The following is a 71,276-nucleotide window of genomic DNA, read 5'->3' on the forward strand; positions in this document are numbered from 1 at the left end:
TTATATCTCAATAAAATTGGAAAGAAAAGAATACTAAGTTTGAATATTATATTAATATCTTGTTTCTTCACAAAAAACAAAGTTAGTGAAGTAATTCAGGAGAGAGATTGTGGTGACTTGCACCAGAGTGGTAGTGGGGAGATGATGAGAAGTTTCGAATTCTGGATCTATTTTGGAGGTAAAGCCAAAGGATTTCTTAATGGATTGAATGTGGAGAGAGAAAGAGTGTGAGAGAGAGAAAGGAGTCAAGGTTAGTGTCAGGTTTTTTGTTTTGTTTTGTTTTGTTTTTTGTGGTACGCGGGCCTCTCACTGTTGTGGCCTCTCCCGTTGCGGAGCACAGGCTCCGGACGTGCAGGCTCAGAGGCCATGGCTCACGGTCCCAGCCACTCCGCAGCATGTGGGATCTTCCCAGACCGGGGCACGAACCCGTGTCCCCTGCATCGGCAGGCGGACTCTCAACCACTGAGCCACCAGGGAAGCCCAGTGTCAGGTTTTTTGATCAAAACAACTGGAGTGATAAATTTGCCATCAACTAAGATGGAGCAAAATCTGGAGCACATAGAGCTTGAGATGTCTATGTAACATGTATGTAGATATAGGCACCTGAAATTCAAGAGTGAAGTCTGAACTAGAAATATAAATTTGTGAATAATGACACATAGGTGGAATTTAAACATGAGACCAGATAACTTCACCGAAGAAGTGAGTATAAATGGAAAAGATGACAAAGGATCAAATCCTGGGGCACCCTAACATAAATAGGTGAAGAAAGAGAACAAATGAGCAAAATTAACCAAGAGTGACCAGTGAGGTAGGAAAACTATCAAAAAAGTGCTATGTCCTAACAACTTATTGACCAGAGACGTCTTAATACGTCTTTTGTTACCCAAACTTTACTGACTAGAGACATTTCACTATTCACTTACATAACAAATCTCTGGCCACAGGCACTAGTTTCTGCAAAAATCTGCCGGTCAATAATGTGTTAAAAGACAACATAAAAGATTATTTCAAGGAGGAGAGAGTGAGGAACCCTATGATGCACTTCTGATAAAAAAAAAGGAGGACTAAAATTTGACCATAGGAGGGCACCATGTAGAATCCATTAGTGATTTAATGAGAGCAGTTTTGGTTAAGCGATGGGGATAAAAGTTCCATTGGAGTGGATTTTAAAAGCATGGAAGGAGAGGAATTACTGACAATGGGTATCAACAACAATTTTGAGGAAGTTTTCCACAAAGGAGAGCAAAAATTTAGGTAGTAGGTTGCATGAAGTGGACCAAGAGTAAATGTTTCAGGATGGAAAACTAATAGTATGTATGTTCAGCAGTTGGGAACAATCCAATGGAGACTGTATCATTGATGTTGTAGAGGAGAGAGAAGGAAGGACTGCTGCTGGGAAAATACCTGAAAGTAGGTGAGAGGTGATGGGATTTAGTGCACAGGTTGAGAGAGTGCTTCTTGACAGGAGCTTGGACAGTTCATCTAAGTCATAAGAAGGCAGGAAGATGGCATCTTGGTAGAGATGCCGGCAGTGGTGGGAGTCTGGTTTTCCATTTCTGGTTGCTTGAATTTTGTTAAGAGGAGGGCAAGGTCATCAGCTGAGAGTGAAGACAGGAGATGAAGTGAAGATGAAAGAGTTGTTTGGGAGAGTTACTTGAATAAAGAACTATAGTCTTGATTAAGGTTCATTTGCAGTTTATGTCACAAGATTAAAATGAGACCACCACCATGATCACATCATTTACTCCAGTTACATTCCGTTGCACAGAGGGTTGGATCTAACCTCTGCCATCTTTTTGTCAACTGAGTACAATGAAGCAAAACAGGGGCAAGGGAGTTGAGGGTGTGTACCGGGGGTGATTAAAATGACTGACCATAAATTTAAATGGGAGAAAGGACATGAACTGGGGAATGGACAGTGGAAGAGTGGCAGAATAACAGATCAGAAGTCCTAGAGGCAAAGGACTGTTAGAAATAGCATACTGAAGGAAGAGCTGTAAAGATCTGTGCTGTGGCCAGAAAGTAGAACGGATGAGTGATTATGAAGGATTTACTATGAGTAAAAATGACAAGGTAGGGTATGACCCTGACAGCATGTGACTAATAGAGGGGAAGAACCAGATCATTGGAGAGGGTATGAGTCTGTTTTCTTACCAATGCAGAGCTTGGGACAGGGTAAAAACTCAGTGAACATCTGTTGAATGAATGGGGGATGACTGACAACCACCTCCAGGCAATTCTGACTGATTTCCTATCTTCTCTGTTCCATCCCAATTGCTCCCAGTCCAGGATTGCTCAGGCAAAATTGTTTCAGATCAATGATAATTAGCACAGGTGACCCTTGGTACAACTTCTAAGAGTGACTCTTTTTCTTTTAGTGCATACTTAACATTTTCTTGTGCAGAGGCTTCCAGAATCCAGGGTGGCTCCAACTCTCACCTGCCCCTGCATCTCCTCCAACTTCCAAAACCTTCTCTGGGAAAGGAATAATATTGCTTGTTTACACGTCAGTATGAATAATCTCCAAGAAAGGGATACATTTAAACTGGGGTAATAAAATGTTTGGCCCCTGTGAAAACACTGTAGGTGTCCGGAAGACAGAGGGTGGCATCTTTGGTCAGGAGAACTTGCGTTTTTTAAATCAGCCCAGAGATGCACAGCTGCCTCCCTGGCCTTTGTGCTGGGAGTTCCCTGGGTGTTCCCTGGGTGGGAGTGCTGGGTCAGTGGGAAAGTCCCACCGTAGACCAGTCTGCTTCCCTTTTCTTCCCTCTATTCTGAGGACACAGGCTGCAGTCCTGATGCAGCAATCCCAAAACGTGTGTGAGCATCCCTACACAGGGAAGAGAAGGTGTGGTGGCTCAGCGAGGCCTCACACACACTTCACCCCATCTACACCCTCCAATGGCTCTCAAAGGACAAACTTCTGCGAGGTGGGCCAAGATCCAACAATAATAATTTTGTCATCTTTTTTCTTTAATTTCTGTTTTAATTAACTCTACTTAGGTGTAATTTACATACTATATATATATATATATATATATTTCAAGAGTAAAATTTGATGAGTTTTGTAACTAACACCCTCATCAAGGCACAAAACACTGCCATCAACCCATAAATTTCCCCTGTGCTCCTCTGCAGTCAATGCTTCCCTACCTCCACCCCTGGAAACTGTGGCTCCGTTTTCTGACACTATAGATGAGTGTGGCTTGTTCTGGAAACTTATGTGACTGAAGTCATACAATATGTTCTCTTGGGGTCTAGCTTATTTCACTCAACATAATGGCTTTTGAGATTCACCCATGTCGCCGCTTCTTTATTACTGGTTAGTATCCCATTGAATGGGTACACCTCAATTTATTTACCTGTTCACCTAATGATGATCATTTGTGGTGTTGATTTTTTTTTTAATTTTTAAAATGAATCTGCAGTAATGATGCTTCATGAAGTACCATTAATGAAATTATTAAGTAGGTGCTAGGCTAGGCCTGGGAGACACCGACCACTACTGTCATGCACGACTGGCAAGAAAAGTAAAGTCAATAGATAGAAATGTTTAATATTTGTCTCCTTTACGTTTTCTTCAGCCCAGGTCCTCTTTCCATTGTCTCCACTGATGAGCTTAAGAAGACGACAGAACAAATGGCCAAGCTGCCCGTGAGGTGTGACAGGGACTCAAGGACCATCCCAGAGTCTCGGCTTGCCGGTTTGCTGTGAGGTTTTGTTTGTTTGTTTTGAATACTTTGGTTTGAATACTTTGGTTTGATTTTTACATCATGTGTTAACATGGTTGCCCCAGTTTTAAGTGGGAATGGGTTTACTCAGGAGTTCTCGGTGATCTGCCAGGTGGCCTATCGACTAGGCTAGTTTATAGAGAGTCAAGCTCTGCAGAGGCTACCATGAGTTGGGTTGTGCTTGCCTAGGACTCCAGCCCCATTACCCCTGTCTAATGAAGCCAGTTTGGAGAACATCAGACCTTCATAGAACTACACCAGAACCCCTCTGAAAATACATTTAAATTCTCCAGTGCAATTATATGCGAGAACATCAGACCTTCATAGAACTACACCAGAACCCCTCTGAAAATACATTTAAATTCTCCAGTGCAATTATATGCACTCTGAAAGAAAAAGAAAGCCAAGCCCTGCATTTCTTGAACAGCATGGTCCCCAAATGCAAGTCGACCACTTCATCTGGTGCTCAAGGGAAGCAACAGCCAGATCTGTGTTCTGGAGATAAAAGTGTCTGAGTGGGACTTAGGAAGAAACTGTGCAATATTCTCCAAATTGTGTGTTTTGCACTTTATGGGAGACTTAAGGTATTTTTAAGGGTAGCATCGACAATGCAGGAGTTTTACATTATGTGCCGGCTTGGTATAAGATGTTATTCCCCTGAAAGCCCTTTTGCTTACACTTAGACTTTTATTATTTCGTTTGCTCCTCACACCCACCCTATGGACAAACAGGGAAACTGTTGGTATCCCATTTTGCAAATGAGGATGCTGAAACCCTGAGTAAGGAGCAGGGCTGGGACCAGGTGAGCGGGTGACCAGAGTCATTGCAAAATGCAGCATGGGATCTTTGTGGTTTATTTAAAATGTTGATTTTGTTTTCATGATGGGCTTTTTGCATTCATTTTGATTTTTAAAAACTGTGTTCAAATATTACATAGCTTGATTACTGAATCTTTTGCACCCCACGCTAGTGCCTCATGTGCCTAGTCTGGCCCTGCAATCCTATGAAGTATTTATTTATCAACTATCAAAAGGGGTGAATATCAGTAATTTCTGATTGTTCAACTGCATGGATCCTCCGAGGATGGAGTCCCGAGGGCTCACACATGTCTCCGTGCTGCCTGTGACTGCTCTACTATTCTGCACAGCAGTCCTCAGCCTGGCTGTGCATTAGAACCAACCATGAGGCTTCTTATTAAAACCAGAATCTCTGGCTGGGGTTGGGGGAATGGCATGTGTGTTTTCAGAAAGCTCATCTGGTATGAACTTCTGGATTATAGCCCTTAGATTAAACTAGATTTAAACCAAGCTGTAGAGGCAGGAAGTCCTGGGTTTGCATTGTGGTGTCATCACTTTCTAACCACAAGATCAGAGGCAAGTTACAAGTTATTGGAAGTTTTGAGTAATGTATATGTGTTAATCCTTCTACGAGCTATTACGTTGTGCTGAGGTTCAGAGAAGCTAACTCAATCACCCAAGGTCACACAGCAAGTTAATGCAAGAGTTGGGTTTGGGTCCCAAGTCTCTTTGATCCCAGAGCCAGAGCTAAATGACGAAACCTGACATCCACTAAATGCTCCCTCCGAAGAAGGCTACACTCGGTAATTAACACACAGCATTTTCCAAAGTGTCCCTTCTGCACCCCCATGAGTGAGGACTGCCCTTGGTCGGAGCTGAGCTGACCAGGCGGAGAGAGGAGCCACCCCTTTGTCAGGGGATTTCCTGCCCACAGGGGAGGCCCTTACAGCCCCTGCCCTCTTGGGGGGTACCCCCCCTAAACTTGTGACTGGAGCTGCCAGCTGCCTTCATTTCCTCACTGCCAATTCTCTCCTTTAACTTTTTCTGTCCTGGCTTCTGCTCCTATAGCCCTCAGCCCGAACCGGGGACCTCCTGACTGTTGAAATGTGGGCACAATGGGGGCCCCTACCTTGTGGGGCGCTGCCAGTAATGCTCTTTCCTGACTTTCTTGCCCCTTTACTTTCTGCCATGCCACAGGCCAAAGAAAGCGACTTGACCTAGCTCAACCTCGTCTCCTGCCACCTCACCTCTCATGTCCCAAATAGTCCAGTGGTCCATGGTCCACAAGCATCCAGCCACTGTGAGGCTACACTTGCCATCTTTCCCACTTGCAAGGCCCTCACCTTATTCTGCTCTACAGGTGACCTTCCAAGTCATCCCTTTAAACCCAGATCTGATGGAAAAGCTCCTTGTGGCATTCCCAGCCCTGCCTTCTCTGCCTTCTCTGCCTCCGGGCCACCTCTGTCCTCCTAGGTGGTCCAATCACCAAACAGCGATTTTCTGGAATTCAGTTGTATCCACTATCATCCTGCATACTAGACTGAGCTCCTTTAAGGCAAAGGTTGTTTCCTTCATCTCCCTGGACACAGTGGGTTCACAATGTCTCTAGTGATAGCAGCACCATGGTGTCAGTACTCATCCTGGCCACCTTATACCACTTAAATCATTTAATGTACACAAAAATCATTACCACCTTCCTTATTTTACAAATAAGGAAAGTGAGGTGCTCAAAGCTGACATGACTTGCCTGTGGTCACACAGCTGCTTGCAGGAGGTGGAATTGGAACTTAGGCATTCAAGATTTTAGAGTCTGTCTCTTAACTACTGTGCTATACAACCTCCCTGGTGGGGAGTGCCTGGTGTAGGGGGCAGAGCAAAGGGGTTTCTCTTAAGTAGCTCAGATCTTACTGGGGCCAGAGCAAGCACGCATGTGCACGCACACAGAGTGAACACAGGAAAGCTATGAGAGGAAACATACTTAAACACTAAAATGTATGGGGTAGAGCCAGGCGCTTCCAACTTGAATGTGTACATACACCACCTGGCGACCTTTTTAAACTGTGGATTTGAATTCAGTCTTTGTGGGGTGGGACCTGAGACTCTGCCTTTATAAAAAGTTCCCAAGTGATATTGATGTTGCTGGTCTGTGGCCCACACTTTGAGTAGCAAGGATGAACTCTAAGGGTTGAAGTAGGTCAGAGGAGGCAGGTTTCACGGTGGGTTGGAGAGGTCCCACGACAATAAACAGGGTCTGGGATGATGGCAGGGCCTGGACAGATGGAGAAAGTGTGGGGGATCATCGGCTCTGCTCTCAGGGGCCTGGGAGCAAGGGGTGGGTTCAAGGACCTGTGACTTGTGTCCCAATTCCCCACACCCCCTTTAACAAGCAGCTGCACTAAGCAGGAGCTCCACATGTAAATAGCCCATGTTTGAGAAATACCTAAGCCTGATCATGTCAGGAAACATTTTGCAAATTCAGAAATCAGAGCCAAGGGAAGTGCTGTGTGCTCCACCAGTAGCAGCAGTAGTTAAAAGGGAACAATCTTTCCCCGAGTGGTTCCTCTTGTGGGGAGCATTTCTGCTGGCTCCAGGACTTTTGCCATCTATAAAACTTAGCAATGGAAAATGAGGAAATTCTCAAGGAGAAAGAGCTCTCAGCTAGCACCAGAGAAAGAACGACTCTGGACCAAACCATGCTGTCTACAATGGAGACCTTTGAACTTAATGGTAAAGTACTAGTCCCCAGTAATGACACTGCCTGTGATGTAGTCTTTCTCTTGGCGGCATAAGAATAGACAAGTCCATTGAAAGTCTAGGTCTGCACCTTAGAGAGTCAATAATACATTTCTGGAATACCTCCATGCTTCCATTGGAAATTTGTATAATGCTAGTAAAGATGCTGTGTCTTTAGCATACAGGGATTTTTTTAGCTTCGTGACTCCTTTAAACTGTATTTAAATATTTTCCCTTCAATTAATGCTAATGCTTATTATATGTCCCTCCTTTTTATTAGTGTCTCATTCTGACACACAGATTATGTTTGTGACGTGTGTGATGAAAGGACAATGCAAAACAAGAGGGATGAAAAAGTTCCACAAAACTGAAGCCAAGTGTCATATTTATTTAATGCAATTCTGTTAAAATTCTTTAAGATGTCTTCTGTGAAAATTTATTTAATGCAATTCTGTTAAAATTCTTTAAGATGTCTTCTGTGAAAACTCATGTGTTCCTCGGGGAGTGTGTTCTCCATTTGGTGTGGGCTAGGGTATGTTACAGCTTCATAATTAGTCTGTCTTAGATTAAACTCAGATTTTAAAAATTCAGTCAACTGTTGTTTTATTTTCGCCTTCAGTGTTACACAGGTGATGCAGTTTTTTAAATCTTCTAGAATTTGTAGCATGCAAAGTCACTGGTGAGTGCTTCCCACAGGAGATCTCTGATTTCCCATTTCAGAATATCCTCTTGGAATTGTCTTCCAAGTTGATCAGTCTTTCCCACTCCCACTCTCTTTTCTGGAGACTGTATGTGCAGGAACAACTGCAGCTCTGTCCCCTGGCCTGACTGTCCCTCTCGCCCAGGGTCTGTTTGTTCAGGTCAGTGGCTGGAATTATGGGGGTACAAAGATTAAGGGTCCAGCGTTCTGCCTTTAGGTGTTCACAGTGGGGTAACAGAGAAGGCAGGAGTGCAAATGACTTTAATAATTGTTGGTTATTCAGAACTTTGGAGAAGGCAGTGTTCTGGACACATGCCTTTTTAAGATACTAAAAATGTTCAAGCAAAGTCAGGTGATCAAACAGATTTGGCACCTACTCCATGCTGGACACTGCACTCAGCACTGAGAAAATAGACATGGATCAACCCGGCCTCTGGCCCCAGGGAGCCCACAGTCATGTCGGATGGAGGGCGGCAGAGAGAGCCTATTCATAACCCATTTCTATACAGTTCATTACTGGCTGTCACTGAGATTTGCACAGGACTTTATGGACAGATCTAAGCTGATGTGGGACCCTGGAGGGCAGAGCTGAGCTTTAGCTCTTCTAAAGTTTAATGGGATAGCAAAGATTCGTTAGAGAAAGGAGATGGAGGCTGGAGCTGGGGTAGGGCACAACGTGTTTATGACACCTTCCCAAGGAAGATTCAGAAAAAATACAAATAGCTCCATATTGTAGGGTCAGAATCGGGTGGGGGAGCTCAGTGGGGATTGAGACTAGGACCAATTAATTTGGACTTTATCCTGAGGGTGTCTACTGAAGAAAAAAGAAAAAGCACAATGTGAGAGATGGGAGTTAAGTTTTATTGGGGACAAAATGAAGACTCTAGCCCAGGAGACAACATCTCAGAGAGCTCTGAGAAACTGTTCCAAAGAGGCAGGGGGGAAGGGCAGTGTTATATATGACTTTAGTGAAGGGGGGATGTGCAGTCAAGCACACATGTTGGCAGAGGCTCGTTGCTAGTCAAAAGGAGCAGATGTCCCTGCTAATGATTTTAGCGCTTTTCTAAATAGAGGAGATGCAAGAATTGGGCTCCTAAAATCTTCTCCTGAAAATATCTACCTATCTGAAGACCTGTTCTGCCAGTTTTTTCCCAGAGCGCAGAGAGCCTCATTCCTGATCTCCCCGCTGAACTCCTTTCAGGGGTGGTTGAAGGTCAGCCGCTGCAGCGGCTCCTGATTTAATCCTTGTAGAGGTGGATGGCAAGTGCCTATTTGTAAGTGGCAAGGGCAATGGGGAGCTTTGAAGAGACTGAAGTTGGGCTGATAGGCAGTGATCTGCACTTGAGGTTACTCACCGTCATAGACGGGGGACGAGTTGGAAAGAGTAACCCTGAGGACAGAGACGAGCTTGGCAGCGAGAGATGATGTGAGGCAGTGGGTGTGTGGAAGGAAAAGAGAATGCTCTGGAGAAATTTTAGAAGTCAAATCAGGGACCTCCCTGGTGGTCCAGTGGCTAAGATTCCATGCTTCCAATGCAGGGGGCCTGGGTTCAATCCCAGGCCAAGGAACTAGATCCCACATGCCACAGCCAAGATCCCACATGCAGCAACGAAGATCCCACGTGCTGCAACTAAGACCTGGTACAGCCAAATAAATAAATAAATATATTTTTTAAAAAAGTCAAATCAGTAGGACTATAGTGGGGGGACAAGGTAAGTGAGGATGCTACAAGGGTCAAGGGTGAATCCCAGATTTCTGACTGGGGTTATAGATACCACGAAGTAAAAATCTAACCCCAGACCAAAATCGCTCCAGTTTGGATGGGACACTTTCCTAAGTGCATTCACAGCTTCTACCTCCTCATACAAAGAACATATGGAACTTACTAGATGAGTGCCATCATGGACAGCACTCACTGTGAGGCTCTGTAACACAGTTACCCACTCAGGGCTTTACTGAGATGAAGAATCTACTTACTTTAGCACTAAACGGCTCCAGCCTCGTTTACCTGTCTATCTATCTATTCATCTATCTGCCTATCTATCTATCTACCTACCTACCTAGCTCTCTGTAGGCTGAAGATTTGCTTTAGTTTTCTGAAGAGGCGCCACAGACTGCTGGCTCTTGCTGCCCTGAAAGTCCAACAAAACCCCAGGTCTTCCCTTATGAACCAGTATCAGCCCCTCTCCCCTTCAACAATGGAGCATTTGAGCCTGAACGAGAGAATTCACATTTGTCCCTGTGGACCGTATCTTTCTGGGATGCGCTCCTTTCACCTTCTTGAAAATATGAGCATTTGTCTGGTTCAGGTCTTCCTGTCAGTCTCCTGATGTGTCTGGTTTCTCAAGTTCTGTTACCACATTGGCAACCTTTTGCCCGTCTGTGGAATGTAATCTGGCCCTCTCACCCAAAGCCCTCAACTATTTCAGGTCTCACACACTTCTTCATGATATTTCTTCCCATCAATTTCTATTTGAAGAACATCCTTCCTGACAGAGAAGACCCCCAAAAATACAAATTATGAAAGAAAGTTATGTTTTTTTTTGTTGTTTGTTTTAATTAACACTAAGCATTGGCCCCAACATTAGAGCTAGCTGTCCCTTCTTCCTGCTCTGAAGTTAATTTTAAATATTCTCCTAACAAACCTTAACCCTGGAGTCTATGCAGAGTCAGCCTTGCTGATATGACTTCTTTCATTTCATGTCATTGTTCTGACTTTATTTTTTGTCGTGTCACTAGTTCTTAGAATTTTTTTAAAATCTGACTTTACCCAGAGGTGTTTTTTCACTTTTTATTGTTAAATAATTGTAAATTGTAAAAATCTGACTTTACCCAGAGGTGTTTCTTCACTTTTTTTGTGTGAAATAATTGTAAATTTTTGCAATCAAAAGTTGCAAAACACAAATGTACAGGGAAGTCTTTGTGACCTTCACCCATTTTCCCCCAGTGATAACATCTTGCATAGCTCTAGTACAATATGACAACCAGGAAACTAGTACAATATGATAACATCTTGCATAGCTCTAGTACAATATGACAACCAGGAAACAATTGGTACAACCCACAGAGCTTACTTAGATTTCTTTAGTTTTACACGCACTCATTCGTGTGTGTGAATGTAGTTCTCTACAATTTTATCAGATGCGTATACTTGTGTAACCACCACCAAAATCAAGATATGGATCAGTTCCATCACCACAAAAATCTCCCACATGATACTTTTTCATAGACGCACATACCCTCTCTCCCCGCCCAGCCATCACTATCCCCCAGCAACCACTAATCAGTTCCTCCTTTCTATAATTTTGCTATTTAAAGAAAGTTATATAAATAGAATTACACAGCATGTAACTTTTTAAAGACTGGCTTTTTTTCGCATAGCATAATTCCCTCGAGATCCATCCAAGTTGTTGTATGTATCCGTAGTTGGTTCTTTTATTAATGAGTATTATTAATGAGTATTATTCTATGATATGAATGTACACAGTCGGTTTAACCGTTCACCCATTGAAAGACATTTAGGTTGTTTTTCCAGTTTGGGGCTATTACCAATAAAGCTGCTATGACCATTTACATAAAAGTTTTTGTGTAAGCACAAGTTTTCATTTCCCTGGGATAAATGCCCGAAAGTACAATGGCTGGACTCTAAATATATGTTTAGTATCACAAGAAGCAGCTGATCTGTTTTTCCAGCGTGGATGCACCATTTTACATTCCCACCAGCAGCGTACAACTGATTCACAATCCTTGCCAGCAATGGATATTATTACTATTTTTATTTTAGCCATTTGGATAGACACGTGAGAGTGATACCTCATTGTAATTTTAATTTGTATTTTCCTAATAGCTAATGACGTTCCTAATAGCTAATATCTTTTCATGTGTTCATTTGCTGTTGGTACACCCTCCTCAGTGAAATGTCTCTTCGTGACTTTTGCCAGCGTTTTAATTGGATCGTTTGGTTTTTGACTAATCTAAACTAAAACTAAACGTTTTGCGAATTCATTATATACTCAAGATACAAGTCCTTTGCCAGACACGTCATTTGTAAATATTCTCTCTCAGTCTGTAATTTGTCATTTCCTCCTCTTAACAAGGTCTTTTGCAAAGCGAAAGTATTTAATTCTATTGAGGTCCAATTTATTGATTTTTCCTTTTATGGATTGTGCTTTTGGTGTCAAGTCTGAGAACTTTTCACTTAGCACTGGGTCCCAAAGATGTCTCCTATGCTTAATTCTAAGAGTTTTACAGTTTTACATGACAATATCATGGTTCATTTTGTGTTGATTTTTTAATAAGATGTGAAGTTTAGGTCAAGGTTTGTGTGTTTTGCTTATGGATGTCCAATTGCTTCAACACCATCTGCTGAACAGTCTCTTCTTCCTCCAGTAAATTACTTTTGCATCTTTGTCAAAAATCAGTTGGGCATACTTGTGTGCGTCTATTTCTGTGTTCTTTATTCTGTCCCATTAATCTGCATGTCTATCCCTGCACCAATCCCACACTGTCTTGATAATGTAGATTTACTGTAATTCTGAACGTCAGGTAACATTATTTCTCATAAGTTATTCTTTTTCAAGATGATTTTAGCTATTCTGGGGCTTGTGCCTTTCCATATACATTTTGGTATAAATTTATATCATTGAAAACCTTGCTGGGATTTTCTAGGCATTATATTACACCTCTAGATCAGTTTGAAAATTGACATCTTTCCATCTTTATGTTCAGTCTTACAATCTGTGAACATGGTATGTTTCTGCATTTATTTAGGTCTTTTTTTTTTTAATGAGGATTTTGTAACTTTCAGCATACAGATTCTGTATACATTTTGTTAAATTTAATATCTAAATATTTCATTTTCTCTGGAGCAATTGTAAATGCCATTTTTTAATATAAATTTATGTATTTGATTTATATATTTTTGGCTGCGTTGGGTCTTCGTTGCTGCATGTAGGCTGTCTCTAGTTGCGGTGAGGGGGGGCTACTCTTCATTGTGGAGCATGGGTTCTTGGCTCAAGGGCTTCAGCAGTTGTGGCACGCTGGCTCAGTAGTTTTGGCTCGCGGGCTCTAGAATGCAGGCTCAGTAGTTGTGGTGCACGGGCTTAGTTGCTCCACGGCATGTGAGATCTTCCCAGACCAGGGTTCAAACTCATGTCCCCTGCATTGGCAGGCAGATTCTTAACCACTGCGCCAATGTGTCCCACCATTGTGTTTTAAATTTCGATTTGCACTTGTTTTCCAGTTGTATACAGAAAAAGAGAGTGAGAACAGACATCCTTGCCTTGTTCCCAACCTAAGGAGGAAAGTTTTCTGTCTTGCCATTAAGACTGACTGTAAGCTTTAGATAGCTTGTTGATTCTCTCTTTCTTTTTTTTTTTAACTTGAGGATGTTCTCTTCTTTTTTAGTTTGCTGACAGGTTTATTATAAATTTGTTATTACGAGAGTGATAATTATGACAATTTATTATGAATTACATTTTGTTAAGTGCTCTTTCTGCATCAACTATATGATTATATGATTTTTCTTCTTTAGCCTATTGATATGTGGATTACATTGATTTTCTAATATTGAACCAGTCTTGTATACCTGGAAATCCCATTTAGTCATGGTATGTAAATCCTTTTTTTTAAAAAAATAAACTTATTTATTTACGTATTTACTTTTGGCTGTGTTGGGTCTTCGTTTCTGTGTGAGAGCTTTCTCCAGTTGTGGCGAGCGGGGGCCACTCTTCATCGTGGTGCACGGGCCTCTCACTGTCATGGCTTCTCATTGCGAAGCATGGCTCCAAACGTGCGGGCTCAGTATTTGTGGCTCACGGGCCCAGTTGCTCTGCAGCATGTGGGATCCTCCCAGACCAGGGCTCGAACCTGTGTCCCCTGCATCGGCAGGCAGACTCTCAACCACTGTGCCACCAGGGAAGCCCCTGTAAATCCTTTTGATGCATTGCTTGATACGGGTTACTGCTATTTTGTTGAGAATTTTTGTACCAAATTTCTTGAGAAATATTGATCTTTAGTTTTCTTTTTGTACTGCCTTTGTCTGGTTTCCATATTAGGGTAATACTTATCACATAAAATGAGTTAGGAAGTGTCCTCTACTCTTCTGTTATCCATAAGAGATTGTTTGAACTTGGTGCTAATTCTTTTTTTAAAGGTTTGTTAGGAAATTTCAATAAAATCATCTGGACGTGGATATTTCTTTTATAGGAGATTTTAAATTACGAATTAAATTTATTTAAGGGGCATAGATGTTTATATTATCTGTTTCATCTTGGTTGAGTGTTTGTAGTATGTGACTTTTGAGGAACTGTTTCGTTCCTTCTAAGTTGTGAGCATAGTTAGTGGTAGTATTTTCTTATTTTGTTTTTAATGGCTGCAGCATCTGTGGTGATATACCCTGTTTTATTATTGATATTGGTGATTTGTGTCTTCTTTCTTTTTATCTTTGTCCGTCTTGCTAGAGCTTTATAAATTTCATTGATTTTATTCAAAGAACCGGATTTTTTTTTACATCTTTATTGGAGTATAATTGCTTTACAATGGTGTGTTCGTTTCTGCTTTATAACAAAATGAATCAGTTATACATATACATATGTTCCCATATCTCTTCCCTCTTGCATCTCCCTCCCTCCCACCCTCCCTATCCCACCCCTCTAGGTGGTCACAAAGCACCGAGCTGATCTCCCTGTGCTATGCGGCTGCTTCCCACTAGCTATCTATTTTATGTTTGGTAGTGTATATATGTCCATGCCACTAAAGAACCAGATTTTTGTTTTTTATTTTCTCTTTTGTATCCTTATTTTAAGTCTCATTGATTTCTGCTCTGGTGTTTATTATTTCTTTTTTTTTCCTGGTTGTTTAGGGTTATTTTACTCTTCTTTCCTGGTTTCTTGAGGTAAGAACTTAGTTTACTGATTTGAGATCTTTCCTCATTTGTAATGTAAGATTTTAGTGCTGTAAATTTCCCTTCCAGTGCTGCTTTAGATGTAGCCCATAATTTGGTATGTTGTATTTCCACTTTCATTCAGTTCTGTGAAAAAATTTTTTTTTCTTTGAGACTTTCTCTATGACCCATGCATTATTTAGAAGTTTTAAAAAAATTTCCAAGGGTTTGGACATTTTTCTGCCTGTATGTTATTAATTTCTATTTTTATTCCATTATTGTCAGAGAACATCTGTAAAATTTAATTTCTTTTACATTTTGTTGAGGTTTGTTTTATGACCCAGGATATGGTCTTAGTAAATATTCCATGTATGCATGGAAAGAATGTGTATCCTTCTGTTGTTGCATGGAGTATTCTATAAATGTTAATTAGATCCTGTTGGTTGGTGGTGGTGTGCAGTTCTTCTATACCTTTGCTGATTTTCTATCAATTGCTGAGAATGGGGTATTAATGTCCCCAATTATAATTGGGATTTGTCCATTTCTCCTTTCAGTTGTATCAATTCTGTCTCATGTGAATAGAAGCTCTACTGTTTGGTTTCTTATAGACAGCTTACAATTGGGTCATGCTTTTCCATTCACTTTGCCAATTTCTACCCTTTACTTGGTATATTTAGACTATTTACATGAAAGTAATTATAGGTATGTCAGGCTTAAATCTGCCATCCTATTTTGTATTTTCTCTGTTTCTTCTGTTTCCCGTTCATCTGTTTCTCTTTTCTTACCTTCCTATGGGTTACTTGAGCACATTTTTTGAATTCTATTTTTAATTATTTATAAGATTTTTGTGGTGCATCTCTTTGAATAGTTTATTTAGTGGTTTCTCTGGGCATTACAATATACATACATAACATATCACAGTCTACTGGTATCAACATTTTATCACTTTGAGTAAAGTGTAGAAATCTTATTTCCATTTATGTCCTTTTATCATCTTCACTTTTTAAAATGAATTGCCTGAGGTATTTCCTCTGCATACACTGAGAACCGCATTAGACAGCATCATAATTTTTGTTTCAACCATCAAATGTGATTTTTAAAATCATGAGGAGAAGTATGGTCGAATATATAGCCCTGTATTTTACCCATTCTTCTTTCCTTTTTCTTGTTCTTCCTTTCGGAAGTGCCAAGCCTTCTCTTACTATCATTAACTTTCTATTTGAAGAACTTCCTTTAGCCATTCTTTAAATGTAGGTTTGCTAGCAATAACTTCTATTAGTTTTCCTTCATCTGAGAATCTCTATTTCCCATACCTTGCTAAAGCATGCATTCATGGTTGACAATTCATTTCTTTCATCACACAAAAAATATTGTGCCACTTCTAGCTGATCTCCATGGTTTCAGATGAAAAATCTGCTGACATTCCAAATTGGTATCACTTTATAGGTAATGTGTCATTTTTCTCTGGCTGCTTTCAAAATTTTTTCTTTTTCTTCAGATTTTAAATTTTCTTTATGTCTACATTTTTCAGATTTTTGCCTATGTGTCTTGGTATGGATTTCTTTGAATGTACCATGTTTGGGATTTGCCCAACTTCTTGGATCTGTAGGTTTATGTCTTCCCCAAATTTGAGAAATTTTCAGCTACCATTATTTCTTTGATTATTTTTTCAGCTTCACGCTTTTTCTGTGACTTCAATGATATAAGTATTATGTGTTTTTTTTTCTTTTTTATTGATCCACCTGTCTCATAGGCTCTGTTTATTTGTTGTTGTTTTTGTTGATGATTTTCTCTGTTTTTCAGATTGGGCAATTTCTATTGTTCTATCATTTAGTTCTATCTATCTATCAGTCACTGAAAGAATTAGTGATTCTTTCCTTTATTGTATTTATTACACTATTGAGCCAGTGTGGTGACGTTTAAAAATTTTTTTGTGTGTTTTGAAATTATACAATTTCCATTTGGTTCTTTTATATATCTTCTATTTTGTGACATTTAAAAAAAAAGTTTTATTTGTAATTACTCATTAAAGCATTTTTGTGATGGCTGCTTTAAAATCCTTATTGAATAATTCCAACATTTGTGTCATCTCAATGATTTTAGGTTTACGTTTCTTACATAAACTATTTAGATTTATTAGGTAGATTCTGGTTCATTTTGTGGGCTATGGTTCCAATCACAATTTAATTTTCAGAGCCCTGACCATGCTATTCTAGTCTGTTTTGTTCCCTGTGCTATTGGTGTTCTTGCCCCTTGCTTGTGCTGCCTGTAGGGGCAGAGGACATTGCTCTACATTGCCCAGTGCTACTAAGTAGAGGGTGGGAGACCTCAAACCCACAGGACAGAGACCACTTCCCTGGGCCTCACCAGTAGCTCAGTGCTGGGAATGTGGGGAGAGGGGCTCCCACTTGATTTCCACTAGTGTTACAGTAGGAGAGAAGTATACCTACCAAGCCATATTCTGCCACTTGGTGAGGGGCTGGGAGATGGAAGGCCTGGGAACCCTAAAATTTGTGTGCAATCTTTTTTCTTCACTGAGCTCTTTTATGGAATTGAAATTTTATTTCTCTCTGGAGCCATATTTTCACTGTGAGTCAGACAATAGAGCTGTCAAATTTCTAAAACCTGCTTCCCTAAAATCTCTACCCAGAATAACCATAGTTTATTTACTCCAGGTAAGCTCATTCTTATTCACCTGAAGCTTTTTTTTTTTTTTTTTCATTCTCTCATCTCAAGCAACTCTTGCTCATTGGTCAACCCCAAACAAGAGTAGATATTTCCGTGACAGTTTATTCTAACCATTAAGAGATGAAATGATCAACATAAGGGTAAAAAATTTATCAGATCCTCTGCTTTGTATAGAGTGAGTTAGACAAAGCTCACAGATTTGAAGTTCCCAGTTTCTAAAATACCTTGCCTCTATGCCAGGTGATAGCTCTGAATTAAAAAGCATTCTGGGCTTGAACTACTCCCATCACACTACCATGTCTGTTTTCCTCTCATCATCCTTACTCAAATGCCTTGCACCATGGTCCTACCATGTAATTTGAAAATATCTTTATCTTCCATGCTGGCCTTCACCTCCACCTCTGACCTCTATGGTACCTGTGTCTCTGAAGCATAATTTATCTTTCTATTCCCATCGCATGCTATGTTTCATCATGTTTGGTTGCTGTCTATGAGATAGTATTCACCATCCACCATCTTCTATTAAATGTGAGGCTTCCTCTGTATGTTATCCATCTTCACCATCATGACTATATGGACACCTGAGGTCTTAAGTTGCATTCCTGATGCTCTCCCAACACTTCAAAATGTTCAACTCTGTACACGTTCAGCACCCAAACCACTCATTCATCCATTCATCTAGCCTGTCACCATCTTTCCAGCACACCATGTTGGTGCTGGAACACAGCCTAAGAAACTTCCAGGCCATATGGAGGATACTGAAACATATATACAGTTCAGGTGCTCAGGGCCACAGTGGATAAAAATACAGTGATGTGGGGAAGCAGAGCGAGGTCCCACCCAGCAGAGGGGAGTCTGAGAATCTATCTTGGAGCAGGAAAGATCTACTGTGCTCCCAAAGGATGAGTACGAATTAGTTATGCAGAAAGAAGGAAGGGAGGTTGGGTATTCAGAGGAGATACTCTGCCTGAAGTCACAAGGGTGTAACCACAGTGGTCTGGCCTGACCATTGGTCAGTGTCAGCGGGGAGGTGAGGTATGGAGGTGTGGCCATAGGAGAGCTGGCTGGAGGCCAGGCTACATGAACCAGCAGGGGGAGCTGTTTGTCCTGAGGGCAGTGAGCTGAAGGGCTGAGGGCAAGGGAGTGACTGGAGCAGGTTGTGTGTTGGAGAACTCACTCAGGTTGCTGTGTGGGCCTAGATTCCAGGGGTGCATGGGGGTGGGGGGAACACCCTGTGCTAGACTGAGCATAACCACGTGTCTTCAAGGAATACGAGGCAACTATTAAAGAGAACAGTTAAATCTCTCTCTACTGAGAAAACTAGAGGGAAGTCCATGGAAAACTCCTTCACTGCAGAAAACGCATGTGCTATAATTGATATGTACTGTAATATGTAATTATAACATGATGTCATTAGAGTAAAATTAAAAGGAAAAAAAAAACAAGTCTATCTAGGAGGATGTGAGTTTTTAAGTTTCTGAGAGGAAGGGGAGATGGAAGGAAGGCCACAACCCAGAATGTTAACAAAGCTTACCTCAGCGGGTTAGGACCTCAGGGGATTAATTATAAGATTATTAATCCTTGAAATGCTCTCCATATTGTTTGATGAATTATATTAAGCACGTTTTACCTTTGTAATTAAAAAGAAAACAACGGCCTGGACGTGATTTCCAGCTCTTGTCTTATAACCTAACAGGTTTTCTCGACTGTTCCAAACCCCACTCATTGTTTGTAAAACAGGAACAATCATCCTCCTCCCAGAATTTTGAAATTGAAATATGCTAATTCATCAATTTCTCTGATGTACATCTATTGAGTGACCCCTGTGGCAGGTTCCGTGCTGGGGCTTCGACGGGGAGAAAGGCTGACAGGACTGCGCCCTTCCAACTAAGGATGTGTGCACAGGGGTTTTTCGCCTGGCCACATAAGTGAGGGGCTGACAATGGCACTCCTTGCCTTGTGGCAAGGAGAATCAAGGGGAAGATGATCTGGGGGTCGTGGGCCTTTGTGTCTTTCCCCTCGTGGGACCTCATGGGCAGCCCCCTGCTCATACAGAGGGGATTCGGGCACAGGCTGGGGGCCCCTGCTCTCTGCCCTCTGCAGCAGCAGCCGTCTGCCTGGGTTGTGTTTCAGATCCAAAGCCCAAGAAGAGGAATGGGATAAACTGCTTCACGGTCTTGCTGTTCATCTACCTGATTCTGCTCACCGCAGGTGCTGGGCTGCTGGTGGTGCAAGGTAAAGCATCTGGGTCCTGTCTGGTCCCTCCTGGGGTGACAGTGTGGCCCGGCCCGACACAAGGCACAGGTTCACAGGATAGCCCTTGGGGCCACTGCTCCCTATCTGCTGGGAGAGAGTTCTCAGTCCCTGGGTGGTCTGCATGGTGGGGGGAGAAGAGGGGGAAGCAGAAAGGGGATTGTGTGTTGCATGTGTGTGTGTGTGTGTGTGTGTGTGAGAGAGAGAGAGAGAGAGAGAGAGAGAGAGACAGCAAGAGGGAGGGAGGGAGGTAGAGAGAGAGGGACCACATGTGTGAGGCTGTGTGTGTCTGAAGCAGTGAAACATGCAGTGATCTCACAAGGATGTGCCTCGTGCCTCTCACATCAAGGATTCCCTGCCTCTGAATGGGAAGTAGCTTTGTTGGTCAGAGTGTTTCATTTGAACGTGATTTGACTTTCAAAGTGCTCCCAATCCAAATGGTGAGGCCATGAAGCAATTCCATCAGCAGATAGTGAAGTCCCTCAAGAACGCCGTGTGGCCAGTTGTCATAAACACACGTCACACGCTTATGAAAGTTACACATGATTAGGCCAGATCAGCACATTAGCGGCCACACTTTCATGTCCAAGCATGCACAAAGCTCCTAACTGCATGCAGGTTATTCGTGGGCGCAGTGGTTATACAGGGTGTAGGTACGTTCTGTGGTCGCGTAACGTCATATCTGAGTGTGGAGCGCACGCATGCAAGACACAGACAAAGTTCTGTGTGCTCACTCTAAGTCCGCACGGTACACTAAACACGTGCTTACCTGTTCAGGACGCAGAGTTATGCACATGTGACACAGAATGTCAGGGTTATGCTCAAGTGCCTAGGACTTTAATGAAGTCCCTAAAAGGATGCTGCAGGTGTGGCGGTGGGGTGTCCAGTTCTGAATCTGCAGAAGCGGCTCCAGGCCCTGGAGACGCCCTACAACAATCAAACGCTGGTCCCCGAGCATCTCCTGCAGGCCCAGCTCATCCGCGTCCGCACCAGGCAGGAGCACCTACTACGACTGGTGGACAACTTTACTCGGATCCCAGGTTGGCCCCTAACCCCTGGGTTGGGACTCCCCAGAGAGGACGGGAAAGGGGGAGCGTCTCGTGGGCAGACCAAGGGGCCTTTGGACCTGAATCCCGTTCTCTGGCCTCGTATGAGAGTGTGGAGGCCAAGACAGGGGGTGAAGGCCGTATGGGGAGGGCATGAAGTTACAGGCACCCTGGGTGGCTGCAGACAGCTCTCCAGGAGACAGTGGGGTCAGGGACCTAGGAACCAAGGATGCTGTCCGGACGAGTGTGATCTCCAAGGGCCAAGGTCTGCAGCAACCAGCCAAAGGTCGGGTCTGAGTCGCAGAGCCCTCAGACTGATCCAGAGTGTGCAGGACAGAGCCCAGGGCGATTTCCAGGACCACTCCCAAGCAGCAAACTAATACCGGTCTGTGGCTGGAGAGAGTACCAGTGGGCACCAAGCCAGGCTGGCCAGTGCCTGGACCTTCGAGGGGAGAGGACAGCGGGCCTGTCCTTATAGAGGAGAGAGCCCTGGCTCCTCCCACCATGTGAGGACATAGCGAGAGGCTGCAGTCTGCAGCCCAGAAGACCTTCCCCAGAACCCAGCCAGGCCGTCCCCTGATCTTGGGCTTCCAGCCTCCGGCAGTGGGAGAAGTGAATTTCTGATGTTTAAGGTCCTCCCACCCAGGTCTGCGGTGTGTTGTTATAGCAACCAGAATGGACCAAGGCCAGACAAGGAGCCCTGTCCCGGCCACCCGAGTCTTTGGGAGGCTGTGGTCCGCAGAGCAGCCCTGGCAAGGGAGAGATCTGACGTAAGTGGCAGCAGTGATGGGTACCATTTATCAGAGCACGGGTGTGCTTTCCGTGCTGGTCTCCATGTGGCAGCCTCAGGACAGCCCTGCATAACTGGTATATGAACCCCATTTCACTGACGAGAGAGCTGATGCCCCAAACAATGAGAGGGTGTGCCCAGGGTCACCCAGCTCAAGTGGCACTGCTGCCGCTCGAACTCAGCCTCCCTCGGGAATCACCATCTGCACGGCTGTGTTTTGCTTGTTGGGCCATGAGCTCCTTGTAGGAAGGAGCTCTGTCTTTTCTTGTGTCCCTTCCACACAGTTTGGCTGGTCCTCGGTGCTCAGTGACACTCGTTAAGTGAATGATGGTGTGAGTGGCATTGCCCCCCCCTTGCTGGTTGGGGCATTGGTGCCTCTGCCCCTTCTCCTCAAGTCTTCCAGGTCCAAAGGGGCCCTCGCCTCCCCCGTCTGCCAGGGCCACCAGTGGAGACAGGGGCCCCGGACGAGATGGAGCCGCAGAAACCTGCCTCTGTCTATAGACGCCATAATCCTTTCTCTCCTCCTTTGTGCAGGCTACGTTCTGAATTCCTTCTCCTTTCCAGGCCCCCCAGGACCCCAAGGTCCACCAGGAATCAAGGGAGAGGCAGGTGAGCAGGGGCTGGGTGTGTGCTCCAGTGTGCACAGAAGGCTGTCTCGGAGCAGCTGCAGGGGTCCGCAGGCACACACGCCATCCCCAGAGTCTGAACACCCGGTGGGGTCTATATGTGAGAGAGGTCACCTGAAGTGAGACCCTAGATGGGCTGGGTTACTGGGAAGTACCTGCATCCCGGGGAAGACACCTAGGTGTGGCTGGAGGGGTGTGGACACTCCAAGCCCCTCCTTGGTGCTCAGAGTACAAGCCTGTGAGCCTCACCGGGAAGAGTCAAGCTCTTTGGTCCAGACTCCAGAGTCTGACGCATCTGCCTTCACCATAGACTGGCTCTGTGACTTCGGAAGCATTCCCTTACCTTTCTGAGTCTCAGTTTCTTTGTCTGTAAAATGGGGGCAAGAGTGCCTCAGAGGGTTACTAGGAGGTTAAAATAACGATTCAAAGCACATGATTGTCTCTCCCTTTTAGGTTGTGGCCTTAACCTGCCCAGCTGCCTTACAAATCGCCACGGCATAGCTGGGTCAGAGAATGTGAGGGCTTGGCTGCCCCTGGGGGTAGGGGGCCTCCATCACTGTTACAGTCCGCTCTGCTCTTCACTTAGACTCTCAAACCTCCAATCCCTGGAGGGGTTGAGGCTGCTGAGCTGTAAAGGTGCAAAGACAAACGTTACTGGAGGAAAAAGCGAAATGAGAGGATTTGCAAGAAAGGGGGAAATAAACAAACCAAGATCCTCTCAGCCTCCAGGTCACTGAGACAGAATGAAAAACACCACCAGTTACAGAAGGGAAACTTGATAAAGGGAAACTCATTTTCGAGTAACTAATTTTTTGGAAGGACTTTAAGAGAAGGGGGAATCCCAAACAACCTAGTGTTCTAGGTCACCAGCAGGGTTTTTCCGGGGAGGTTTTCAGGGGGAGGACGAGTAGAAGGAGAGTTTAGGGACACACACAGGCACTCAAACACCCACGGGCTCACACACACGTGTGCACACATATTTATGCAACACAATCACACATGCACCAGCATACTCGTGCACGTGCTCACATGTGCACATACACTCACATGCATACATGCCCACACACGCACTCACACGCACTCACCGCCCAGCCACAAACTCACTCACACACACTCACTCAACCTTCAGAGCCAGAGTGGGGCAGGGTCACTCAGAGGGTGGAGGGTCACCAGGCATCCCAGGGGCACAGCTGTGGTCCCTTTTGTCCCGGTGAGCAAAGGACAGGAATGGAAAAGCTAAGAGCAAAGTGAGAGGGGGAAGAATTTCCTGCCAGGTACAACGTGTGGCCAGTGGGGACGCAGGCAGTGCTGGGAGCTCAGAGGAGAAGGTGAGGGACCGAAATGGGGCCTGAGGGGGGCCTGGGGAAGGAGGGGAGACCGCTGGCAGTGAGGGCTAAGGGGCTGATTCCAGAAGGAGGACTTTAAGCATCTAGAATCTTCCCTCGATGGCCAGCGCTCTCTCTAGAGTAGTGCCTCTCAAGCTGTGGGTCATGGATAAGAACCATTTGAGGCGCTTGTTTAAAATGCAGGTCTGTGTTTTAGAGATCGTGGAGGGTTCTGACCCTGGACATGGAGGGGACAGGCTCTGAGAAGCACGGCCCGAGCGCTCTGGCTGTGACTGAGCACCTCGTGTGCTCCTGGTCTCTTGGCAAGAGACCACCCTCAGGGTGGCTCTGGGCGCAGCAGGGGAATGAGGCTGTGGAACCAGGAGCTTTGGTTGCCATCCCTGCTCACCTGTGTAACTAGACACGTTACTTGGCCTGTTGAGGTTTAACCTCTTCCTTTCAGCAAAGAATGGCAATTACATTAAAATCATAATAATTAAATTATACATGCTTTGCACGACAGCTATAAGGGTTGGAGATCGTGTGTTCAAACTCTGCTACGTGGTAGGTAGTGTTAGTGATCCTGTAAAGTAGAAAGGGAAGGACTTCAGTTCTAAGATCAGACAGACCTGGGTTCTAATACAGCTCTAGCTGTGTAACCTCTCCGAGCCTCAATGTACTCACCTACAAAAGGGGGATAATAATAGCAACCTTCAATGAGGATTGATTACAACAGGAATATAAGACAAGATTGTGATGCTATACCTGGCATGTAGGAAATATTTACATTAGAAGAAACGGAGGGTGCTTGCCATCGGGAAGAGGGAGCCCTTATAGGGATGTGTCAGCCGTCCTCCAATATTAGAGAGGTTCCTGTGGAAGAGAAAATAGACTTGCTCTCAGTGGTACCCCACAGAAGAATGGAGGCCAACGGGCAAAGTTTCTGGAGAACCAATTATGCTGAGGTAAGGGAGGAATAGTTAAGACTTGGGCTGCCGCACGATGAAACGGGCAGATGGGGGGTGTGGGGAACAGGGGCTGCAGAATTTTCCTTGGTGGGACTGAAGGGGGATCCTTGCACCAGGCAGGTGGTTGGACAGTTGACCTGTGAGGATGACTCCAAAGGTAGCCCTCCGCATTTCTCTATGGCCCAGACTTTCTCAAGGTGACCCTGCCAGCCCCAGAGAGGGGATGACAGCCAGGCTTTTGCCTGTGGAGTCTGAGCCACACTGCTTCCCATCCACCCATCACTTCCCATCCACCCATCACTCTCACCCATCGCCACGCCCAGACTCAGGCCTGGAAGCAATGTGGCTGGCGAGCGGAAATGATCAGTTTCACTTCTTCAGAAATCAGGACTCTAACCTACCCCTCCTCTTCCCAAATTTCTTTTCCCAAGGTCACCAGATCTCTCTTACCCACTGCTTGCCCAATCCACTGTCAGCAGACGGGGCTAGCGGACCAAGTGGGACCCGCCCCAGCGGCACTGAGGTTTTCTGCTCTTTGCCCCAGCAGATGGGTAAAGCCACATTGATGAGGTTCCAGGGGACACATCTATTTCCCTCACTCCATCTTTAGCTGTGATGACGGGCAGGTTCTGAAGTCAGACGCAGCTGTGATTCCTCAGGCGCCTCCAGACTCTGGTCCTTTCACCGGTACTGCTTTGCTTCCCAAGGTTGTAACTTTTGAGAGAGACACGGAAGTCATAGCAATACAGACTCAGGCCCAGACCAGTCTCAAGAAACCTCATACAGGGAATCCTCTGGCGGTCCAGTGGTTAGGACTCCGTGCTCTCACTGCAGAGGGCCTGCGTTCAGTCCCTGGTCGGGGGGGGAACTAAGATCTTGCAAACCGCGTGGGGCAGCCAAAAAATAAGGAAAAGAAAGAAAGAAACCTCAGAGAGCCACACAATTGCCTTAGTGTGATGGCCCTGGCTGGCCCAGAGCCATAGGGCACCAACAAATTCCTCCAGGGAAATAATTCCTAGCCTTGTTTAAGAAGGACCATTTGTCATGAAGGACCTAGGGGTAAGACAGGAATAGACACAGACCTACTGGAGAACGGACTTGAGGATATGGGGAGGGGGAAGGGGGAGCTGTGACAGGGCGAGAGAGAGGCATGGACATATATACACTACCAAACATAAGGTAGATAGCTAGTGGGAAGCAGCCACATAACACAGGGAGATCGGCTCTGTGCTTTGTGACCGCCTGGAGGAGTGGGATAGGGAGGGTGGGAGGGAGGGAGATGCAAGAGGGAGGAGATATGGGAACATATGTATATATATAAATGATTCACTTTGTTATAAAGCAGAAACTAACACACCATTGTAAAGCAATTATACCCCAATAAAGATGTTAAAAAAAAAAGAAGAAAGGAGCGCCATTTGGCCCTTCCACTCACGGTGGATGCTCTGAATGACCAAACACTTGTTTGCTGTTTGCACCTCAGTCTGTTGTAAGGGACTTGAATTGTAAACATGTTCTTTATGGCTCTTCTATCTTCCATCAAGGAATAATTATTCTTCAAGTATCCAAACCGCCTCAGAGAAGCTAATTCTCAAGCCTTGCACCTAATGTCACTCAAACCTTAGACCCAGAGAGTTCTGTATGGCAGTTGCTTCTTTCCCTCCACTCCAGACCACTTTGTCTACTTTTCCTAAATCACTAGAGAGGAGGCTGGCCCCTTTCTGAGTCCTCTCCAGCTCTGAAATCTTGAAAATAATGGAGTGGAGCTCTTTAACCAAATTCCATCCCAACAAGCTGGTCCCAGCCCCTGAGGGAGTTGCTTGGGGTGGAACTCTGCTGATGGTGGGACCTGGCTGGCTTCCTAAGCCAGTGGGCCCCGATGAGCAGGCCCTGTGCGGGGAGGCTGGCAGGTTTGGGCAGGGGTTGCTGAGCCCTGCCTAGGGAGGAGCCTCCCTCGATTGATATGCGCTGAGCAGTGGCAGAAAGGAGAGGGAGACACGGAGAACCAGGAGAGGAGAGACTGGGGCGAGCCCGGAATGCTGATGACAGGTGGGAACTCTGAAACCTTGGCCACCAGGAAAGCCAGGCTCTGAACCGCTAGGGGGATAAGTGCTACTGCAATGTTTTCCTCTCCAGCAGTGCCTCAAAGCTTCTGTCCTCAGCCCTTGGGATCTGATTTCTGGAATATTCAGATTTCAGTTTGGGAAGTTTGAAACAGTAATTCCCCAAATTCACATACTGAAGTAAACCAGGCAGTGCTGCATGAGCCTGGGCTGTGGTCCCTCCTCCAGGGACCAGGTCACTAACCAGAGCCCTGAGAGCCCGGTTTCTGGGACCTTCCGCTGCGCATCCGCCGGGTCAGGTCACCTCATCCATTTTTCATGAGTTTATGTCTGGCCTCTGGGCAAGGTGGTGTGCTCCTTGCGGGCAGCCATTGTATCTTCCACTTCTGGGCACCAGTAGGAGTTCAAGGAGTCTGAGTTTGGAATTTGGGTGGGACAGGATGTGTCAGAGATGGACGTGGCAGCCGGGTTTGCCCTCCTCCCATGTCTGGCCACAATCCCTTGGTTTTTCAGGAAGAAAAGGAGACATAGGCATGAAAGGAGACATGGGGGTCATGGGACCCCCTGGAGCCCGGGGGCAGAAAGGTGACTCAGGGATGCCCGGTTCCCCAGGTAGGAGTCTGCACAGTCAGGTCTGTGGTCCTGTGGGTATTCCCTTTTTGTCCGGCGGGCTGAGCTAGAGGGGAAAAAAATCCTTAAAAGTCCTTCTGTATTTTAGGTGTGGCTGGAATTCCTGGACTCAAAGGAGATCAAGGTAAGCGTTGTGGGAATCGGCATCATTCCAGCTACCGCCGTCCCTGGGCAGAGTCAAGTTCAGGACCTGACTCTACTGTGTCTTATTTCTTATTTCTGGAGTTTTGTAAAACCTGGCCTGTCCTAAGAGGAACAGAGCAGCTTTGGAAGGCAGGCCTACCTGATATTCTTTTTTAGAGCTTCCTTCCACCCTGCCACCCAGGGGTATGAAGCAGGATGCTCACACCCAGAGTTCCTAGTAAGTCCGTAAACCTCAAATTCTGCAGCAGTGAATGGAAAAAATTAATCAATTGCTGAGACTGTAATTTTCCTCCCACTCATAGGGCTAGTTCAAGGCTCCTAGAGGTTAAGCTGCCCAGGGAACATATGAGGTGTTAAGAGATGCCTGTGCCGCTGCAGAGAAGAGGTGTGTTGAAGGGGCCGACCACTCCCAGCCTTTCATTCATGACTTAACTTTCAGGACAACCCGGAGCCAAGGGTCTTCCAGGCTTTCCAGGAGCTGCGGGATCCCCGGGTGCCAAGGGTGAGCCTGGCAGTGCTGGTCCCACTGGGCCAATAGGTGAGGTCCTGGGTCCCGTGCTGGGCTTGGGGAGTGATGTCTGAAGATCCACCCAGCCCAGACCTTACACCCTCCATGGTATCTGTCGTCCAGGACCATCAGGGAGGCCCGGGAGTCCAGGAGCCGAAGGTGTGAAAGGAAGCAAGGGGGACACAGGTAACAGAGGGCGTGGGTAGGCGGGCAGGTGGAGTTGCTGGGTGTCAAGGATGGACAGAGAGGAAGACTACCTCCCAGCAGGTCCACCAGAAGCAGGCAGAGGGTCTCCTGTGTTCTGGCCCCTGATGCACCTGGATTAAAAAGGACACTTTCCTCTGCTGGAACCCTTTGAGTCCAAGGCTCTGGGGCTGTTATTCTCTGCCCAGGGTCCCTGAGGGGCTTTGAATGCCATGACCAAACCTCCACCGTCAAAGAGGAGAGCAGGGGATGCCTCGGCCGCACTGTCTCCTGGCCTGCATTCCAGGGGTCCTCGTAATGCCCTCTCTCTCCCACTGATCTGCATGAGGTCCCAAGGGTCAGGGCTCTGGATTTGGACAACAGCTGTCGAGAAACCCTTCTTGCACATTCTCCCAGGGGGGCTCAGGCCGAGAGGGGTGACCCACGGTTACCCAACTCACAGAGACTAGCTCATAAACCATCCTAGTCAAGGTTATAAACTGCTAACGCCAATTTAGTCTAGGTTATACACCATCATACCAGTGTGGTCTACTTTATAAAGAACTGTGTGTTTTCTAGTCACTAAGTCCAGGCACCTACGATGGTCTAGAAAGTCTGGTCCACTGTGTTAGGTGCTGGACCCCCCATGATGCCTAAGACCTGGTTCCTGCCTTCAGATGTGCAGGCCGGTGCAGGAGATAGGTAGATGGACTGTTGCCAGATGGTGTCAGGCACACCGTGCTGTGGGTTTTGCATGGAGAAGTGTCACATGCCATTTAGAAAGCCAGGTGCAGGCCAGGAGGTATTGTGGCCAGTGCAGGGTTGTGAGAAAGGGCTGTGTATCTTCCAAGGATGTCTGTGGACAGTCACTGCCAGAGCAGAAGGTCACACTTGAGTTAGACAACCCGGATGCCTTCACCCCAGAACCATGTTAGACACCTACACCAGGGGCAAGCCCTCTCAGTTTTCATTGAACAAGTGGTCAACGGATTGATTTTTTAAAACAAATGCGACTTGACCCAAATCCTTCAAGTTCACAGCGGCCCCTGGTGGGGTTAGCAAAAGGTAGGCAGTGCAGGAGTGATGGAAGAGCTCGAGCTGAGTCTTAGAGGATGAGTAGAGCTTAGCCACGTGGGGAGAGGAAGGCAAGTCCAGAGAGAGGGAACCGAGCAGGTGAAGTCTTGGAGGGTGAGGGAGGGCTCTGTAGGCGCGTGTCCCTGGAGTCCAGGTCTAGGATGTGGTAGAGGCTCAGGAGCTCTGGCCAGAGAGCTGGGCCATGCCACCTCCTGAGCCTTGGACTCTGGACCTTCGACCTTTGGAGTTTCCTTGATGCTTGTCAGCAGCCCTGGCACAAGCAACTCCTATATCCTGGCCCTTCCAATCCATCCAGCCTCGGAGCTGATTTCCTTTTCACAGATGGTGGGTCAGTGCAGGCAGGGGCTCTGCTACCTGATGCCATATAAATGCCACTTGAAGGCCACCAGCAAGTCTGGCCTTCCAGAAAGGTTCCATCTGGGTGTGGTGGTCAGGTGACCCCGATTAATTGGCTGCCTCTTCCTGATTTTATACTTGCATCTTCCCTGACTCCAGATCTTAGGGTGCCTGACTCTGAGGCTGTCTTACCACTGAGTTTTCTGCTTGGCTTCATGGAGATGTTGGCTCTTCTCCCTCAGTTATAAACTGGGAGCCCCGCCACCCGACCCCACCACTGCCAGGCTAGTGATTATTGACTAAGCAAGAATATGGATGACAAAACATGATTTTACCCACAAGGGGCACGGCACCCACTCCCCAGGCCCCTGAGCCTGCGTCTCCCACTGAAGGTGGAGAATCTTGCCTGCACTCTGCATCATGGGAGGGTTTGCATAATAAGAGCAGCTTCTGACGTGAGCATTTTCATGACAGCCCAATGGAAAACACACTTTCGTTAGTGCTATTTCACAGTAAGAGATGCGGCATGGGTTGGAATCCAGGCCCGGCTGATGCAAAGCTTGGGGCCTCATCCATTATACTCTGTCATGCTGCCTTCCTCTGCGGGCAGCCTGAGCCCTCCCCCACCCCCACCAGGGCACTCCGCTGAGCGGCACCTTCTCCCTGTACCCAAGTCCTGGAAGGATCAGAGCAGAAGCTGCAGCAGCTTCTTCCACTCTTAGAAGGAAACATGGAGCTCTCAGGCCCTGTTATGGCTCTTTGTTATTCACCTAAGATCCCACAGACACTCTTGGCCAACTGTCTGGGAATCACTTTAACTCCATTATAGAGTCCCTGCATATCTGGTGAGCACCTTTATGGGAACCTCCATCAATCAGGCCTAGTGGGAAATACCAACCGGGCAGATTCTAAGGGTTATTCCTGAATTCCAGCTGCCCAGGTAAACATGGTGAATTACATTTTCAATTTGGGGCGTGTGATGATTACAACAAATTCCAAATTGCATATGTTTCCCGCTCAAACCCAAACATTTGTCTTGATCGAGTAGCTGATGGTCTACATAGACATCTCAGGAGGGAATTCCCTTAGGACCATAAACTGGCTAGCCGTAGCCAGGGCTGTATTTTCTCCTGAGGTCATAGGTTAATGAACTTTTGGAAAGGTCAGATTCTGCAGTGGGAGAAGGAAGGGTGGGTGGTGAGTGGGAGCCAGACCATCTCCTCGCGGAAGACAATGCTTACTTGTCAATGTCAGGATGTTGGTATTCCCCAGACTAGAGGTACTGAGGTGTTGGTTCAGTTTTGATCATATCAAGCCAGTTTTTCAAACAGATGTATTTCCCATTTTGTAAATAAAATCATTAATCTCACAGGAGACTGTCTAGCAGTGTGGCATGAAAACAGAGAAATTCTGGTGGGTTGGCTTAAACTAGGTAACAGCTAGATCTCGTTGTTGTGCATTAATTACCAAAAGTAAGAGGTCTGTTTAGTACTGATGACGCCTCCAAGCCAGGCACTGTGTTTGGGCCTTTCCTCCCGTGACCTTAGTTCATCCACACAGCTGAGTTTCATCATCCCTACCTCACAACTGAGGAAGCAAAGGTAAAACCTTTCCTCAGGGTCTCACAGTTAATATGCACTGAGTCCAGGAGTTAATCCCAAAGTTTGATTCCCAAACTGTGCTTTTCTAAATTTTGTTGTGTAGAATAACATAGAGTAGAGGACTCAGAGAAATCAGAATTGCCCGCACCTCTCACCCCACAGTAGATGGGTAAATCCTAGCTTAGTCACCAAATCTTCTTGCTGCTCTCTAATCACACTCCAACCCATTCTGGTGGAACGTTTCCCCACGTTCACACCCCTTGAGAAAGATTAAAGATAAAGATGGCAAAGAGGAGACTCCTTCCATTCTGTTGGGAAGATAGACTGCATAGTTTATTTAAGCAGGACATTATCACCGAGAAGAACTTTCTGTAATGGTAGTTTCCTTCACCGTTCATAAAACAAGGTTTTATCAAACCCCGAAAACCTAGTTTTTTCTCACCTTTGATCTTTCAAACGATTGCAGAATCATTTGACTTTGGGGGAAAAAAAAATTGCAAAAAATCCACAGCAACACAGATTTTAGCTCTAAATCCTTTGGCCATTTTGAAAAGGAAAATTTGTTTGGCAATAAGGAAGGGCTCACTTCAACTTGTGATCACGGCAGTTCTCTTTCCACCATCTCACCTTATGAAATGAAGTTAGACACAGCCAAAACACTGAAGCTCCAAAATACCAATCTGATCAAAATTTCTGCATCGCAACAATCTTCATGTCTAAAATATAACAAGAATCTGAATCTTCTATGTCCTTTTACGTTTCTCTTGAGGCAAAGCCAAAGTGCAAAGAACTTGAAATCTAGTTTCTCATCTGTCTTTTGAGACGCGTTTTACTTTAAAGATAAGTAACAAAGAATAACCCATAATAGCAATTAAGCCCTATATCATGAATATAATTTCTCGGTTGATTTCATTCCCCACGTCTAAGTATTGACTTAGTCCAAGAATTTATTAAAGTCTACCAACTCATATTACTAAATTGTCACTTAGAGTTTTCCTCGTTTTCCTCTAAGTTTCTTAGAGACATCTGAAGAAGTCTACATGCGTCCCAAATTTGGGTCCCCTACCTACCATCTTACTTCTTGTTATACAGCTCAATGTGTTAGGTATTAAATTAACCCAAAATTTGCCAGGCTGCACTTAGCCCGTAAGTTGGGATGGTATTTAAGGAAGTTTCCTAACGTACTGGAAGTTTCTACATTAAATCAGAGTGAGGAGGCCTGTGCATCAGTTTGGACTTGCCAACTAGCTAGGTGATGAAGGGTTGGTACATGACTTCCAGAGCCTTGGTTTCCTCCTCTGTGGAGTGTGGGGAGAGTTCTAGAATAATACCCAGGTCCCTGCCAATCTGCCAGCACTCTGGGTTTGAAACAGGCAATTTTCCCTTCACGCAGGGACCTTCTAAGATTTTAGGCAGAGCACCAGCTGAACACAAAACAATAGGAAGGCATGTGCTTTCTAACTAAACTATTTTCTTGGGGGAAAATTGTTTCTATAAATAAGCAGCTTGCAAATAAATATTTTGAGCCCTTTCAGCGTGATGAGTCTGTGACACCCAGGGAATCCCAGTTTGCTTGTGGTTAAGAGGACAAACCCAGCATTCATTCCCTTCCAGGGAAGGTTTACAACATGAACTTCTAAATTCTATTTTTCAGCCATTTCTCCTTCTCCCTGATCCAATCAGGATGCCGCCTTGATGTATAGTGAAGTCATTACTGGTCCCTGGATCCATGCATAGCCACTCAGCGAGCACCTCTCAAGAGTCCAGTCCTGGAGAGAAATCACACCCCCAAAAATCACACAAAACTCAATTCCAGTTTCCTTGCCTTGAAGAGGGGAGTTTTTTTTGTTTTTTTTGTTTTTTTTTTTTTGCGTTACGTGGGCCTCTCACTGTCGTGGCCTCTCTCGTTGCGGAGCACAGGCTCCGGATGTGCTGGCTCAGCGGCCATGGCTTATGGGCCTAGCCGCTCCGCGGCATGTGGGGTCTTCCCGGACCGGGGCACGAACCCGTGTCCCCTGCATCGGCAGGTGGACTCCCAACCACTGTGCCACCAGGGAAGCCTGAAGAGGGGAGTTTTGAAGACATAAACCTACACCTATTGTACACATCTCAGAGGGCATTTTATCAAGGGCCAGTGGGTTACGGGAGAGCTTAGACAGGGGAGGGGCCGTGAGTTCCTCAGAGATAGGAAGGCTGCTTGGAGGACGCGGGCTGTCAGCTGGTCCCTGAAGATCGAGTGAGATGTGTTTAGGGCAGTGGTTACTCAAACCATGGTCCCTGACCAGCAGCATCAGAAAGACCCAGAAACCTGTTAAAAATGCAGCGTCTCAGATTCCCAGCCCAGATGCAGTGAATCAGGAACCCCGGGGCGGGGCGGGGGGGGGGGCTTAGCACGTTGTTTTTAACAAACCCTGTGCTGGCGATTCTGACGCTCACTCTAGTTTGATGACTTATTTAGGAGTAAGAGATGGCCTAAGGCCACTGGGAGTCTTTGGAACTAGGTGGAGAGCCCACGTGAAACTCCAGGAAGTAGTGAGCTGGCATGCTGGTGGCACACAGGCAGCCACAGTGCCCAGTGGGAGGCCAACCCTGGGTCCTAACCCCAGCGTCACCACTCCCTCCCTGTGTGACGTGGGATAAATCACCTAGCGTCTCTGAGTGTGGACTTCCTCCTCTGTAAAGAGGGAAATGGCACGACCTCGCTGGGAAGCTGAGAGATGCATGTGAAGCTCCTGGCGTGGTGCCTAGTGCAGTGCAGGCAGCAGCAGAGGTTGAGTCCTCAAGAGGTGGGGGGCTGGGAGGGAGGGTGTGAGAAACGAGGTGGAAGGGTCAGGCCTTGGGGACCATGGCCCTAGTGAGCAGGGGCTCCCCTGGGGCTCCTGTCTGTATAGGACATTTGTTGTTCGGTGCTCTGGAGACTTCTCTGGTGGCAGAGAGGCAATAAGGGGAGATCCCAGTGCCAGGTGTCCCTCAACCTTGGGTCTAGGGACAGTCTCTTAAGGTAGAGATCTGTGCAATATGGGACCCTTTAGGATGTGACAGAGAGGGTCAAGAGTCTAGATATGAACCGTTTTTCTATTTAATAACCAAAGACATGTTTCTGAATGTGGTTTCTCCTCCCTCATCTTGACACCTGCAATTCAGGTGCAGGTAAGCAGAGAGGACACATCTACTGCCCGTGCTGGGCCACCTGAGGTCAACAGCAAACATCTGGTGGGGGGGGGGCTTGCTGGGCAGCAAGCCTGGAGCTCCTGCGGGGGCTTCAGCCCCAGTGTCCCAGGCGCTGTCCGCTGGAGGAGAGACAGACACATGCCGACAGGGCCCTGGGGTCCTCGTGGTACCACTTGTCAGACACGAGGCTTAGTACGTGACACAGACAACTTCATTTCAGTCTGACAACCAGCCAGAGGCTCAGAGGAGAAAGGTGAGGCTAAGGGAGAGGGAGCCTGGCTCAAGGTCACGGAGGCAGACGCAAGCCCAGGCTCTCTGACTCTGGCCCCTGTGCTGCCTTGGGAGGAAGTGCGTCAGCCACGGGCGAGGCCAGAGAAGGCTTCAGAGGCAGCAACATCTAGCATCTTAGCAGCTTTCACAGCCTTGATCCCATTCCCCAGGGGACCAAAGCGGTGAGGCTTTCCAAACCGAGGGACTGCAGTGGGCACAGCTGGCGCGGGGTGAGCTGGGGCCTGTCTGCCAGGGCCAACCTCGAAGGTCCCTCCAGCTTTTAGAAGATGCTCTCTGAGCCCCATTCTGGTCCTCAACTCAAACATGAGGGGCAGAACTAGTTGCCCTCTCAGATCTTTCCAGGGCTTCCTGCCTCCTTTGTGCCCAGGCTTGCAGCAGCAGCTCCTAGCTCCTCGGCCCTCGGGCTCTCCTCCCCAGGCAGCGCCCGGCCTCAGACGAGCCCTCTGAAAGGCTGCCAGGAGCCAGGACTGCTTGCTCATTATTCCAAGGAGGGATCCTGAAGAGGCCCACCAGGCCCCTCGCCTGCCCTCCACTGACCAGCACACAGTAGGTGCTCAGGAAAGCCAGGAACTGAAGTGGAAGGCAGGAACTTCCTCCAGGCAATTGGCAATGAGGGTAACCGAGTTCCTTGTGGTCTCTAGTGATCATCAAACGGGTGGGTTCTTGGTTAAGACTGAGCTGGCGTGGTGGGAGGGATACCAGTCAAGAGCATGGTGGGAGTGCATTCCCACTGTTACCCTCTAGTAACTGTTACTTCGTGGTCAATAATGAGCTTTGGTTTCCCCAAGTTTGTGTAACTGTCTTGGAGAGTCCTGTTTCTCTGAGAGACCATGGAGTTGCTAAACCAATAAATTATTATCCCACAATAAATTATGACTCAGCATGGTGCTGGGGATACTGGGTCTTCCACGTAATTTAGTGAATAAAGAGATGAATGGGAGGAAGGGAGAAGGATGTTTAGCTACACTGGGGGCCACAATGAAATAAACCAATAAACGCTATGGAATATCTACTGAGGGTGACGGCCCCCCCCAAAGCTCCTATTGGCCACTGAGTCTCCTCCACAGTCTTTTAGAAATAAAAATAACTTTATTTTCAAACTATCTCTCAACTCTTTTTCAATAAAATGCAACAGAAAGGAATGGGATTGAATTTAGACACCAAGTCAGGTTATTTCTGGACAAGGAAGGCCAGCCACTGAGTCTGGGGTCTGTCCATCTAACCTAGACTCTCATCAAATACATTTCTATTTCACCCCAACACACGTCCCCATTTATCTGCAGTCTGTCTACATTTATGCTCTGCTAAAGAGGCTTTAAACAATCATGGAGAACCAATGTGCCTTTCCTTCTGCATTAATCAGACAGAAGGTAGAGGTTGTCTAAGATTAAAGGAGTCTAATATCTACGTTTTATTATCTTCTCCCCTTTTTTGTATTTTGATCTTAGGACTTCAAGGACAGAAAGGAACAAAAGGAGAATCAGGAGTCCCAGGTAAAGTGCCGGCTTCATTTTCATTTCTCACAGTGATGACTGGAAGGGCTTGTGCTCCAAGGGTGGGTCTTGTCGACCCTGAAATCACGGCGGTAACCTCAGTAACCTTTCCCCAGAGTGTCTCTGCCTGCAGGGCTCTATCGCTCCAGCCTCAGACTCTTTGGGTGACAAACCTGGGGAAGGGGTGTAGAGAGAGGGGCGGGGGCAGAGGGGGTGGAGGGTAAAGAAAGCCAGGACAACTGCCCCTGGTGGTGGCTTCAGGCGGCACAGCCGCAGAGGAGCTGGGTGACCTTCCTCTCCAGTTGCCAGGTTGGTTGCATGGCCTCTATCTGCCTGTCCACATCTGCTTCGGTCCATCTCCCTCTACCCTTTGGCCCCCAAGGTGCCCCCCTCTTCCTGTTGCTTCTCACGGGGCTATCATCAAGGTCCTCGTGGGCCCCCGCCTTAGCTAGTAGCTGGTTACTGTGCCCTGCCCACGGCATTTCTAGTCTTCTCGCCAGCCCTACCCTGAGAAGCCAAAGCGACACTCCCCAGACACATTTCCTGAGCAGTCTTTCTTCCACCTGAGCTGGATATTCTATCCCTATTCTAACTTACTGAAGGGGAAATTGAATGCTAGAAATGTTCTAGCAAATTCTCCTAGAATGGCTAGAACGTCCACACAATTATGCCATCCAATGAGGAACAACAGCCTTGGAATACTGTCCGCGATTTTCACCCGCTCGTCCTCAACCAGAGTTTACACAGGAGTCGGGGGATCAGGGCAGTGCCCTGCCCACCCGGGCTGAACATTCGAACAGCCCATTGATGGGGGCAGGGGGGAACCTGGTGGTTTAGGACAACTCAGGCACTAAACACCAAGGCCCTTGGTCCCCCTTGGAAAGCAGAGCAGAGCATCTGATGGAGGTGGTCTCTCTCCTCCGCAGGCCCTGCAGGCATGAAGGGAGAGATGGGAAGCCCAGGCCTGGTCGGCCTCAAGGGGGCACCTGGACCAGACGGCCGAAAGGGAGAGCCCGGAGCGAAAGGTAAGGCCTCGGTTTCTGATGTGAGGGTTCTAAGGAGAGGCCTGTCATAAGGTGCTGGGAGTTTTCAGAACCAGAAGGGTAGAGGTTTAGTGGCTCTGTGGCCAAGTCCTGCGCTGGGATCGCCCTCAGCGCTGAGCTTACAGAGGAGAATAAGGCACGGCCGGGCACTCCGAGTGGCAGGCCGGTGACCATGCACTGGCATCACGCCCAGTCAGGCCCTGGACCACACAGTCACCATGACTGATGGCAGGAGAGACTTCTAACTCCATGTCTCTTGAATGTTCCTCTCTAATAGAGCTTAAATCCTTCCTGCTGTGGCTCAGGCCCATTTCTTCTCCTTTTTTTTTTTTTCTTGCGGTACACGGGCCTCTCACTGTGTGGCCTCTCCCGTTGCGGAGCACAGGCTCCGGACGCGCAGGCTCAGCGTCCACTGCTCACGGGCCCAGCCACTCCGCGGCATGTGGGATCTTCCCGGACTAGGGCACGAACCCACGTCCCCTGCATCGGCAGGCGGACTCTCAACCACTGCGCTGTCAGGGAAGCCCCAGGCCCATTTCTTCTTGCTCACCCATGGGATCCCACGGCACATCCAGTCCCCATGATGCCAGGTGGCTGGCAAAGCTGAAGGAGGGAGTCTGACCCTCACCCCTCCACCCTCCTGCCCGCCCCTCCTCCCCACTGCTGGCAAAGGAGGGCAAGGGGGTCCTGGCTTGGTTTCCTTCGAACTGTGTGGTTTTTCTCCTCATGATAGGATCTTCTGGGCTGAAAGGAGCAAAGGGAGAAAAAGGTCAAAAAGGTAATTGCTATTTCTGTTCTCTTTAATGTGTGTTTCAGAGGTTACTCTGTACTTGAAAATTGTAGGTGTGCTAGGGGGAGAGGCCTTGGTTGTCAGAGAGATTCCTCATTTGGGGGGAAAGCTAAGGGCTTGTCCCTTGAATAAGCCTGCCCGTGGCACAGAGCCACAGATAACACCTTCCTCCCTCCCTCCCTCCTTTCTTCCCCCTTTTTTATCGACAACACAAGGCTAAACATGGTGGGCTGGATTTGCAAGGCCAGCTGCAGAGGGACCTGTCCCCATGGCCTTGTACCTGCAGGCCCAGGTGCACAGAGCCGCTGGTTGTGCTGGTGCCAGCATGTGGGATCTTCCCAGCTGTGGTGGCAGCCAAGCAGGAGGCTTCTTTGCCCTAACTATAGGACTTCCAGAAATGAAACGGCAGAGCCTACATTCACACAAAGCCCTGGGCTGCTTCCCTCACCTCTCCCGTGTGTGTTTTGTCATCCAGGCGAATCCATGGTATCCGTCCGGATTGCTGGCTCTAGGAACCGAGGCCGGGCTGAAATTTACTATAATGGAGCCTGGGGGACAATTTGCGATGATGACTGGGACAATTCAGATGCCACCGTCTTCTGCCGCATGCTGGGTTTCTCTTCGGGAACTGCCGTTTTCAACGTGGGAGCTGGTAAGTGAATCGATCCTCAACCAGGAGCCTCTTTCCTTGAGGTGCTGATGTGGGCTTTCTCTCCCTGGTAGGGTGTTGGCAACCATTGGTTGCAAGTGACTCAGCTTGGTTGCGTTAAAAGAAAAGGATTGGTTCAAGCAACTGAAAAGTTCTGCAGCCCAGGACCCCAACTTACATCCTTCAGACTTGGCAGCCCCAGGAGAAAGAAGGCTCTCTTCCCCAAAGGGACAGCAAAGGCTTGTTTGAGTTGCTGTCTGTCCAGCCCTAAAGCCAGAATGCCATGTGTCGGAGGGTGTTTGTGAGGGACACTCTCTGGACAGCTGAGGGGCTGGAGCTGGGAGAACAGAGAAGGATGCAGGGCAGGCAGCACAGTGGTCATCCCAGCTCTCTGGAACCTGAAGGTCTAGGTGGCCCAAGCTTGATCATCTTCAAGGAGAAGGTGTGAAGGGAAGAGAAAACGAATCAGAGCAGGGACCTCCTAAAATCAGTTTTGGAAAGATGTCCTCGGGTGCTAGAGACTCAGCTACGTCTTGCAGCAAAATGTTTAGACTTTCAACAGAAGAGTTAAGCCCCAGGCCTGAGACCATTTCTGAGCTGATCTGACAGGGACACTAGGCCCATTTCTCCTGCCTCCACCCCAAAATGTTCTCTCCCCTTACCCCTCCCCACAACCCCACCAAAATGCATACCTACTTTTCAATCTGAGTCCAGTTGGATTACAAAACTCCTTTAAAATACACATTCTCCTCAAACAGATTAAGCCTCTATAGATGGTCACACTGTAGTGTCAATTACGGAAATCAAATCATCCGGTAATTCCTCTGAGCTCCTGATCTGAAATCAGTTATATCAGAAGGAAGGCGGTTTGAGGAAGGTGTGAGTGATTTAGAACACGTGAATAGCCTGTTTACAAAGGCATTTAAGGAAGAGACAAACCCTAGAGATCCTAGGAGGAGCTTTCAGATCATGCTTGGGTTACATATTAAATACTCGGATGAGACTTTTGTCAAAAGGTAGAAAGAGCAGAGGCAGAGCCATCGTAAGAGAGCAGACCAGCCATCAGCACGGTGGGCCTGGGCACATGTGGGAGAAATTGGCAGTCTAGCTCCCCGTGGAAGACCCTGAGGACAGACAGGCTATGCTGCTTGGACCCTAATCCCACGCTCCTCTCCCTCCTTGCTTTTGCTGTGTCCAGGCACTGGGACCATCTGGCTGGACAACGTTGCGTGTCAAGGGTCAGAATCGAGCCTGTGGAGCTGCAGCAAGAACAGCTGGGGCTCTCACAACTGCAACCACAGTGAGGATGCGGGTGTGGACTGCAGATGACCCCACAGACCATTCACTGCTCTGCCCCCAGGGCGTCCACAGCCAAGACACTCAGCCCACGAAGGGAGGCCGTGCTCTCTGAGGGGCTTCCTGGGGTGGCTGACAGCCTCTGAAGTGGGCTTGCTAATAAAGCTCAAAGCGCTACCTGGCACCGCCCTGCGCCGTGGCTGGAATCACTAGCTCGTCCCTCCTGCCCACTCCCTGCACACAGCCTTTCACTGAGTCCTAACGTTCCCTGCACCCCCATTCCCACGCACGGGGACAGTGGAGTCTCAGCTCAGAGCCGGGGAGGCTGAGGGTACGGGGGGGGGGGCTGAAATGCAATGCCGAAAGCGAGGCTCACCTGTAGACAGAAGTAGTCATGACCAGCCTTTCAATCAATCCGACGTAGCATCTCTGCACAGCAGCGGGCTCTCCCTCCAGCACTGGAGCTGCTCGGCAGCAAACGAAGAGGCCGCGCGTAGCTGACACCAGGTTGCATGGAAAATAGGAAATGTACGATTAAGCATGAAAATTTGTTCTCATTAGGATGTGAGCTCCATAAATGCAGTAAATATTTATGGAATGAACGACTGAATTAAACCAAGAAGGTAGAGCAGCTCACCCTCTCTGGGAAATTTGGCCTCCCTCTCCCTTTGCAGTCTTCCCCTGGGATACATATTCTCTGAGCGCAATCACATGCTCTCACCCTCTCCCTCCAGGTGCTGTAAATGGCTCAGGTAAATGTGAAATCTGGGAGAGTGGGGTGCATGGGAAACGGCTCTGAGGCATCACTGTTCACACTTGACCTGTAAGGAGCTCAGCCTCAGGGTGTTAGGAGACCTGCCCAGGGACACTTGTAAATGGTGGGACCGAGGAGGCGCGGCAGAAGGGCTGGGAGATGGAGTGGACACCTCAGGGCTTTCTGCCTCAAGAGCTCCACCAGCCACCCAGGACCCAATATGCACTTTCAGAGGCTGCAGGGGCACACTCAGCACCAAGGGCAGAGCTGCAGGGGGACGTGAGGGCTCTCTGGCCCTCGGCAGGGAGAGGGGCATGGGACGGGGGGTTGAAAGCTGCCTGTCTTCATTTGTCAGAAACCTCTATAATGATGCAGGTTTTCCTGGCACTTTGCGATAGGGGAGTGGTAGGTCAGTCAGGGAGGAAAGAGGACATTTTAAGCCCTATCAGGGGGTGCTGGGATATAATATTTTGCAAATGGTAACTAATGTGTCTTATCAGCCTCCTTATCTCTCCAATCTTATTGCCTGTTCCTTGTTTCCCACCCCACCTCCATTCCCCCACCCCCGTAAAGGAAGGAAAGGGCAGGTACAGCCTGAAACAAAGATGTCATCTCTCCCGTCTGCACCTCAGAGCTGACTTCCTGAACCTCTTTAGAAAGAGGAGAGCCGTGAAAATAGAGTTGAAAGCAGAAATAGTTTTCTAGTTTTTTCCATTTAGCTTATCAAAAGCCAAGCCTGGCTGACTTGATTAGAGTGTTTTAAAAGTGCAGGAGGTCTGAACAGAGCAATCAGGAAGGGAGGGTACCGTGAAAGCCCCCTGCCCCTCACAGGGGAAGGTGGGAAAGGAGACAAGGAGACAAAAATAGAGGAGGGTCCTCCCTGGAGTCTCAGGCCCAACTCTCCCACCTTCATCTCCTTTCCCAGGATCTGCCTCCTCCAAGAATGATGCACTGCGGGACTGGTTCCTGCCTGGGGGACCCCTTCCATCATCCTTAGGGATGTGTCAGTAGGCATGCTCTCTCTCTCTCTCTCTCTCTCACACACACACACACACACACACACACACACACACACATCTTTCCACAGGAACAAACGACAGTTTACAGGCACAGAAGAGACAAAATCCTTGCAGAGAATAGACCATCCCCCCACCCCATCACAGCAAGGAAACTGAGAGACACGGCTCAGCACACCCAGCATTTCCCTTCCATGGCTTTGGTTTTCATCTCTTAGCTGTTGATTCCCCAACCTATACTTCCAGTGAAGGCCTCTCTCTTGAGCTCTGGCCACCTGTATGTCCACCAACTGCCTCCACACGGGTATCTCGAAGGCCAGGCAGCTAAAGTCTGCCCCCATCTCAGCCGATGGCTCCCTCCATCCAGGGTCCAAGACAGAAACTGAGTGTCAAATGCCATGCCTCCACCAGGCACCAAGTCTCACTCATTCTACCTCCCAAACCTCTCCATCTCTGCCACCAAGATGATCCAGGCCCCAGCCCCAGTGGCCTGGGTGCTTGGAACTTCTCCTAATTAGTCTCTTGCATCCACCGTGTTCTACCAACCACCTATCTGTTCTGCAGGCAGCAGCCTGAGAGATCTTTAGAAATGATATAGCTCACCATGCCACTCCCTGCCTATAGCCTTCAGTGGCTCCCCATTCCCTTAGGCAGTGGCTCAAACTCACCATCACGGCTTACAAGGATGTGCCCCTGACAATCTCACCTGGTCCTCCAGCAATCTTAATGTTTTGTTTCCCCTCTATCACATCCAGTCCTTTGTTTATGCAGTTTCTCTTATGCAATGTCTCTTACACAATAGACTCATGATAAATATTTTCTGACTGGCTCCCTGAATAAATGAATGACTGCCTGAACAAATGAAGGAATGCTAAACAGGGCGTTTAGCTTCTCGTATTGGGATTGCTTCATAGTCTTTCCTCAGATGGGAGGCACATCCTTGTTGTGCCCTGTACTCTAATTTTTGTGACTAAAGACCCCTGCATCCCCACCCACTAAACAGGTGCCCCCATACAAAGAAATGGTTTTCTCCAGAGGCAAATCTAATCCGAGGCCTTTAACAAGATTAGCTTTCAAAACAAAATCGTGGGGTCCAACTTTTACAAGGTGTATTGTAAATTTTAAAAGTTCTTATCGGGCTTCCCTGGTGGCGCAGTGGTTGAGAGTCCGCCTGCCGATGCTGGTCCGGGAAGATCCCACGTGCCGCGGAGCGTCTGGGCCCGTGAGCCATGGCCACTGAGCCTGCGCGTCCGGAGCCTGTGCTCCGCAATGGGAGAGGCCACAGCAGTGAGAGGCCCACGTACCGCCAAAAAAAAAAAAAAAGTTCTTATCTTCCTGCTGCCTCAGCATCGCCGCAAACAGGCTATGAGCACCAGCCCAGGTGACCAGGTGCACCAGTGTGATAAGCTGGGCCCTGCCACAAATTCCCCTTCCTCCCTTCCTGTCGCTGCGACCTAATGACATCCAAACGCACCAATGGAATCCCCTCACACTGTTTGACTGTGTACCCCACCCACCCCCTCCCCGACAAAGGCCCTCACCCACGGGTTCTCACCCTTTCCCGGCTCCCTGCCTGCGTGGCTGACCCACCCCCTTGGTGCTCTCTGTGGGTGGCTCCCCCTCAGCCTGCAGCGACTCTGTCTCACTAGGACCTGTGAGTGTAATAGACTTTGTTTTCCCCTCCTGGGTCCCCTCCTGAGGCTGCACCTGACCGACCAACCCCTAAAAGGACACAGCACGCCAGAGCATCATATGATACAAGCGGTATCATTTGCATCTCATACATAAGCAAATTGAGTCACTGAGAGGTTCAGTACCGGGGTATGCTGGTCCCAATTCACCACCTTTCTATTCACGTTGCCTTTGCGACGTGACCGCAGCTCTTCTAACAGGAACTAAAGCTGTTACTGCTCCACTCCCTCGCTTGGAATTCCTGCCACGATATGAAACCAAGCCCAGGCTAAGCTGCTGGGGGAGGAGTGAACATGTGAAGAAGGACCCAGTTACCCCAGCAGAGGCCATCCTCCGCGAGCCAGCCAACAGCTGGCCCCAGTCACGTTAGCGAGCCCAGCAGAGACTGGTCAAGCCCATATGAGAAGGACTCACTGCCCAAGCGACCCATAAACTCATGAGTAATCACAGATGGTTGCAACTAAAAGCCGCTAGGTTTGGGGGTGGTTCGTTAGGTAGCAATAACGGCCAAATAAAACTAGACACAGCCAGTGAGAAGTAGAGGGGAATTCACACAGCCCGGAGAGTTGCTGCCTGCAGCTCCTCCTGGTGGGTCCTCTGCTAAGCTCTCAGGCCGAGGTAAGCTGAGGAAGTCCCTTTAGAACCGCAGAGACCACAGAAAGTAGTTGCAGTGTGTGGCACGCTGGTGCTGTGGCTGATAGGCGACTGATGGTGGGACGGAAGAGGAACTGGGTAAAACTAGCAGGAGTGCATCCTCAACGGTCAGAGAACAGGCTGGGCGGCTGGGGCCGCCATATGTTGGGCATGACCTCTGTGTGACACTACCGTCCACTTGAAATAACTCTCCTCCCTCCTGCTTCCCTTTCCTGGGGACTCTGTGCCCTGCCTGAGGCCGGCAGCACAGACACCAACGCTGAGCATACTGGCTGGGTGCCATGGAGATGGCAGGGTCCTCTGTGTGCAAGACTCCCATCATTTCCCCGCCTGGAAGGGCAAGCACAGAGAGTTTCCCAGCATCCAGCTGGACAGGTGCAGCTCGGAACTGAGGTTCTGGAGCCTGACTGCCTGGGTTAGGATCTGGTACTGCCACGTAGTAGGTCTTTACCTGCACAATCAAGTTACTGAAACTCTCTGGGCTTTCCTCATCTGTAAAATAAAGACAGTAACAGTTCCTCCCTGTCAGAGTTCTTGTGAGGATTAATTGAAAAGGTAAGTTAAAAGAAAGCATCTTAAATGGTGCCTGGCACGTGGTAAATGCTTGGTCTCGGTTATTATGATCCTTCAAGACCCTTCACAGCCATCCCTCGCCCCCAACACTGCCCCACTGAGCCCCCTGCACCAGGCAGTGGGTCTCCTCAGGGCCCACCCATCTGCACCAGGCTTGTGGAGAGGATGAACCAGGATGGTATGTCTGTGGGTCCTCCAGAAGCCCGCACATATGGAGCTGGGAGTGGGAGAGGTTTATTGCGAGGAAGGCCTGTGAAAGATGCAAGGTGGAGGCAGAGTCTCAGACCGACATGTAGCCATGACAGAGTCTCAGCCAGCTCTACAGGGAGACAGGAGCAAAGATGGCCCCTCAGAGGAGTGCCATGTTGGGCAAGAATAGTCAGGCCCTAGTCCCTCCTCCCAACTCAGTCCCCTGGCCGGGGTCTGCCCCAGAAGTGCAGGGCCTTGGCCCAGATGTGAGGGTGGATTTGGTATGATGCTGCCCTGAAGCTGGGCACTCCTACAGCTGAACAGCAGGTTCTCTCTTGAAGCCAGAGACCCAGAAGCACCGCTATGGCTGCTACAGATGGTTTGCTTAAAAGAGGGTGGGACTTAGGATCAGATTCAAAGCCAGCACCGATGACCAGTTGTGTGGCTTTGGGGACATCACATAACCTCTCTCAGTTTCTGCTTCATATCCGTGAAATGGGAATATGATGATGATGATGATGATGATAAAAACAAAAATAAAATATTACCTTATGTGGATTAGCTTGTGTGCCCTTGACATACACTGGGTACTGACCAACAGCAACATTTATTAGAACAGCTCCTGACTCCAAGCCTGTTCTTACCATGTCTCCACACCCACAATATCTTCCCTTCTTCCATCCACTACTCCAGAATCCTCCCCACCCTTTAACACCGAGCTCAAATTGTACTTCCTTTAGGAAACCTTCCCTGATGGCTCTCACTCCAGAGACATCTTTCTTTTCTCTTAATCCCTTTGGCTCATCCATGAAAGGAAGGAAAACTCAGTGCAGAATCTGATATTTTAAGGGCCTACTGCGGGGTATGCATCATGCTAGCTGCATTATATTTTTGTGTTGGTGACCCATGACCTTACTTACTCTTCACAGCAACATTGAGTGGGATGTTCGATTATTATCTCCATTTTACAGATGGAAAAACTGAGGCTGAGAGAAATAAAATGACCTTCCTTTGGTCATTAGAACTCATCTCCAGTTCTTCTAGTTCTGAAGACTATTTCATTTGCACCATGCTGGACTCAGGAGGCTTTCAGAAAATTTATATTTTTGCAACATAGGAAACTGCATTATTAAAATTATACACAAATAGCACTCACCTGATAGGGTTGTTCTAAGCCTATGAGACTGAGGAGGGGCTCAGAACTCAAGGAATTCATTCATTCAAACACTCTTCAGTTTTCTTCAGTGGCAGGGTAATCAGAGGTGAATTATTTCAAGTCCCCGGAATACAAACCATCAAGTCACAAAAGAGAGTCAATACACTAGTAAACGTATATTTTAAAAATGTTCATCCTCACTTATAATAAAAGAAATCCAAAAAGAGGGAGATCATTTATTTGCACATCAAATTGGCAATTTAAAAAATCCTTGGTGTTGGTCAGAGAGGAGAGAAACTATGAATAGAAATAAAAATAGATTTCCTAGGGCAGGATGGGAGGGTGTTGAAATTTGGCAAGATGTGACCTGAACTTCCTGAAATAGAAAAAGGGGCTGATGAGAAATGCCCACTGTATCAGTTAGTTATTGCTGCATAACAACTTACACCAAGATTTGGTAGGTTACATTATTTATACTAACTCCTGCATCTGCAGGTCAGCTGGACATTAGCTGAGCTGGGCTGGGCTCAACCAGGCAGCTCTGCTGCAAGCTGTGGTCCAGCTGAGCTTGGCTCCTCTCTGTGGGTCAGGCTTAGGGCTGCTCCACCTGTATCCTTCTAAAATTTGCCTTATTGTGAAGGCAGCGGCATGAAAGAGCAAGAAGGAGCATATGATGCCTCTTAAGCCCTGGGGTCAGCGGTGGCACACTGTCACCCACATTTCACTGGCCAAAGGAAGTCACATGGCCGAGCACAAAGTCCCTGGGCAGTTGAAGCTCCCTCCACCTCTGGCGGGAGGACAGCAAAGGGGCAAAGGGCATGTATTGGGGGTGGGGTGGGTAGGATGCAGAACTGGGGCTAGTGAGGCACCTGCCAACCCACTGGAGTGGATCAAAGTTCTTTGGAGCATTGTGTATACCACTGTGGAGTCACACAGTTGCTCTGGTACTGTCACCTTATGTAAATTCAACGACCTGACTTCAGAAAAATTAAAAGAAAAATGGCAATGTAAATAGTGGCCTAAAGTTCTATTTTGCACATATCTTTTTAAATAGATGCTATACATTAGATACTGACACATGCACATTACTATACATGTCTATGCATATGGAAGACTATACTTCATGAGCGACTTAAGTGGTTTTCAAAGATATTTGAATATGGTGGTGGACCTTGGAGATATTGTGGGTTCAGTTCCAGACCACTGCAATAAAGCAAACATCACAATAGAGTAAGTCATGTGAATATTTTGGTTTCCCAGTTCATATAAAAGTTATGTCTACATTCTACTGTAGTTTATCAAGTGTGCGATAGCATTATGTTTAAAAAATAATGTACATATTTCTTTTTTGTATTTGGTGTGTATTTTTAAATTAATTTTTATTGGAGTATAGCTGCTTTACAATGTTGTGTTAGCATCTTGCTGTGCAGCAAAGTGAATAAGTCATATGTATGCATATATCCACTCTTTTTTAGATTTCCTTCCCATTTAGTTCACCACAGAGGACTGAGTAGAGTTCCCTGTGCTATACAGTAGGTTCTCATTAGTTATCTATTGTATACATAGCTATGTATATATGTCAATCCCAATCTCCCAATACATGCCGTCCCCCCTTCCCCCCTTGGTAACCATAAGTTTGTTCGCTACATCTGTGACTCTATTTCTGCTTTGCAAATAAGTTCACCTCTAGCATTTTTCTAGATTCTACGTAAAAGAGATATTATACGATATTTGTTTTTCTTTTTCTGCCTTACTTCATTCTGTACGACAGTCTCTAGATCCATCCACATCTCTGCAAGTGGCACTAATTCGTTCTTTTTTATGGCTGACTAATATTCCATTGTATATATGTACCACATCTTCTTTATCTATTCCTCTGTCGATGGACATTTAGGTTGCTTCCGCGTCCTGGCTATTGTAATAGAGCTGCAATGAACATCAGGGTGCACACATCAGGGTGCACGCATTTGAGTTTGAGAAGGATAGGTGTTAACTCTTCTCTAAATGTTTGACAGAATTTGCCTTTGAAGCCATCTGGCCCTGGACTTTTTTTGGTGGAAGATTTTAAATCACAGTTTCAATTTCAGTACTTGTGATTGGTCTATATTGGTTTATAGACCAATATATTGGTTTATATTTTCTATTTGTTTATATTTTCTATTGTTTATATTTTCTATTTCTTCCTGGTTCAGTCTTGGAAGGTTGTATCTTTCTGAGAACTTATTCATTTCTTCTAGGTTGTCCTATATTGGCATATAGTTGCTTGTAGCAATCCCTTATGATCCTTTGTATTTCTGTGGTGTCTGTTGTAACTTCTTGTTTTTCAATTCTAATTTTATTGATTTGAATCCTCTCCCTTTTTTTTTCTTGATGAGTTTGTCTTAAGGTTTATCACTTTTGTTAATCTTCTCAAAGAATCAGCTTTTATTTCATTGATCTTTGCTATTGTTTTCTTCATCTCTATTTCATTTATTTCTCCTTTGATCTGTATGATTTCTTTCCTTCTACTAACTTTGGGTTTTGTTTGTTCTTCTTTTTCTAGTTGCTTTACGTGTAAGGATAGGTTGTTTATCTGAGAGTTTTCTCATTTCCTGAGGTAGGACTGTATTGCTATAAAATTCCCTCTTAGAACTGCATTTTTTGCATCCCATAGTTTTTGGATTGTTGTGTTTCGCTGTCATTTTTCTCTATGTATTTTTTGATTTCTTCAGTGATTCATTGATTATTTAGTAACATACTGTTTAGCCTCCATGTGTTTGTGTTTTCTACAGTTTTTTTTCCTGTAATTGATTTCTAATCTCATAGTGTTGTGGTCGGAAAAGATGCTTGATATGATTTCAATTTTTTAAAAATTACCGAGGCTTGATTTGTGATCCATGATGTGATCTAACCTGGAGAATGTTCTGTGTTTACTTGAGAAGAAAGTGTATTCTGCTGCTTTCGGATGGAATGTCTTATAAACAGCAATTAAGTCTATCTGGTCTAATGTGTCATTTAAGGTTTGTGTTTCCTTATTAATTTTCTGTCTGGATGATCTATCCATTGTAGGTGGAGTGTAAGTGGGGTGTTAAAGTCTCCCAATATTATTATATTACTGTCAATTTCCCTTTTAATGGCTCTTAGCATTTGCCTTATATATTGAGGTGCACCTACGTCAGGTGCGTAAATATTTACAACTGTTATGTCTTCTTCTTGGATTGATCCCTTGATCATTATGTAATGTCCTTCCTTGTCTCTTGTAACAGTCTTTATTTTAGAGTCTATTTTGTCTCATTTGAGTATTGCTACTCGAACTTTCTTTTGATTTCCACTTGCACAGAATATCTTTTTCCATCCCCTCATTTTCAGTCTGTATGTGTCCCTAGGTCTGAAGTGGGTCTCCTGTAGACAGCATATATATGGGTCTTGTTTTTGTATCCATTCAGCCAGTCTGTGTCTTTTGGTTGGAGCATTTAATCCGTTTACATTTAAGGTAATTATCAATATGTCTGTTCCTATTGCCATTTTCTTAATTGCTTTTGTAGGTCTTTTTCTTCTTTTGTGTTTCTTGCCTTGAGTGCTGTTTAGCTGGTTTGGTGGTGCTGAATTCTCTTAGCTTTTGCTTGTCTGTAAAGCTTTTGATTTCTCTGTCAAATCTGAATGAGATCCTTGCTGGGTACAGTAATCTTGGTTGTAGGTTTTTCCCTTTCATCACTTTAAATATATCCTGCCACTCCCTTCTGGCCTGCAGAGTTTCTGCTGAAAAAATCAGCTGATAAATTTATTGGGTTTCCCTTGTATATTATTTGTTGTTTTTCCCTTGATGCTTTTAATATTTTTTCTTTGTATTTAATTTTTGTTAGTTTGATTAATATGTCTCAGCATGTTTCTCCTTGGGTTTATCCTGTATGGGACTCTCTGTGATCCCTGAACATGTGTGGTTATTTCATTTCCCATGTTAGGGAAGTTTGCAACTACAATCTTTTCAAATATTTTCTCAGACCCTTTCTCTTTCTCTTCTTCTTCTGCGACCCTCTGTTATTTGAATGTTGGTGTGTTTAATGTTATCCCGGAGGTCTCTGAGACTGTCCTCGTCTCTTTTCATTCTTTTTTCTTTATTCTGTTCCATGTACTTCCACCATTCTATCTTCCAGCTCACTTATCCATTCTTCTGCCTCAGTTATTCTGCTATTGCTTCCTTCTAGTGTATTTTTCATTTCAGTTATTCTGCTGTTCATCACTGTTTTTTTGTTCTTTAGTTCTTCTAGGTCCACATTAAACATTTCTTGTATCTTCTCCATCCATGACTCTATTCTATTTCTGAGATCTTGGATCATCTTTACTGTCATTACTCTGAACTCTTCTTCATGTAGATTGCCTATCTCCTCTTCATTTAGTTGTTCTTGTAGGTTTTTACCTTGCTCCTTCATCTGCAACATATTTCTCTTCATCTCATTTTGCCTAACTTACTGTGTTTATGGTCTCCTTTCCACAGGCTGCACGGTCATAATTCCTCTTGCTTCTGGTGTCTGCTCCTTGATGGGTGAGGTTGGTCCAGGGGCTTGTGCCGGCTTCCTGGTGGGAGTAACGTGTGCCTGTGCTCTGGTGGGGGGAGCTGAGTCTTGTCCCTCTCAGGAGCAGGGCCACATCAGGAGGTGTGTTTGGGGTGTCTGTGGGCTTAGTATGACTTTAGACAACCTGTCTACTGATGGGTGGGGCTGTGTTTCTGTCTTGCTGGTTATTTGACTTGAGGCACTCAGCACTGGAGCTTGCAGGCAGTTGGGTGGAGCCAGATCTTTGTGCTGCCATGAGGACCTCTAAGAGAGCTCACAGTGATTAATATTCCCTGGGGCCAGGACTCGGTTCACCTACCCCAGAGCCTCAGGCTTGACCTCTGGCTAGAGAAAGAAGACCCAGCAAGCCGCATGGCATGGCCAACAACAACAAAAAAAGGAAAACAAACAGGCAAAGAAAACCCAAGACAAATAACAAAAACAAATCCAAACAAAAACAAAATCAAACAAAAAACACACAAACAAGAAAAAACAAACCATAAAATCAAAGAAAACAACAAAGAACCCAAAACCAAAACAAACAATATAAACAAAATCAAAAAACAAATAGAAAGCAAACTAAAAAGAAAAGCAAACGAGCAAACACACCAAAACAACCAAAACAAACAAAAAGGGGCTGGCACGCAGGGAGAGAGTCCGTGATGGTGGTCCTGACCCCTGCACACCCCTCAACAATGGCACCTCATTTCCAAGGCAGACCACGCTTCCTCCAGGAGCATTCCTGGCCGCGGAGATCCTTACTCCCATCCCTTCAGTCAGTGTCCGCGCAGCCAACAGTAGTCCTCTCCCTGGGTCCACTGTCCTAACCCCTCGCTTTAGCACCCAGCCCTCACCAGCATTGTCGGACACCCGGCTCAGGCTGGAGCACCCAGGGCTAACTCCCCAGGAGGCCCTGGCAGGGGTGGGGTGTAGGTCCACTGGGGCCTGTGCAGGTGAAGGAGGCCTTGGCTTGAAGGAGGGGCGAACCTGCTCAGATGGGCACCCATCCCAGGGCCCATGGAGGCAGTGCCCTCTCTGTCCCAGCTGATCCCCCTTCTCTGAGTGCAGAAACCTCTCTCCTTCTTCAGCTCCCCCCCGCCAGGGGTGCTGGTCCCTTCACATTTCCTCTTTTCTTTTTTTCCTTCTTTCGTCCTACGCAGGTGCGTGGGGATTTTTCTGGTCCTTTTAGGTGTCCAAGTTGCTCCACTAGTGTTTAGCAGGTGCCCTCTGAGAACTGTTCCCTTTGCAGATGTATTCTTTTTTTTTTTTTTTTTTGCGATATGTGGGCCTCTCACTGCTGTGGCTTCTCCCGTTGTAGAGCACAGGCTCCGGACGCGCAGGCTCAGCAGCCATGGCTCACGGGCCCAGCCGCTCCGTGGCATGTGGGATCCTCCCAGACCAGGGCACGAACCCATGTCCCCTGCATTGGACTCTCAACCAACTGAGCCACCAGGGAAGCCCTGTAGATGTATTCTTGATGTACCTGGGAGGAGATGCAAACTCCACGTCCTCCTGTTCTGCCATCTTGACTCCTCCCCGCAATGTACGTACCTTAATTAAAAATACTTTATTTTTAAATATGCTAACCATCATCTGACAATGCATGGTTGCCACAAACTTCAGTAAAAAATGTGGTATCTGCCAAGTTCAATAAAGCAAAGTGCAGTGTGCTTTCCCCCTATGAGCTGAGATTTCTTCTCTTGTAAAGAGAAATTGGAACTAGCCAATGGCCAGTAGGAGGGTATTGGTTAACTAAATGATATACATCACTTGCAATTACAGATTATTCAACTATTATAAACCACATTACAGAGGATATTAGGAATATGAGGAAGTATTCATGATATTTTAGAATAAATAAGTATGTATGGAAGTTATAAAAGTATGTACAGAAATTATAAAACACTGTGTACAGAAGGGCCACAATTTAATAAAAAGCTTCCTCCGGGCTTCCCTGGCGGCGCAGTGGTTGAGAGTCCACCTGCCGATGCAGGGGACATGGGTTCGTGCCCCGGTCAGGGAAGATCCCACATGCCGCAGAGCGGCTGGGCCCATGAGCCATGGCTGCTGAGCCTGCGCGTCTGGAGCCTGTGCTCCGCAACAGGAGAGGCCACAGCAGTGAGAGGCCCGTTCCCCGCAAGAAAAAAAGAAAAAAGAAAAAACCTTCCTCCTTCTTCCTCACCATGCCTTCCCCAGATTCAATCAAGCACCAAAGACCTCTGAGTTCTCCCTCAGATGCTTCTGGGGTGTGTCCACTTATCCCTCCCTCCCCAGCATGGCCTGAGCCATAGCGACAGTGGCCTAGATGATGGCTCTGGCCTCTCGCTGCTCTCTCCCCCTTCAGTCTTGCCCCTTCCTTGCCATGCACCCAGAACAGCCAGAGTGGCCTTAGCTCTTGTCACTTTCCTTGTTTCAAACACTTCAACGATCACCCACTGCCATTACAAGGAAGTCCCCAGTCCTAGCCACGACATAAGGGGCCCTGGTCATCCAGCCTTTGAATCACCACTTGCCACAAAGCCCAAATCTACTCTCCAGCCTGAGGCATTTCGTTCAGTCCCTCAGGACAGCTGTGGTCATTCATGCCCATTTCCTCTGAGTCCCACACGCCTGGATTCAGCCAGCAGGATGGCACTCAGCACAGTTTAGCACATGGCCTCTCTCTGCTCTGACAGCAGGAGCTATGCCTTGCCCTATTCCTACTGTTGAGCACAGGGCATGGCGCACAGTATATATATTTCTATACATTTTTAAATGTGTATGCTTAGAGAAAGAAATTGGAAGGAAACACACCAAAATGTCTCTGCTTGGTAGTAGAATTGTGATGGCTTTTTCTTTTCTTTTTTATATTTTTCCATGATTTGGTGGTTGTCTGCCATGAGTATATATTTATAAGCAGAAAAGAAATTGTCACTTAAAGTAAACAATAAAAGTGCAATATGATCATCAAAGAGTCCAGAATCTTCTCCCTCCTGACGTCAGACTTTCCGTCCCAGGCTCTCTGTGTGTCACTGTGTGTCGCTGGTGCACAAGCACTTGGGAGGACAGGGGTAGAGAGTCCAGAGAATACCTTTGCTGTGTGGCTGTGAACAGAAAGGGGGCTGCAGTTGGAGCGAGACAGGTGGGGTGCAGGGGAGGACTTTATTTTTTATAAAAAGATAAAGTCCTGTTTGTAAGCTGATGGGAAGGACCCAGTAGAAAGGGAGAAATTAATAATTCAGGAGGGAGGACACAATTTCAGGAGCCAGGTCCTTATGAGGACTAGAGGGTTCTGAGCAATGGTTGGGGGTGGGAATCCCCAACAGGAAAGAAGGGGAAAATCTGAATAAAGATGCAGAAGCTGGTGGGTTTGGTGGTGGTAAGATAAGGGACAAGGGAGTTCTCATCTGATTGTTTCTGTTCTTTCAGAGGGCACGAGCCAAGGTCAGCAGCTGAGCGGGCTCAGGGGAAGAATGGGTGCTGGGGGCATCAAGGGAGACAGATCTGAAGCTGGGGTGGGGTGGACTGCACTGCCGCCTTTACTGGAAATGCTAGGAGTCATCGGGCGACCGTCATTGAGGGTTCCCTCTGTGCCAGGCACACATTCTCACTTATCTTCAGAATACCTGCAAAGTAAGAATTCCTGGGACCACTGTGCATATGAGGAGCTGTGGCTTCAAGCTCACACAGCTAGCAAGAGGCAGAGGCCGGACTTGAACCACGTACGGCTGATGCCAGAGACGAGTGGCCCTCCGCACGCACCCCCTGCTGGACGCGCCCTCGCTGAGTCTTGGTGTCCTGCCTGCCCTTCTAACCCTCTGGGCACCTCTTCATCCCAGCGCTCACTTCCTGATCAAGTCCGTTCCCTGCAGGACCAGCAAATTTGGGGGCTCTAATACGTGAATGAGTGTCGAAGGTTTAACGTCCTACCAGAAGAGTTTGGGGGGGGGGTTCTTCACGAGGGCCCCCTCTGTGCTTAATCCAGTGCGGCTTCTCCTTCCACCTGCCACAATGCTGCTCCCAGCCTCACCGCCTCACACTTGTATTTGCCCCTGTAATCTGGTCTCTACCTGTCCCTTCTGTGTGTGAGGCGCTGTGCTGGGAGCCGCTGACACAAAGATTTAAGACCCATTTCCTGACCCCTGAGGCCAGGGTTCACAGAGGAAACCATGAGTGAACACGTCAGCACAGAGTGATGGGCTGGCCCGGCCCAGGAATGTGGGGGCCAGAGGGGTCTCTGCTCTGAACGCCCCCAGGCCAAGGGCCAGGCTGGGATCCCTTCCCTACCACCTCCCCAAATCTCTATGGTAACATCTTAAAGAAACAGCTGCATGGTATCTCCCCTCATATATGCTCAAAATCATACCAAATAGCAAATGAAATTTGCATGTGTGTTAAAATGAATGTTAAAATGGCATTTTCCTGGATTCTCTGATTGGAGTCCTCTCATAAACTGATGGGAGCTCTTCTCTGGCCCTCGGCCCCTTTTTGTCTGGGTCTGGGAAGAACACAGCGGAAGAACACAGCGGGTGGAGCACAGGAGGTGCTTGGTACCACAGGCTTGGCGACGCTCCAGGAACTCGGTAAACACTGGGCGAGGACTAACCTTTGCAGGCGGTGGCAGGGCTAAGACCGGAGAACCGTCTGGGGAAGCGTGGGTTTCAAGCCTCCTGCCCCACAAACATAACCTGGCCGCCTGCCCCTCCGCGTGATCTGCTGGACCCCGCTTCTGCTCAGGGCACAAGGCCGGGGGGGCATTTACCTGCAAACCCGCGGCGGCTGGGGAGGCCGCCTTCTCGCTGAGGACACGAGGGGGCGCTGCAGGCCGTGCTCAGCCCGCCAGGAGCCGGCCTCGGTCTCTGCCCGGCGCCGCCGGGGCCGGACCTAGAAAGACTGGTCCAGGCTCCAGGGCCGGATCCAGCGCACCGCTCAGAAGAAATCCACCCGCTTCATCTGTGCCCAGTCCGGGCCTCCGCGAAACTCTCTCCTCGTTCTCTCTCCCTGATGCGCAGTAACAACCAATCTACCGCTGACCCTGGACAGAAGCCGTTCAAAAGGGGCCGTTCAGGGGGTCCTTAGGATGTTGGGAAACTCCCATTCACGAAGCACCCACTGTGAACTGGTACTGGGTGAGGTTCTTTAAATACGTTAATTCTTCAGAACAGTCTCATGAGATGCTATAGCTCCCATTTTACTGAGACGCTCAGAGAGGTTAGGTTATTTGCCCAGGGTCACCAGCAAGCTGGTATGCAGCAGGGCTAATGGTCCAAACCCAAGGCTGACCCGAAGTCCATGTCCTTCCCCATCCCTGCCAGTGCCTTCCCATACCCACACCCCAGGGTAAAGAACCTGGGCAGGAGGAGGGGCTACCACAGCAGGTTTGATGGAAGGATTTCTGAAGAGCTTGGGGGAGACGGAGCTCTACAGCGGAAAAAGCACCAAACTAGTCAGGGAACCTGAGTCCTAGTCTCTACTCAGTCAAATATTAGCTGGTGACCTCCAGCCAGGTCCTTCCCCTCCAGCGCCCATTTCCTTGTTTGGAAAATGTGGCGTGGAACTAAGTCATTCTCAAGGCCCCCGGCATCTCCAACAGTTTGTGCGCGGAGGACTCCCCGACTTGGCTTCCTCCAAGGGCCGGCCAGAGAGGTCAGAAAAGAGCCAAGAGGGAGCCTTTATGCAAGCAGTCTCGGGGTTATGCCATCTGTGAAGTGAGGTCTGGGTACCAGAGGACCAGAGCCCCTGAAAAGTTGCCCCACCCCAGGCCTGCCTGAGGGTGGCCAGTGGTCTGGGAAGACAGGGGACCACATACCCACACCAGCAGGTGCTCACCCAGGGTCTCAGTGAGCCCCACGGCCGCTGGCATCAGGCAGCGCTCCCAGCACTCGACAACCCACCTTTTCCTTGCCGGGAGCTGTCTCTCTCCTCTGGCTCTTTCTGCTATGAACGTGTTGGGTTTAATTCTGTTCCAACATACCCCGAGCAGGCACATTGTACGTGTCACGCACTGCGGCAGCTGTGGGACATGGGGACCGAGGCGACCTGCAGCCAGGCCTTCAAGAGTTCTCAGTCCAGCTGGGGAGTCAGAACCATCAACAGACAGCTAGGCCATCCAATACGGGGTCCAGGGAGACCCAGAGGAGGACGGTGAACCGCTGGGGGTGCTAGAGATCCTGGGCAGCTTCCTGAAAGAGTTCCCCCGGTGCTGGGAGGATAAGGAAAGTCAGCTAGGGGAGTGAGGGCAGAGGGAAGATGCTCTAGAGAGAGGGAGCTGGACATTTAGGGGACAAGAGCGGTGAGGAGACTGGCACAGCAGCCCAGCTGAGAGAGGACGAGGCCTGGAACAGGCGCAAGGGGCACGGGATGGGCCCCTCAGTGCCTGGAAAGGAGGGTGGACTCCAGCCTGATTCCTGGGTTCCTGGCTCGGGTACCCAGGAGTGTAGTTGTGCTACTCGTCAAACGGAGGGCAGTTTCAGGGAGAGAGAAGCTTGGGTTTGACCTCTGGGAACCCCTGAGGAGCTGTGCAATTGGCGTGAACAGGAGGGCCCACTGGGGCTTCCTGGACCTGCTGAGGGGGATGTCCCAGGGCACCCGAAGTGTGGAGAGTTCTCAGAGGCAATTAAAGCGATTCTGGGATGCTGATTGTGGTCCCTGCTGCTATTGATAAAAGAGGCTGCAATTAATTAAAAATGAGGCTCCTTCCCTGGTGAGTGGCATTTACAGATGCTCCCCGGAGCACCTGAGGGCTCTTTATCTCCTGGATGAATGGACATGCCTCTCCCTGAGGTTCCTGGCTGACGGCTAAATCCCCACCAGGCACGGGGCCGAGGGGTCACAGCTTACATCAGTTTGCCCAGAGAGCCCTTCCCGCCCCCATCCATACAGGAACCCTCCTAGATTAGCTCAGTCGCAGCTGAAACATGCGGGCCGAGGATAGCTTGGGCCTGAGGCAAAACCACCGCCAAAGCCTGCAGGCCTCTCAGGCTTACCTGTGGCAGGTAACTGGGTGGGTACGCTCACTTAACAAAGGTGCATCTGTGCCAGGCACTGTGCCAGGTACTGGGGATCATGATTCAGGACCCCAAGGATTTCACAGTCTAGAGGATGAGACAGAGACATCAGCAGACCACTTCAATAGGACACGACACACAAGGTCAGAGGGGTTGGGGCATGAACGCCCAGAGGAAGGGCATTTGACAAGACTTGAAGGAGGCAAGGAAGTAGGCATCCTGTGTCCTCCTATCATTACTTTCTGATGACATTATAAGCCTTTCCCTTTTTATTGAGCACCTATTATATGCCAGGCCCCTGAGATGGAGATGGTACCTCTCTAATCTCTACCACCACCTTGAAAGTACTGTATAGAGGGAGAAACCAAGGCTCAGAGAAGGTAATTGACTTATTCCAGGACACACAGCTGGTGAAGAGCAGAAATGGGATTCAAACCCAAGGGTATCTGCCTCCAAGGCCCAAACTCTCCACCCCAGGAAGCTATGGACTCCAGCCCTTTGCAGGCTCAGTCCTACAGGAGGCTCTACAGGTAGAGTAGAGAAATGGAAGCATATATAACCAAGCCCTGAGTTGAGGCCTAGAACAAAATGTAGAGAAACCAGAAAGTCTGACCTGCAAGGATCATTGGAGACCATGACTCAGTTGGATTCCTTCATTTTAGAGGCAGGTGATGGAGATCGAGAGGCCCTGTGATGGCCACAGGACACAGCTGGTCGACTGCTGAGCTGGATTAGAACCCAAGGCCCCTGGTCCCTAAGTCAGGGTTCCCCCCACTCATCAAGCTGTACTGCTCACCGTGGGACACACACACACACACACACACACACACACACAATTATCCAAATTAGTGATTCATTCTAACTCTGGCCAAGACCCTACTGATGTTTTGGCATTTCAAAGAAATAGAAACTACTCAGAACAAACTCCTGTCCTGGCTGTATCTTGAGGCAAGGTGGTGGGGCTAGCTGTGGGTGGGAACATCTCAGGCATCTTGCAGGGGGTCTTCCTAAGGGCTTCCATGAACAATGTGCAGTGAGAAAAGTATTTCACAAAATAGAGAAACAACGTGATACAGAGGGATGATCAGAGAGACTTCCTGTCCTGGCCATTTTTTGGGGAAAAATTCAATGATGTTTCTCACATGTGGCCTTGGGCCAACTGCTCAAGTATTGTCTTAATATGTAATTTTATTTAAAATTTATTCTAAAATATTTTATATATTATAAAATATAATACATGAACTTAATAGAAAAGTTCATAAAGTACTTGAAAACATAAACTAGATAATAGCAGCCTTCCTTTCTATATTGAACCCCACTCAGTCTTCCTCCCAAGTATACTTGAAACTCAACAGTCAACAGAGTCATGATCTTCACCCAAAGACCTGCTCCTGCATTTCTTATCTCACTTGATGGAGCAATCAATCACATAGTGTCTCAAGACGGAAATGGTTACTAGTTTCACATGGTTACTTCCAAAATAAAATTTAGTATAATCCATATACAGTATATATGCTTTTGATCAGTGCAATGTCCTAATGAGAGACACCCTGTTCTCTACTGAGCTGGTTTCACTTCTAGCTCATCCTTCCTAATGGCTATGCGATATTCCACAGTTTGGACATAGCCTAAATTATTTATCCAGTCCCCAGCTGATGAATATTAGGTCGTGTGCCATCTTTGCCACTTGTGAGCATCCTTCTGGTCCACCTTGGTGTCTATGCAAGACACCTGTAGAGCTCATTCTTAGGGATGGAATTTCTAGGTCAAATGGGATATGTATTTTAAATGTTGACATGGTCCTAAATTACCTTCCAAAAAGGCTGTACCAGTTAACTGGTACCAGTAGTAAGTAGCTGTCTATTTTCCCCACACTCCTCATGGCACTGGGTAGTAATGAGCCTTTTAATATTTACCAACCTGAGATGTGGTTAATGAAGTTTTGAATTACATTTCTTTCATTATGAGTTAGGTTGAGAATACTTGCATATCAGCTTTCATTTTTAAGAACTTCCTGTTCACATCTGCTCCTCCGGGGTCTGTCTCTCAGTGATCCTTGCAATGTCAATGAAGGAAATTAGTCTTTTGTCTGTCAAATACCTTTACAGTTTGTCCTGAAGATTTTTTTCCCTTGTACTAAAGCTTTTAATTTTTTGTGGAGTCAAATTTATCAATCTTTTCCTTTGTGGCTTCAGGGTTAAACTGTTAGTTAAATATTTTATAGCTAGTTTCAGTTTTCAACCGACTAGAACATACGGTGCCTTAACAGCATTGCCTGCAGATTCTAAGGTGATGCCTTGTGCTTGGCAGGCATGTCTTAAGTATTTACTGACTAGGTAGATGGATTATAGATAAATAGATGATAGATAGATAGATAGATAGATAGACAGATAGATAGATACTGGAGGTATTTGACTGCGTTAATCATTGCCTCCTTTCAAAAAATGTTTTTTAAATTCAAAATGCACTATGTACTTTTTGAAACATTTCTCCCCCTGATTTTCTCAACCTTTTTTGGAGTCTCACCCCGCTTTGTCTTCCTGACCCCTCCTCCACCTTCCTCCCTGGCTTCTTTCTCTCTGCCTGTGGCTTAAAACTGGACCTTCACTCTCTCTCTTCACTGGCCACACACTCCCTAGCAGGGATGATGCCAAGGGGTGCCTGAGGGTGGTTACCCTCTAACTCCATCTGCTTCCTCCCAAAGCACCCTCCAAAGCAGATGAAGAAGAACGTGGAGAGGAAAAAGGTGAGTGAGGTGCATGTTTTCTCATCCTCCAGTAGAGCTTGACTGAACACACCTTAGAAAACCTCGCTGCTTCTACTGATGTAACCTAAGCCAGAGTGGCATGCTGTACACGTGTACACGGCCTCTCCCCTCTCGGCAGTGCGGCTGCTCTGTCCCTCCTGGACGTCACCCCTGCTGCCTGGGCCACTTTCCGACCGCTGCAGCTTCACCACCCTCTGGGTGCCCCACGAGTGCCTCCACTGCACGGTCCCACACCAGGACCTTCTCACCATATCGCTTCTCTCACTGGAAGTTGCTGTCGTCCCTGCAGTCTCTTAGACAGGCAACAGTTCCCAGAGCGAGCATTCCAGGTCCCCCAGTCCTTTCAATTCTGTCACAAGTCATCCTCAGATCCTCTCCCTCTTCCCCGGCAGCCACTGTCTTATCCGGATCTTTGTACTCTCCCCCCTGAACCAGCCTCCAGTTAGCTGCCTGTCTCAATCCTCAGCCCATCCAATCTCTGGACCCGCTGCAGCCCAAAGGCGTCTCTGACTTCATAATTCCATGGGGCAAAACTCCAGCCCAGAACCAGGCAGAGAGTGGGCAGCTGACAAAGGTTTGTGGGTCTGAAGTGAGATGGGGGACCTTAAAAGATGGGGCTCCAGCACATCCCCCAGGGATATCTCCAAGCTCTCCTCCCAGGCCCTGATTCAGAACCTGCACACAGTGGTTTCCTACATCTATGTGTTGAATGAATGAATGAATGAATGAAATGGAGAATACCTAGCTGTTGTCTGCCCTGCCTCTACTTTCCTTCAGATCCCACCTCCTCACTCTGCCGCTGCCTCAGCCTGAAGTTTCTGAGCACGCTTGGCCCTCCAGCAGTCCTCCCAGGGTGGGACATCTGATGCTTCAAGTTTGCAGACAACTCCCTCCTGTCCCAGGGCGCCTGGGAGGGGAGGTCATGGAGGAAGATGATGGGGGCAGAGCTTTGGGGAAGTGATGGAGGCTGCAGGTAAGACACAGAAGGTATCGTTTCTATCTTTTCCTTAGCTAGATTTTTTTTTAATTGAAAAGTTATTTTCACAAACAGTAAAACAGGAAAGGACTACAATGGGCTATATTATGAAGAGTTAAGTCTCACCCTCACTCAAACCCTAGCTCTCGATCCCGGTCTCCGTTAACGGTTTCTTGTGTATAGTTTCAAATATGGTCTATACCTGTAGAAGCACACGTGCTTTTCTTTCTACACAGTTGTCAGCTTACTCTTCATCCTGCTCTGGTGTCACCTCTTCACTCAGCAAGGTGTCTGGGAGACGGATCCCAGCTCTACTGTTTAGGTCTTCGGCAGCCTAGGACTTCACTAAGTGGGTACATCATAACCAGTTGAACTCGTCCACTACTGAATGGTCAGGCTTTTCTTTGCTAAGTTCTTTGTTGTTACAAGTAATGCTGCCATGAATCTCTTTGTGTATAAATATCACTGGAATATTAACTTCACAAGGCTGTGCTGCAGACAGAGCCATAGTTCCCAAAAAGGCCCACATCCTAATGCCCAGGACCCGTGACTATGTTCGTTTCTGTAGCGAAAGGGACTTCGCAGATGTGATTTAAATTAAAGAACTGGGGATTGGAAGATCATCCTGGATTATCCCCACGGGCCCTAAATGTAATCACAGGGTCCTCATAAGAGGAAAGCAGGAAGGCCAGAGTCAGAGAAAGGATGAGGGGCCATAAGCCAAGGAGTGCACGAGGCCTCTACAAGCTGGGAAATCAAGGAAACGCATCCTCCCCTAGAGCCTCCGGAAGGAGCTCAGCCTTGCCGAAACCTTGATTGTAGGACTTCTGACCTCCATAACTGTAAGATGATAAATCCATATTGTTCTAAGTCTCTCGGTTTACGATAATTTGTTACAGCAGCAATAGGAAACTAATCCAGGCATAGCTGTGCTTTGCCCTCCCCTCACTGCATGCCAATGCCAAGAACAGTGCCTACAGCAGGAGTTTACTGCAGATTTGTTGACTGAACGGAGGTGCACATGTAATTACAACTGTAAAATAGCTTCTGGCCGTGGCATTGCCCTCTCAAAGGGAATAAGGGTTTAAAATACCAGTAAATCTGTCAAACCGCTGTCCCAAGAGGCTGCACCTGCTTACATCCCCATTAACAGTGCGTGACTGTCTTCCTCCCTATCCTGTTGTCTGACTGTATATTGTCATCATTATTTTGCCAATATAATTGTGAAAATGGCATCTCATTGTTTTGATGTGCATTTTTTAATAATGAGTGAGTCTGAGCTGCTCTTCATATGTTTATTGACCGTTTGTACTTCCCTTCTTGGAAACTGCCTTATGTGTTCATTCCCTACTTTTTTTTTTTTTTAACATCTTTATTGGAGTATAATTGCTTTACAATGGTGTGTTAGTTTCTGCTTTATAACAAAGTGAATCAGTTATACATATACATATGTTCCCATATCTCTTCCCTCTTGCGTCTCCCTCCCTCCCACCCTCCCTATTTTTTAATTGAGTTATTATCCTTTTTCACTAGTTTGTAAGAGCTCTTCGTATTGCGTGGATATGAATATGTAAATAGATTCTCTTGGTTTGTCCTTTTACTTTGTTCATGGTCTTTTTTGCCATGGAGAAAATTTTAATTTGACAAAGGCATGAATGAGGTGCTCAGCCTAGTTTGGCAGAGAGGAGAGGGGAGATCATTCTGTTGCACCTGACAGGAGCAAAGGCTCGGAGATAAGAAAGAACAAGGGAGATTAATATGACTGGAGCAGTTAGGGGAGACAAGGATTGATGAGGTGCGTGTTGTCAGGACTGGGGGTGGGGGAGCAGACAGGAAAGCAACAGCGGAGACCGCCGAAAGCCGATGGGAGATTTGGATCATCCACTCCTTATAGGCAGGGCTACAGGCAAGAGAATCATCTTTTTAAGAAATTCCTAATCATGCACCAGGTACTATGTTAAGTATTTAAAATACTTTATCTTACTCCATCTCCACAGCCCTGGGAGGTAACACCATAACTCCCATTTAAAAACTGTAGAGGACTTCCCTGGTGGCGCAGTGGTTAAGAATCCGCCTGCCAGTGCGGGTGACACGGGTTCGAGCCCTAGTCTGGGAAGATCCCACGTGCCGCGGAGCAACTAAGCCCGTGAGCCACAACTACTGAGCCCACGTGCTGCAACTACTGAAGCCCGTGTGCCTAGAGCCTGTGCTCCGCAACAAGAGAAGCCACAGCAATGAGAAGCCTGCGCGCTGCAATGAAGAGTAACCCACCGCTTGCCGCAACTAGAGAAAGCGTTTGTGCAGCAACGAAGACCCCAACGCAGCCAAAAATAAACAAACAAATAAATAAATTTTTTTAAAATAACAAAAAACTGGAGAAATGAAGGTTCAGGAGAGGTTAGAAAATTTCCCAAGGTCACACAGCTAGTAAAGAACAGAGAACCTGCCTGACCTGCAAGTCCACAGTCTCAATTACTGCATTTGTGACAGTCCGAAGAGGCAGAGTCCTATCCTATTTACGGAATCAGAAACTGAATCTCAGAGAGGTTAATTAACTTATTCAAGGTCAAACAGCTTGTAGGTGGAGGAGCTAGGATTTGGAGTCAGATCACTGCTCCCTCTTCATGCATTCTCTGAGCACAGGAGCCCCCAGAGATTCTGATTTAACTTGTCTGGTGTGGGACCGGGACATCACCAGGTTACACCAATGTGCATCCAGGTTGGGCACCCCTGCCCTGGCACCGGAAGGCAAGGCCCAAGCAGAAGCACCGGCCTGCTGAGTTACCTTCTTCAAACAGTGGCCTCCCTGGGGCACCTGGGTCATCACTTCCCAAGCCAAGCCCCTCTGCCCCACTACAGCCAGCCGGGCCCATAGCAATTAGGTTAATGTTGGATGGGGCAGAGAAATTCTTATGCAAGTTGGTTTTTCATGAACCTTAGACGTACAATCTCATTCAGTGTGTTCTTTGGAAGCACCTCCCTTAGGCCTAGGCAAGCAGACCCCTGCCCTGGCCCTTGCACCTTAAAGGGCCTCACTTTGCGTTGCTTTTCTTGAAATTCTGAGACCCCTTGGGTACCTGGGACAAGCTGGGGCTAGGAGTTGTGTCCAAGCAGGGTACCCCAGGCCCAGACCAGATCCCGTCTGTTCCCAGGTTCCAGCTGCACGCTCCTTGAAATTTTCTAAGGTCCCTGCTGGTACCTGAGATCCCCAGGGCTGGCAGAGCCTCTGAGCAGGGCACCCCTGGTCCAGATTTAGACTGGTGAGGGCCTGTAGCCCTGTTTCTGCAGGTGCTCTCAGACCCTCTACCCCACACGTGAGGATCTACAAGACAACTGCAGCCCCCAAGGACTCATGCTGTGTGGATCATCGAAGGGCCCCGTGGCCAGGCCGTGGTTCCAGGAGCGTGGCCAGCTGAGTGGATCACAACTGCGGGCTGGCCGGCTGGGGCTTTCACTTGGCTGGCATGGGCCTGCGCCCCTAGAAGGGAACTGACATGCTGCTTTGCGGTAACTCTCATTCGTGTCAGACAGAGGATGAATTGGGACCTCTGAGTAATCACAGTTCACCGCGGACCCTCAGGCTTGAGCCACCACTGTGGGCCCAGGCTGCTTCTTTCTGGGTGTGTTTCCATCACGGTGCTGCCTCAGTCAATGGCACCTGAGGGCACTGGGAGTGGAGGCTGGCCTCCTTCCCCGCTGCGTGCCTCCCACCTCTGGCACCCGGGATGGCTCCCACACCTCTTCCCCAGGCTCCAAGTCAGGCAGACTCTATGAATGACCACACGTATCTCCTCTGAAGGCTTTGGAGAAATGCCATTGGAGCTTTCCAACTGATGCTTTCTCTTATGGCCAAAGGTGTGGTGACACCATGGTCCCCTGGCCCATCTTAAGCCATGCCGGAGAGGGAATGGACACCCCTATGTGCACGCACCAGTCTGCTGGCTCCCCTCACCCTCCCTTGCCTGTTCTCCATGCTGGTGGCAGCGTGTGAAAGGCCAGCGCCTGGGCCACAGTGAGAGCTATCACATTCTAGGGACTCGGTGATTACGAGTTCCAGAGAAGGCGTGGGTGGAAGATATGTGTTGTTTTACGTTAAGGCTACAAAATTCCAAGAGGCAAATTTAACATGACCAGAAAATGAATTACTGCTCCCACTTCCTTGCAGTCTTGGGCAAGACTTGCCCAAGTGGTCATCAGTAAATAAAACACAATAATAGCTTAAAATCAGTGAAGTCAGTCGTCACGGGCAGCACAGTGGCTGATGCAGCTTTGGGCGTAACGATGTAAACCAGCATTAACTAAATAGCATTAGGGACCTGGAGAGACAAAAAGGTTTATATACAGGTTCTGAAAAGCCATGGCACTGAGAGTTAAAATAATGTTGCCACCTTATCCTTGAAGTGGGAAATAGGAAATTAGCCAGGATTGTGCATGTGACAGTAAAGGCTACAAAGAGATGGTTCTGGGCCTGAACAGGGAGAGACAGAGCCTGGGGACTCTGAAGAGTCTTCCTGAGCTCTGATTGGACAATAAACAAACAAGTTTCTCTTCTCTGCCCATTATTCTAAATCTTCATCTGTAAATCATTATACTCCACATGGATTTTATAACACATTTTTAATCAAATGTTTTCCCGGGGCCTCATGCACCCTAAGGATCCTTCTGTTCTTTGGGCTTGGTCAAGCTGTAAAAATGCACATATTCACTCATTTACATAATTCATTTCATGCTTCTCACGTCCCCTGTGCCATGCTAAGCATGGTGCTAGCATTATTGCACTTCATCTTCGCGTCACCCTCTTTGCAGATGGTTCTAGCACCATTTGCATTTTCTACCTGGGGAGTCTGAGGCTCAGAGAGGTAGTCTAACTTGCCGGAGTTCACACAGCCTAGTAGGTGGCCAAAGCAGAATTGGACCCAGTGCCTGTGTAGCCACTGTCACGTTTGTTTCATAGGGCTTGGGGCATCTGCAACTGGGCAAACCCTCTTCCTCCAGCCACGACAGACGCACCTGAGAACAGAGACAGGGTGAGGGGCTTGCTGAGCTGGTGTTTTTCTCCCTGGGGTCCAACTCCCTGAGTCTTTATCTCACCTTTGCACACTGCAGTCTTCCCTCTGCCAGGGTTGTGTTTTCTCCTATTAACCAAACATGCAAACCTCCTGTCTGGCAAGCTTCGAGAGTCTGGACCAGCCCCAAAGGCTCACCTGGGCCACCAAGAGGTGTCAGAGAAGGGAAGACAGGCTAAAAGGAGATGGGTGGAGGCTGCAGGAACAGGACGGGAGCCGGTGAAGGGAGCCAGGCGTTGGGGAAGGGAAGGGCTGTTTTTGGAGGGCCTCCGAGTTGCCAGGCTCTGGGCCATGTAAGCGTCAGAACCGCTCGGTGTGGAGACCTCTTCATAACTGACCGACGTGGAGAAGCCTGAGGCCCGAAAGTTAAAGCAAATGGCCCAGGTATCACCGGGAGTAAGTGGCAGAGCTGGGTGGGGGCGGGGAGCAGAGATGCAGGGCAGTGAGGAGAGAGGACCAACATCGGGACAGAATGGGCACATTCGCAGTGGAAAGAGGCTCTTGGGCCGGGCTGGGCCAGCAGTTCAGTTTGATCCAGTCAAACTGGATTTGTGGCAAACCTGCTGTGTGCTGGGTCTCATGTTGGACACTGGGAGTCCAGGATGAGTAAGGTAAGATGTGGTGTGTCCTGGGAGAGGGCCCGGCCGAGGGAGGGAGAGGCCATGTGAAGTCCAGTCTCCTGGTCTGTGGCCTTCGGGGAGAAGTCCCCCTTGCAAGGTTGTGAAGGAATTCCAGGAGGAAAGGGGAATTTGGACAGGGGGAGACGCATGGCAAAGGCTTGGGGGGTGGGAACAAGTACCTGCAGTCCCAGGAGCCATACACGTGGTCTGAGCGTAAGATGTTGGTGGAGGGTGGCGTGTCACCGGGTTACCCCATGCCTGCAAACGCCCCTCCTCCAACCTCCTACACCCTCTCACCTCCCCACGGGATATCCTCTTCCACCAGCACCTGCTCTCACCCAGCCGCCCTCGAGGCCCTTCCTGACCACGTGTTCCAGCCCCAGCCTCCTGGAGGTCCCGGCCACCTGCAGTCCAAACTGCTCCATGCAGTTCTCTGAGGGCATGGCTGTGCCTACACTTTGTCTCCCAAAGAGATGCCAGGGTCCTCGAGGGAGGACCTCTGTCTTCTCATTCTCTGGATACGCTGCAGCCCCTGGCAAAGGACGGATGGGCCCCAGGTGGATGGGGGACATCTGGCTGGTGGCAAATGGGCGGGCTGCTCATCACGCCACAGAGAGAAGATGCAAGATCCCAGATGCAACCAGGAGCTGGGCAGCACCTTCCAAGCTGCTTGAGGGGCTGCTTCCTTACGTGCGAGGGAACTGGCCAGAGCGGGGCTCCAGGCACCGGGTATTTGGGAGAATGCGCTCCCACCGGGGAGGGCCTGAGAGACTGGGCTGCAAATCCAGAGGCCTGGAAGCAGCAGGAAGCTGGAGTGCTCCCGAGGAGATGTTTCACGCAAGAGAGAGGCCACGGCCGGGGGCTCTTTAACCTTCTTACCCAGGACTCGGTGGGTTCCTGCAGCTCGATGAGGGCCTGGGTGACAGGAAGACAGAGGGGAAACAGGGCGCCCGTGGTCGGGGGCAGGGCTGTCTGTTTATAGGCTGCAAGGACTGGAGTGGCTGGGCAGGTTGGCTGCCCCTTCAGGGGTCGGCTATCAGGACCGCCAGCCACAGGACTGGGCTTGCATTTCTGGAGCTGGCGCCCGGTGTGTAGCGTTGAAAGAGAAGACACTGTGTCGCGCCCCCAGGGGGCTCACACCCTGCTCTGGGGGAAGACAACTGCCCTCTCTGCTCCTTCCCAGCTCACTCCCTCCTGGCTTCTCTTGGACAAAGAGAGTAATGAAACGTGTTGGTTTTATCAACTCTCTCTTCTACCTCATGATGAGCCGTAGGCCGCAAGTGAATGAGGGAGAAGGGGATCAAATGTACCGTTTAACAGACAGTTGGGCCCCTCATAGATGTGTTTTGTTGAGAATATAGACCAGAGCTCCACAGTAAGGCTTGTGATGGGTGCATCCCTATAGCCCCCTATAGACTCAGCAGCTGGCCAGCCCTTTTCCAGATGAGCTCTTAATACACAATCAAGATAGTAACCTCAAGCAACTGATACGTCACACTACACACATTTCTATAGTCTGCCAGTCTTCTCTGCCACATTCTAGATTCTTCTTTAAATTCTTTAGCGTATGCTTGTGTTTTATGGGAAGTAGATGAAAGCTTAGTGGTCCTACAAACTCCATCCATCCATTCATTCATTCTCAAGTACTGAGAGTTAGATCTGTGAATATGTGCCTAGATTCTCTGGGAGGATATAAAAATCAGCACCTGTAATTCCTGGCCTCTGTAGACGCCTCAAAGTTGGGAATCATGTCTCATCGATCTGGTGGCTCTGAGCACCGTGCCTGGCATGTGGTAGGCGATCAGCAGGTATAGAAGGAATAAATGAATGTTCTTAGAAGTCTGTGGTACCCTCAAGTGTCCTGATTGGAAAGTCACAGGGCTCTTCTCCACATAAAGACCACCTAGATGACAAGAAAGATGTGGAAGTCCAACTCTGTAGGGCTGAGGTCAGACCTATGAACCTGCATTTTACCAAACATCCTGGGTGATTCTAACATTGGTGATCATTCGACCACACATTAAAAGATATCACATCAGCCCAACCCAAGTCCCAGGGGTCCATATGGCACCTTTGCCCCTTTTTTCACTATATGAGGGGGAGGGTCTTCCCCACATGCTACAGGTGTCTTTGGACACATGTAGTGACATTGGTGGCTTTTGTCAGTCTAGCTCTCCTCTCCTTTCTTTTGACAATACCCACCCCCCCCACACACACATGTGCACACATGCACACACACCCTTGGAAAATGGCTCTTCTCATTCCACTTGCACCACCGACATGCCAATCATGCTTCCACCATGAGGGGTCCACAGAGCAGGCACACACTCCAACTTGGATGAATCCGAGCCCAGCACAGAAAGCCAGAGCAGTGAGGTAGAGGGGAGAGAGCGTGCAAGCAATGAGAAAGCCAGAGGGGTGGGGGAGAACAAGGTGTGTCCCAGGAGCACACATCCCTCCGTCCGAGCTCCAGGTTTCACGTCACCAGGATTCGTGCAGCTCTTCTGACTTCTGTGAGCTCCCCAGCATCTTTCCCCTGAACCCCCTTTCCTGCTGAATCTGCTTTGAGTTGGGTTTCTCTCACTGGAACCTGGAAGAATTCTCACCTCACTGATGCTCAAGTGTCCTCCTTGGTAAAATGAGAATAATGATACTGACGGGGCTTTGTTTTGTGAGAATCGCCACTAGAGAGCTCATACTGCATAATAGATGCTCAACAGCTATTAATTTCTTCCCTTTTATTTTAATATCGCCTAGTTCTTCCTTGGGATCCAGCTGGCTACCTGGGACTGGATAGCTCTCTGCTTCCTGTATTGAGCTGGCCGTTCATATGGGGGCCCAGAATATGTCCCACACCCAGCAGATGTTCAGCAAGTGACCGGACTGAGGGAACAAGGCAGACACAGCCGGGTTCTGCAAGCAGTGTGGGCAGGGCTGGGGCGTGCACTCTCCTCCGTCCTAAGTGGAGAGAAGAGGGCTTGCATGGAGCCATGATTTTTTCGTTTTTCTTTTTCTTTTTTTTCACTGCTGTCTCAATCTACCTGCCTATAGGGTAAGATTTGCATAGTGGTATGGGGGAGAACTCAGCAGCTTGTGATTTAGGAATGTAAATTGCTTTTTTAATTTGGAAGAAAAAACCACTTGGTCTCGAACAATTCTCTGTAGGTGTACAGCCCAGCTTAGTGAATCACTCTTCCAGCTACAGGGCGTTGGCTGAAGACCCTCTGGCGCGCCCTATAACTCTGGGAGGGCTGTAATTGCTGCACTAACTCCTAATTTTCCCTCTGGCCAGAGTGCCGCAATCCATTCTCATTTAGCAAATCTGTTCAGGATTTCCTATTTTCTTTTAGACTTACTCCAACCTTAAATTTTCCCCTTTCATAAAGTCCTCGATGTTCTCTTGCATTCATGCCCTGTGGGCCACCAAGACCTGCCCCTCCTTATAGAGGAAGAGGTGGTAGTACACTCAGATAAACACCCTCCACCCAACGATCATCGTTCAGTGCGCACAACACTCCACACTTGTGCTGAGCATATGTAATATGTATGTATATATATACATGCGCACGCACACACATTATATAGATATACACGTATGCATGTGTGTAGACATATATACAAACATAAACACATAGATGTAGATGTATGTGTATATGTAGTTAAATCTGTAAGTAGGGGTAGAATTATCTTCTGTTTTACAGATGGACAAGATGAGGCCAAGAGAAATAAAGTCATTGTTTTTGATCAGCCATCTGCTAAGTGACTGAGCCAAGATTTAAGTGTGGAAAGTTCATTCAAGTCAAACACTGCTTTCAACCACTGGCTCACCTGTGTCCCTATTAAGCAAAGCAGAGCCTGGCTGAGAGCAGATCCTCGTGTAGATCACAGGAGACCCTGCCACGCACCAATACTCTCTGGGACGCTTCTTCAACCCTCTACAAACCCTCCTGTCCTGTAGCCCAAGTGCTCTTCCCTTGTGGACCAGACTACCCGGAGAGACAGAAATGCTTCACTGAAGTTCAGATACCCTGATCTACCAGATTCACCTTACTAAAACTGTCACCTCTATTGGCATACCTTTCTTCACGAGCCCTCAATGACCGGCCTGCATTCTTCCTTAAGCACTTACAAACAGACTGGATCCAGAGATTTTTCCAGGAGTTAACACTGAAGTCAACGGCCTTTAGTTTCCTATTTGGAAATGGACTTGTTTCTGGTTTTCCGTTTTGAGCACCAGCACATTTGTTGTGGGAGCATACTCGTCCGTCCCTTGTTCCTTCTGAGTCTTGAGAGAGCCCAGACAGTGGGTTCCTTGAGGTCATATGATCAAGTTGTTTTCCTGTTTGAAACAGAGTTTGTGCGAGCCCACGTCTGCGAGGCTCTGGCGGGGCTGCCCTGCAACGGGCTCAGTGGTCGCCCTCCTCCGTCCTGTGCCTCCCTCAGCTGCTGTGCCCTCTCC

The 71,276-nt window shown here is 47.7% G+C and overlaps 1 protein-coding gene across 2 annotated transcripts; it reads left to right on the top strand.

Annotated features, from left to right (window-relative positions):
- Positions 1-7,127: 7,127 nt before the first annotated feature.
- On the top strand, positions 7,128-40,006 carry MARCO (macrophage receptor with collagenous structure). 2 transcript variants are annotated; one of them, XM_070045862.1, is made up of 13 exons: positions 7,128-7,258; positions 19,669-19,770; positions 20,676-20,828; positions 22,159-22,233; positions 27,120-27,218; positions 27,325-27,360; positions 27,820-27,918; positions 28,012-28,074; positions 36,014-36,058; positions 36,985-37,083; positions 37,835-37,879; positions 38,367-38,543; positions 39,739-40,006. In XM_070045862.1, the coding sequence occupies exons 1-13, from the start codon at positions 7,150-7,152 to the stop codon at positions 39,867-39,869; spliced, it is 1,233 nt and encodes a 410-aa protein (XP_069901963.1). In that variant the 5' UTR covers positions 7,128-7,149; the 3' UTR covers positions 39,870-40,006. The 2 variants fall into 2 exon arrangements, with proteins under 2 accessions (XP_069901963.1, XP_069901964.1); XM_070045863.1 differs by having other exon boundaries at positions 22,189-22,233.
- The last annotated feature ends 31,270 nt before the right edge of the window (positions 40,007-71,276 follow it).

This window comes from Globicephala melas, chromosome 7 (assembly GCF_963455315.2).
Source record: "Globicephala melas chromosome 7, mGloMel1.2, whole genome shotgun sequence".
Lineage (NCBI taxonomy): Eukaryota > Metazoa > Chordata > Mammalia > Artiodactyla > Delphinidae > Globicephala > Globicephala melas.

What these genes read in the sequence shown, in the direction of transcription:
- MARCO (XM_070045862.1), top strand. Translation starts at nt 7,150, where the DNA reads ATGGAAAATGAGGAAATTCTCAAGGAGAAAGAGCTCTCAGCTAGCACC. An exon ending in GGAGACCTTTGAACTTAATG is followed by an intron (nt 7,259 to 19,668) that starts GTAAAGTACTAG and finishes GTTGTGTTTCAG; the next exon opens with ATCCAAAGCCCAAGAAGAGG. An exon ending in AGGAATCAAGGGAGAGGCAG is followed by an intron (nt 22,234 to 27,119) that starts GTGAGCAGGGGC and finishes TTGGTTTTTCAG; the next exon opens with GAAGAAAAGGAGACATAGGC.